Here is a 72,089-nt window from a genome sequence, read left to right on the forward strand (position 1 = left end):
TAAAATGGTAGAGTCCAATACGAATAAGTTTTTTCAGCAAGCTTATTTATAACAGATTACTAAATAGACATCCACCGTATAATATATTTATAACAAGGCGTATTTATTAGCAACACATACATAAGAATACCTAAGACAAAATAATCCATTGTTTAGAGATGAAGACTTGGCCACTAACATAAATAGCTGTCGCTCTCTTAATTCAGGCATCGATTCACTCTTCCGTGGCCATTAGCACTCAGATAAATACGTTATTCTTTCTCACATAAAAAGCCATTTTCAAACTCCACCCATAATCATAATTCCCAATCCCCCCCCCCCCCCCCCCGAAAGTCTTTGATTTTAATTCCCTCTCTCTATCTATCTTTCTTTTCTTTTCTCTAATAATAAAATGCCAATCCACTATTCCCACTATTCCACTCCACTTTATTCTCTACTTCTTCTTCCTTTTTCATCACCATAATCTTCGAATCAGTTCTACACACTTTACCAGTTTTCTTTTAACTGTCACAAGTACACGTGTCTTGTAAATGTGTTCACCAAAATTGGTGTTTCAAACCTGTCAACTTTCTTCTGCTTGATCAATCTTGACACACACAGAGAGAAAGAGAGAGAGAGAGAGAGAGAGAGAGAGAGAGAGTAGAGGAAGAGGGATATGGGTTCAGTAGATTTGGATGATATAATAAACCGTTTAATTGAAGTTCGACATAGACCAGGGAAACAAGTGCAGCTATCTGAATACGAAATCAGGCACCTTTGTCTCAAATCTAAAGAAATTTTCTTGCAACAGCCTAATCTTCTTGAGCTTGATGCACCTATCAAGATCTGTGGTACATGCACTCTTTTAAAATTTCATGTAATCTCTTTTCTTTAATTTAATTTTTAATGGAATTTGAGTTCCCTGGAGTGGGTTTGAGTTTGTTGTTGCAGTTCTTAAAGTTGGTGTCTTTTATAGTTTTATTTTATATAAAGATTTAGTCTTTGATTCTCTTTTTGTTTTCTTTCAAAAGTAATATTGGTTGTTGACTTTAATTGGGTTCTAAGAGCATGAGGTTTAATGCTTGAAGTTGATGTTGTTGTTTTAATTCATGATTAGGTTGAAGGGTGTCACTATATGCTAAGGGGTCGTTCGGTTGGGAAACAAGTTATTCCAAGATTAATTATCCCGGGATTAGTTATACCGCGATTTTATCCCAACCAAACGTCGGATAAACTCATCTCAAATTTAATCCTGGGATTAATTATCCCTTATCCCTCGTACCAAACTATTAGTTTCCTTCAAATTAACATCATGAATTGGCTAGTTTTACTCTTGCTACCATTATAAAACTGTGAAATTAGCCTTTGGCATGTTTCTCTTTTACACAATTCTTCTTCCAATTTTTCTATGATCCTTTCCCTAAGTGAGAAAATTGAATAGTCCTTGCTTCTAGTTATCTAACTGAACCAGTGTGAAAAGGCTATCCTTTCTATGTTTGGTCCAAGAGACTGCTTGATTTACTTCACTTATGTAAAGAATACATCCTCTGCCTTGCAGTCTAATACCGGAAGGTTTTCAAATGCTATTATGGCTGCCGTGTTCCCTTTGACTTTCAATTCTCCTCTTTTTTTCCCAATAGAGCAAGAATTAACACGCACCGCTCTTCTTTTTATTTCTGCTCGTTTTGCTCTCCCCCTTTTTTTGGACAAGTAATCATGGTATTGTTGAATTAGCACTAAGTGAGTGCTGATATGTACAAAATTGTTTGATTACAAATGATGAAGGCAGTTCCTAATAGAGTGTGAAGGAACTCAAAAACTCTATCTAGATTGTATACATATATTAAGTTAGTCCAAAAAGCTAAGAAATTCAAACATTTGTGAAATGTGTGTGAAAGCCTTCAAAACTATGATTGTTCCTTTCCTTCCATATTACCCATAGGACGCAGGCACGTATAAACTATATTGCACCAGACAGTCTTGAGCTCTCTCCCCTTTTCTCTCTGGTCAAACCTAGTCTTAATCTCGATTCTGGAATTCATTGTTCAAACTAAATACTCTCTGTTTTGGTCCTTAATTGGTTCATTCTCTTACGTAATTAAAGTTAGCTTTCTTTTTAATGCATGCAATCTCTCTATATGGGCATGCAATTAATATGTGGAGTCCAACTTAAATCATTGTTAGGTTAAGCTTTTATCGAGTTGTAAATGCTGTCGGTCATCTTGAGATTTACCAATTTGCCAGTCATCAGTTAATAAAATAATCAAAGTGTTTTGTTGTTTGTCATAAATTCTAACATGCAAACCGAAAAACTCTATTAGTTAACATGAAATTTCACCTATTATAGTGATGTGTTGTATGGCTTTCATACTATCTATTTAAGGTATGTCTACTCTTTGGAACTAAACTTGCATGTTTCAATTATAGGTTTGTGGAATGAACAGCATTTCTAGGTTTGCTTACTCCTTTTTTGGAAAAAAGAAAGTCTTCCATTATTAGCTTATACGTCTTTATTCCTGTTGAAAATAAGTAACAGTTGTTCGCCTTTCTCCCCCCTCTTCCCTCCTCTTCTTCTCCCCTATTCTTCCTTTCCACCTTTTCTTGAGCCGAGGGTCTATCGGAAATAGCCTCTCTACCTCTCCAGGTAGGGGTAAGGTCTGCGTACTCACTACCCTCCCCAAACCCCACCCGTGGGATTATACTGGGTATGTTATTGTTGTGCAAGAAATAAACAACTAAATTCAACAAAGAAAATGCAACTTTATTTATTTGTTGATTCTATATTCCAAGTGCATTTATTCAACTGATATTTTGCCCTTTTTCGGTTGTGAAAATGGATGTAAACTGTAAAAAAAGTAGCATTTTTAACTGGCTTGTTTGAAACTGAACAGTAAGCAAAAGATTTTAGAAAACAAAAAAGGAAGAAATAAACTTGGCAATTGGCAAGTCATTAAGAATATATTTCGATGTTAACAATTTCTTAATTACGGTCTTACCAAACCAATATCAAACTGACTTGTCGCTTTCCAATTTTGAATACCAAAATCAAGTAATATCATAAGAGCGCAGGATTTATGTGATTCCGTTTGGTTTGGTGTGTTTGGTCAGTTTTAAAATATTAAACTGAATCCTACATTAGGCCTTTGGTGAAATTTAGTGTGGCATACATTTTTTAGAGCATTTTGGTTTTGATATTATGATATTTGTTACACAAGTGCAGAGATGAGCTGATCAACGGACTAATGATGTTATTAAATTTGGCAAGTTGGTTGCTAATAATGATTTGAAATTCAACTATCAATGTGTATTTTTAGTTAACTGTTAAGGAGTAACTCTTGGGGGGTCTTAACTAGTTTGGGTAGATAATGACATGAAAATCTAAAATTAATAGCATCTTATGATCGAGTTCTCTTGAGAAGGAGTGTGTCTATTTCAGAAAATCAGTTCGGATTCATGTCGGGGCGGTCGACTACAGAAGCCATCCATCTTGTGAGGAGGTTGATGGAGCAATATAGGGAGAGGAAGAAGGACTTACATATGGTGTTCATTGACTTAGAAAAAGCTTACGACAAAGTCCCTAGGGAGGTTCTATGGAGATGTTTGGAGGTTAGCAGCGTTCCGGTAGCGTTCGTTAGGGTGATTAGGGACATGTACGATGGTGCTAAGACTCGGGTGAGGACCGTGGGAGGGGATTCATATTATTTTCCAGTGATGATGGGATTGCATCAGGGATCAACTCTTAGCCCATTTTTATTTGCCCTAGCGATACACGTGCTAACGCATAATATACAGGGGAAAGTGCCATGATGTATGTTATTTGCAGATGATATAGTTCTTAATGACGAGACGCGCGGCGGGGTTAATGCTAAGCTGGAGGTGTGGCGTCAGACCCTGGAATTTAAAGGTTTCAAGTTGAGCATGACAAAAACAGAATATGTGGAGTGTAAGTTCAGTATTGGGACGCATGAACCAGAAGTGGACGTGAAGCTTGATACCCAGGTCATCCCCAAGAGAGATAGTTTCAAATATCTTGGGTCGATTATACAGAGTAACGGGGAGATTAACGAGGATGTCATACACCGTATAGGAGCAGGGTGGTTGAAATGGAGGCTTGATTCTGGTGTTTTGTGTGACAGGAATGTGCCACCTAGACTTAAGGGCAAGTTCTACAAAGCAGTAGTTAGACCGACCATGTTGTATGGAGCCGAGTGTTGGCCAGTCAAAAAATCTCATGCCTAGAAGATGAAAGTAGAAAGAAATAAGGATGTTGCGATGGATGTGTGGGCATACTAGAAAATATAAGATTAAGAATGAATATATTAGGGACAAATTAGATGTGGCCCCGGTGGAAGAGAAGTTGAGGGAATCGAGGCTGAGATGGTTTGGTCATGTGAAGAGGAGAGACGTTGATGCCCCGGTTAGGAGGTGCGAGAGGTTTCCCGCGTCGAGTCAGAGGAGGGGTAGAGGGAGGCCTAAGAAGAACTGGGGTGAGGTGATTAGGCAGGACATGGCTCTCCTCTAGCTTACCGAGGACATGACCCTCGATAGAAAGGTGTGAAGGTCGAAAATTAGGGTGGTGGGTTGATAGACAGTCTAGAGTTTGCCTTGTTACTAGTAGTAGTTGTACTAGTCGGGTACCTTCCTATTCCTAGTCCTTTGTGTTTATATACGGTATGTCAATATTAGCAGTGAGATTGGCACTAACTATTCTTGTTGTTTCATTTCCTTGGATCTCTGTCATTATTCGTTGTATTATTTGCTTACACTGTCTTATTACATTGTTGTTGCTATTGTTTCTCTATTGCTCCATTTTTTTTACGTTCTTGAGCCGAGGGTCTTTCGGAAACAGGCTCTCTACCTTCATAGGTAGGGTTAAGGTCTGCGTACACACTACCCTTCCCAGACCCCACTTGTGGGATTCCATGTTGTTGTTGTGATCGAGTTCTCCTCCCTTTCCACAAGAGAGTTTAACTGCATCCGGCTGCTTCTGCTGCTGCTGTGATCGAGGTGATCGAGTTCTCCTCCCTTTCCACAAGAGAGTTTAACTGCATCCGGTTCCACAACTAAGTATTTCTAATACCTGCTCAGCAGGAATTCTTAAGATCAACCAAATATTATCCAAATATAATCTGTTCTGTAGAAGTACATTCAAACTTTGACCTGTTGATACAAGAACCAGCCACCTTGCTGGTTTAGGTCATACCTTTTCGGTAGCTATGACAAGGCTAGCTAAAACTGAAAAACTGGTGAATTTACTAATCCAGATGGTGGCCAAGCGGGTTTTCATGGCATAAAGAAACTATTAGAGTATTAATTATCCGCTCTACTTTTTCTCATTATCTCCCTCCTAGTGTATAATTTTGTAAATCCTTCCTACCAAGAACAATGCATTTGCAGTCTAACATCAAGAATTTTCTTGAAAGTTGAATCATCCATATCTACACCCCATATCCAATTATATTTGGCTGTAAAAGCATCGGTTCAGCACTCACAAGTCACTGACACTCTGCACTTTTGTACGTTTCGTCTGACTGAAAGTGCTCTCTCAGAAGATCTAAGCTGACTGTATTCTTTGCTTCGAGTTGTGCATGTATCCTGATTGCCAATATGTTCCCCTTTATTCAATTTTATTTTTAATTTTGGTATAGTTCTATTTTCCAACTTCCCCTTATGTTGTTGCTTCTCATTGTCATTTTTGAGGGACCAATATTTGGTTGTAACCCCATAAAAGATTAAAATATATGTTAAAACATTGCTTGCTATTTCTCTCTCTCTTTTTTCTGGGGAAGAAAACATGACTTCTTATCTAATTCTTTTCATGGTGCCATACTTGGCTAGGGGATATCCATGGTCAGTATTCTGATCTACTGAGGCTATTCGAATATGGTGGATTACCTCCAAGATCCAATTACCTATTCTTGGGTGATTATGTGGATCGTGGGAAGCAGAGTCTGGAGACAATATGCCTTATGCTCGCATATAAAATAAAGTATCGTGAAAACTTTTTCCTTTTGAGGGGAAATCATGAATGTGCTTCTGTGAATCGTATATATGGATTCTATGATGAGTGTAAACGAAGGTTCAATGTTCGACTGTGGAAGATATTCACAGATTGTTTTAACTGCATGCCTGTGGCAGCTCTCATTGACGAAAAGATTTTGTGCATGCATGGCGGACTCTCCCCCGAGCTTTATCATCTGGATCAGATAAGGAACCTGCACCGACCAACTGATGTTCCAGAAGCTGGACTGCTTTGTGATCTTTTATGGTCAGATCCTAGTAGAGATGTTAAAGGGTGGGGAATGAGCGATAGGGGCGTTTCCTATACCTTTGGCCCAGATAAGGTGACAGAATTTCTTCAGAAGCAAGATCTTGATCTCATTTGCCGTGCCCACCAGGTTCAGAAACTGAGTGCTTCCAGTTGTTGCTTTTCCCTTCCTTTTCTTTTCAGAATTTTGTTTCTTAAAATTTTACAGTTTATTTGTACTTAATGTAGGTTGTGGAAGATGGATATGAGTTTTTTGCTAACAGACAGCTAGTGACTATTTTCTCAGCCCCTAATTATTGTGGAGAGTTTGACAATGCTGGTGCTATGATGAGTGTGGATGAGACACTGATGTGCTCTTTCCAGATATTAAAGTCGGCAGAGAAGAAGCCTAAGTTTGGATTTGGAAGCACCGCTTATAAAAATGGAACTCTAACCAAAACAAAGGTAAATCTTTCTTCACTGAATACCTTTTGTTACACTGAAAAAGGTAGGGTGTCATTGGTTTATTGATCCTTGGTTCGTGGACCTGTAAAATATGGGATGGTGGATCGGGGTTTGGTTAACTCATTGGTCTTTATGTAGTTGAAGTATTAGGCCCCTTTTCTGCTACCTAGGTTACATCTTTAGATTAAGAATACCCATAAGGGAGTGTTTTCCAACAAGATGATCTATTTGGATCTTGATAGTCATTTAATTAGTTTTGATGACTGGATCTATTTGAACCAGTAAAAATTCTTTGCATAACCCCTTAAGTTCTTTAATCTTCTTTATGAAGATATATAAAAGGTGGTGGTACTTGGACGTTGAGATTTCAATGTTGAATGTTTAGCCTGCACTCACTTTTTCAGCTCGCGATTTCACTTTTTCTGAACCGTGCTCGCGAAATCATGCACGGTTCAGAAAGTTGCTCTAATGTTCTTAGCAAAGTCACATTTTATCAGCCTTGAAGAGTGTGTTCCTGGTCCATCATCCCTTAAAAGTTCATAGCTCGATTATAACTTCCTTTTTTTCAGTAGGAAATATTTTGCATTCCTCGCGGCATTGGGTCAATGACTTTGTGTAAATCGTCGCTACGCAGGCTACTTCTGGAATTCATCAGTAGTCTTAGGATCCAATAAAAGTTTCAACTTTTTCTACATAGCACATCTTGTGATCTCAGATTTCTAATCCAGTATAGGCAGTTATCTAGAGACTGCATCAATTTCGTCGTGCTGTTTTTTCTTTTTATTCATATGCTTTTCTTCCTTTTCTCGGAGTCCTGGAGTCTATTTCATACTTCTTTTGACCACAGTATTGTTCTTTAAATCCACATGCATTATTTCTCGATGCCCTCTTATTAGTGATAATTTAACACAAAGATCTACATTTGTTGCAGTCATTTCTCGGTAAAATAGGATGAGATGAACCAGACACTCAATAATGATTATTACCTCAGTCAGCTCCGTGGCATGCAGCCTCAGCCTCGTCAGGTATCAGGCTCGGGTTGTAAGCATCAAAGAAGACTCAGAAGATGAAGATACCTATGCATGATAGGAATCGAGAAATTTGTGACAATTCTGATTGATGTGTATAATATAAACCAAAATCTGGTGAACGCGGCCTCTATTATTCACCAGCAAAAGATTTACTAACCTTTTTACTCTCAGGGAACTTCCCTGTGCAGTCTGATACAGCAGAAAGGATGATACCGGTTATGTGTAGGAGTGTAAATGAGTCGCTGTTTGTGAACAAAAGTTCAGCTCAAGCTCGTTTATTGAACGAGTTGAGCTGAGCTTTGTGCTCACTATGAAACTCAGGTTGTTTGTTTGTTCATGAACACTTTACATTGCAAAATATGTATCTGTTCGCCTGATCTCAACATTGAAAGTGAACTATGAGGTCCATTAATAGCTAAATAAATGGTCTTCATTGCGATTCTTCGTAGAGTCATTGCTAGTCTATTGAAAGTCCTGAAAATGAGGGTTTTGCAATATCCTCTGATTTCAGCCGTTATCTTGGCTCAAGAATACTGCCCAAATGCAGGCGCGCGCACACACTCTCTCTCTCCCTCTCTCTCTGTGTCTCTATGTTCTTCTCTCCAAATATTGAACTAGGTTGAAGAGTAAAATTGCTCCTGCTACTGTAAAACAAGCCGGAGACGTTTAACTACAATCCCTCAGTTCAAAATAAGTTGAGATCGGTTATGAGAATTCTCACTTATTATGTTACTCCATTTAAATTCATCTCAGGATATTCACCAACCATACGAAAATAGTTTGGTAACTTTGCTGTTTATTCTAGTCCTGCCATCCTATCTCTTTTTTGCCCCAGCAGACACATTCCAAGTTTGATTCTTCACCAACTATTTCAATTCGTTTAGTAGTGGTAGGTTTTCAGTCAAGGTTACTACGAAAACTGGAAATGTTGAAAATTATGTTTGGAAAAGAAGCGGGGATTGAGACTGCGATGATTTGGGCATGTGAGGAGGAGAGACATAGATGTCCTGGCCAGAAGGTGTGAGAGGATGACCATGGCGGGCTTGAGGAAAGGCAGGGATAGGCCAAAGAAATATTGGGGAGAGGTGATTAGGCAGGACATATCGGTCGAGAATTAAGGTGGTGGGTTGACAAGTAGTTGTGACTTTCTCCTAAGTTTACCAGTAGTACTAGTAGTATTCTTGTTGTTGGTTGAGAGATACTTTCTTCTAGTTTGTTAGTATATCTGGTACTCAGCTAACACGTCCATTATTTTTTTTGAAATTGCTATTGGAAATTGTTGCTCCCTGATTGTTACTATTTGATGCTACTTTTTCTCCCCTTTTACTGAAAATTGTTGCTCCATGTTTGTTACTATTTGATGTTACTTTTTCTTCCCTTTTTTCTTATTGTCTTTTGTCTCCCTCTTCTTTCTTTCTTCCCCCTCTTTCCTCTCCCTCTACCCTTTTTCTTCCTTGCCACTTTTTCTTGAGCCGAGAGTCTATTGGAAACAGCCTCTCTACCTCTCCAGGTAGGGGTAAGGTCTGCGTACACACTATCCTTCCCACACCTCACCTGTGAAATTATACTGGGTTTTTTTTTTGTTATTGTTGTTGTTAATGTATGTTTGAAAAAGAAGGTGAAAATGATTTTTGAGGTGAATTTATTAGTAATGCATTGGGAACTCCGAGAAACTTCATTGCTTATCCTGTATTTGCTGATTAATATTATATTGAGTATTAGTTACTAAGGACACATATGAACTTATGAAGTATCTATAGTTTCATTAAAAAAATTCCTTATTGTGGATTTTGTCCTTTAGTGTACACCATGCACAGTATTTACTACATTATTACTTTGTCATTAAAAATATAGAAACAAGACTTAGACAAATGTATCAAATCGATACTATCATTATGTTGGGAAACTGCGCACTATAGCCGCTTTTAAAAATAATTGCCAAGAAAATACATATTTTTGTATGTTAAAGTATATTATGCATATAGTATATACAGTTTATACATTTTTTTTAATATTTGGCTAGCAGATGTAATTATTTTTGGCCGATCAATCAAATATCTAACTTGTCTTTACGTGTAGGGGTGTCGGTTTAGCCGATTATTTTATAAAATTTGTACCATACCATTTTTTCGGTTATTCTATTATGTATAAACAAAATGTGACTTTTCGAAATCGTCCCAATCATGTCGGTTTGTCTTCAGTATCAGTACAGATCGGTTAATTTTCAGTATTTTTTTAAATGTCATGTAAAAGTCACTAGTAGAAGTGGAATGCACTAACATACGTATTTTTATAGGACTTAACAAAACTTTCTAAATAATTTTATTGTTTAGAGGGTGATGAGTTAAGAAAACATGAAAAATGACTAGAGTATAGATCAATCAACTATTCTATAGCAACGCAAAAAAAAAAATACTAAGCAAAGACAAAGGAAATACAAATCACACTAGCAGAAAGTTATTAATCAAGTTAGGACTCAAGAATAAAGTCTATAACAGATTAAATATTCAAAAAGATAAATCTAAATCATACGAAATGAAACATATTCAATACATAATAGTTTGTTACTCATAATCACTAGAATACTTTGTGTCTTGCTAGTGCATATGTTGGAAATAATTTAGTTTCAGTAGGAGTAACATAATAGGTTTGAGAATTAGGATTTTTAGTTTAATTACTTGTTGACCTGTAACCGTTTTCATAATTTGAAGGTCAAGAAATAATTTAATGCTTTATTAATTTTAAACTTAATATATAAATATGTTTTTCACATGTAAATTTATTCTGTACGGTTCGGTATTTTTTCGGTTTATTTTCATAAAATAAAAAACCAACCCTAATTATCGGTACAATTATAGATTTATATAACCTACGATTTTATTAAAAAAGACTTAAATATCGATTCGATGCAGTACGGTTCAATCGATTTAATCGATTTTTAAATATCCATCGAACCCCTAACTTATTTGTTTTGGCAGATACCTATGTATTTTCTGTCGTAAGGGACCCTTTAGTATGAAAACATCTCCTGATCTGACGTTAATCTTACGGTTAGCTATTAATTCTTTATATAGGAAATTTGAGTGTACTATACAAGAGTTTGAAAAAGGAGAAAATTTGAACCACAAGCTAAAACCTAAACATACAAAAGACATAGAAGTTCAACATATTATCATATTGAAACATTTGACACAATCAAAGCATGACATAGATATGACTAAAGCTTAACAAAGTATGATCTCAACAACTATATTATAAAATGATAATGTGGTATCACTAAGGTTACGGTTGGATAGATAGGATTTCCCACTCTTAATCAGAAATCTCAAGTTCGAGCTTTAAGAATGAAAAATTCTCGTAGGGAGTGCTTAATTTCCCCTTTAATTAAGTGGGGATCCGGATTATGAAACATACTAGAAATTTTTCAAGGCTAAAGATACAAAATGATCCAAAAAATTTATTCGTTTGAGATTCTCTTCCTCAATCACAAGTTTTTGATAAGGCATCTAAGCTGTTGATTATTAACCGATGACTGTGAAAAGCTATAGAAATTGACTTTAAATACTAAAGTAACAGAAACAAATTAAATTATGTGAGATAACGTTGTTGGGCTATCTTTTTTCACAGTCTTGAGATATTAAATGTTGTTATAGGATCAATAAAGTGGAAGGAGATACCATGATGAAAATATATCTCATATTTGATTAATATTATTGACCCAAATTCAATGCAAAACTTGCATTCCAACTAAGTTTTACAAGGATGCGATTATACCAGTATTAACGCATCAAATCCATCAAAATTCCAATGTTAAGCGTACGTCACGATGGTTCAACTAAAAAAAGACTATGTTTTACAAACAAGATTAACTTTGTTTGCTTTACGAAATGAGATTGTCAATATGAACGTAATAACTCTCAATATAAACATCGAGTTAAGGGTTTGTGAAAATTGAAATTAATGGAAAGAACAATGAAAATTCACAACTATAATGTATACCTTATGCAGACGATTAATAAGGGGCAAGTGCACATATAATCAATTTCAGGGATGCTATTTAGAGATTAATCAGTACTTATTTTGTCATGAAATTTTAAACTAAAAATCTTAACTTCAAAATAACTAAGAACATTTTTGTCCTGAAAATTTGAACAACAAAAAAATTGAAATTGAGGAGTTGTGATTAATTTAGGCACTTACGACCACTTGATTTAGATATGGATGGACTAACTTTGCCTAAACTGACTTCTGACTCTTATAATATATGCATTTCATGTTCTCAACAAAATATCTTAGACATTTTAAAAAGTAGAAGGGGGAAGAGGGTCAACTAAGACTTAATGATACTTGCGTACTAACTTCCTTTTATATGATTTTTAACATTGTTTTTAGTTGCCATAACACTACTTATTACTAGTTAATAATCTTTTTCTTTGTTCTTGATAGTTGAAACCCGTACAATGACTGTTTAACTAACTATATATAAGAAATATTGGCTTAATTACATAAATAATAACCTCAAAATTTAAGGTGATTTATAGTTTTTTTTGGGGTAATTAAAAAGGAGTCTAATTATTACTATCTTTTTCCATTGACTTTCCGATATATATTAATTAATTTGAGAGAAATTGTAACGACTCGGACGGTCGTTTTGAGTATTATAGCCCCGTTTCTCCCATTTACTGCTCAATTTGTGACTTACAGTTGTTATATGACTTGTCGGGGTAATTGATTTGGGTCTGGTGAGGTCTTGGAATGAATTAGAACACTTAGTTCCAAAGTTTAAATCTTAAGTTGAAAAGGTTGGCTGGATGTCAATCTATGTGTACACGACCCCAGAATAAAATTTTGATGATTCCAATAGCTCCGTATGGTAATTTTGAATTTAGAAGCGTGTCCGAAAAATTATTTAGAAGCCCGTAGCTAAATTAGGCTTGTAATGACGAAATTAGAAATTTAAGTTTGAAAGTTTGACCGGGGAGTTGACTTTTTGATATCGGGGTCGTAATCCAGTTCTGAAAAATTTTCACAGGTCCATTGTGTCATTTATGATTTGTGTGCAAAATTTGAGGTCAATCGGACTTGATTTGATAGGTTTCGGCATCGAATGTAGAAATTGTAAGTTCTTAGTTTCATTAAACTTGAATTATGGTATGATTCGTGGTTTAATTATTGTTTGATGTGATTTGAGACTTCGACTAAGTTCGTATGATGTTTTAGAACTTGTTGGTATATTTGGTTGAGGTCCTGGGGGTCTCGGATGAGTTTCAGATGGTTAACGGATCAAATTTGGACTTAGAACAATTGAAACTTACTGCTGCCTACTAATGCAATCGGACAGGCGGAAATTGGCTCGTAGGTGCGAGCCCGCATAAGCGACAAAATGATCGCAGATGCGTCCTGGGCTAAGGGGGACTGGCACCGTAGAAGCGGATGCTTCTTCGCAGAAGCGAACGTAGTAGCATAAACGATTGCTTCACCGCAAAAGCGGAACCGCAAATGCGGTTAAAATTCTGCAGAAGCGGAACCTCTGGGCAGTGTACAAAAAACAGAGGGTTCCGACATTTTGGACATTTTCAATACGGTTTTGGGAGATTTTTCAGAGAGAATTCACGGAAAAACTTGAGGTAAGTCACTTGTGATCATTGTTAGTCAATAATATTGAATTATCATTGAGTATTTCGACTAGATTACGTATTTTTGAGGTGAAATTAAAGGATTTGGGCTTAGGGATTTCAAAATAAGGATTTAAGATTTGGAGGTCGAGTTGATGTCGGAATTTGGTAAAATTGGTATGGTTGGATTCACGGTTGAATGGGCGTTCATATTTTGTAACTTCTGTCGGGTTTCGAGATATGGGCCCCACATGCGATTTTTGGGTACAATTTCGGATTTTGTTGGAAAATTAATATTTTCATATGGAATCAATTACTATAATTTGTATTGACTGAATCGAATTATTTGTGACAAGATTCGAGGCGTTTGAAGACCGATTCGCGAGGCAAAGGCATAGCAGAATAAAGAATTACACGGTTTGAGGTATGTAATAGTTCTAAATTTGGTCATGAGGGTATGAAACCCTGAATTATGTGTTATGTGATCGATTTTGAGGTGATGCACATGCTAGGTGACGGGCGTGTAGGTGTGCACCGTAGAAATTGTGACTTGGTCAAATTTCATAGAAATGTGTAGTTAAATAATCTGTTGTTATCTGTACATTCTCCATGTAGTAGAGAAATTTAACCACAAATCATGTTTAGAATATATATTGGCTCTCTAGGGACCAACAAAGGTCGTGTACATGTTGAATTATCTGCTAAATTATTATTTTTTACTCAGTCACAGTTTACTTATTTATTTTATCTCAGTCTCTATTGTTCATTATTGATGCATCATATCATTGTTGTTTGGGCTGATTTTCATGATTATTGATAGCCCGAGAGACTGGAGTGATTTATGACTGAGTGAAGTCGAGGGCCTGACTGTGAGATATTATATTATAGCACGTGAGTTATCCGTGCAGCACGTGAGTTGTCCGTGCGAATTCAGATATTGATACTATAGCACGTGAGTTGTCTGTGCAATATGTGAGTTGTCCGTGTGGATCCAGATATTGATACTATAGCACGTGAGTTGTCCGTGCAACACGTGAGTTGTCCGTGCGGATTATAGCGCTTTGGCTGAAGGAGCCCCTCCAGAGTCTGTACACACCCCCAGTGAGCGCATGTACCTACTGAGTGCGAGTGCTGAGTGAATGGAATGGCTAAGTGACTGTGGTCCTGAGATGATGCATTTGATTCTCATTATTGTTGCACTTTAGCTGTCTTATACCATTGTTTTGAAAATTTCTGAGAGATATTATCTTATATTTCAGTTGAACTTGACATGAAATTACTGTTTTGGCATTAAATATTGAACTTTAAAGCATGCCTACCTTGTTATGTTGGAAATTACTGTAATTGGACTCAGTTGTGAAGCTCGTCACTACTTTCAGTTCTTTATTTAATATTATTATTTGCTGAGTTGGTTGTACTCATACAACACCCTGCACTTCGTGTGCAGATCCAGGTATTCCCGGACACTGTGAGTGTTGATTTCTTCGCATAATTGATTATCTGGTGATTTTGAGGTAGCTGTCGGTGTTTCGCATACCTTGTCTCTCCTTCCTTATCTTATTGATTATTGTATTTGGTCTCAAACTATTATAAGCCGTATTTTCCAGATTTGTGATGTATAGATGCTCATGTACTCTGTGACACCCTGATAGTTGGGAATTTCGCATTATATTTTGTGTTTTCTATCCTGGTTATGCAAACTTTTACTACTAAAACTGCTTAAAATTCATTCTTGCTAAAATTGTCTGAAATATTTGGGAAAAATCGGCTTGCCTAGTACCACGTTAGGCGCCATCACGACATATTAGGATTTTGTGTCATGACAAGTTAGTATCAGAGCTCTAGGTTACATAGGTCTCACAAGTATGAGCAGGTTTAGTAGAGTCTTGCGGATAAGTACAGAGACATGTGTACTTATCTTCGAGAGACTGCCGAACAATTAGGAAAAATTTTACTTTCTTGTTTTTTGTCGTGCAAATTTGTTGATTCCGAAAACTAAATGTCTATTATTCTATTCTCTCAAAGATGGTGAGGACACGTATTACCGGATTGTACAGTCAACCACCAGTGCCACCAGTTAGGGCCGCTAGAGGCCGGGGCCGAGTTAGAGGTCGAGGTGTAGCTCGTATAGCCGGCGGGACCAAACTCAAGCACCAGTTGTGCCTATTGTGATTCGAGGTATTCAGGAAGCTTTGGCCTAGATATTGACAGTTTGCACTGGCCTTGCTCAGGTGGTTTCGGCTCAGGCCGCACCAGCCACGTCTTAGGCCTGGGAGGTACTCATACCCCTGTTGCCCGTACTCCAGAGCAGGTAGGGCAGGGACTTCAGATACCGGGAGCACTACCAGCCTAACCGGTTGCAGCTGCTCAGGCCCCGGTGGTCCCGGTTATGGCAGATGATGAGCAGAGGAGACTTGAGAGATTTGGGAGGCTTCGAACTCCATCATTTAGCGGTGCTGAGTCAGAAGATGCTCAGGGCTTTCTGGATAAGTGCCAGCGGATGCTTCACACAACGGGTATTTTGGAGACCAGTGGGGTCTCGTTCACTACTTTTCAGTTTTCTGGGGATGTCTTCAGATGGTGGGAGGCTTATGAGAGACGCAGGACGGTCGGTGTAGTGCCACTTATATGACAGGAGTTCTCTGTTCTCTTTTTGGAGAAGTTCGTGCCGCAGTCTTGCAGGGAGGAGCTGTGCAGACAGTTTGAGCAGCTTCGATAGGATGACATGTGTGTGACCCAGTACTAGATGAGGTTTTTTGAGTTGGCTTATCACGCAGTTTGATTGGTTCCTACTGATAGGGAGAGGATTAGGAGGTTCATTGATGTCCTCACGTATCAGTTGCGGTTGCTTATGACTAGGGAGAGGTTATCTGGTGCCACTTTTGATGAGATGGTTAACATTGCTTAGCCGATAGAGGTGGTCCACAGCTAGGAGGGTGGTGATAGGGAGGCCAAGAGACCTCGAGGTTAAGGCGGTTTCGGTGGGGTACCTTCTGGGGGACAGTCCTACCACAGTAGGGGTCGTCCTTATAGGCCCGCTTAGACAACTCGTCCAGCTCATCGTGGTGCATCAGCTAGCCACGGTTCTTACAATGCTCACTCAGGCCAATCTTCATTCAGTGCACTACCAGAGCAGAGTTCTCACCATGCCTTGTCCGCTCAGGATTCTATAGGTAATTCCTCGGGTTATTAGGAGCAATAGTTCAGTCAGAGGAGGGGTTATTTCGAGTGCGGGGAATTTAGTCATTTCAAGAGAGATTGTCCTAGACTGTTGAGTGGGGCTCCATAATAGAGTTCTCGACCGACGACACCAACACCAGCAGTTACACCACCCGTCCAGCCAGCTCGGGGTGGGGCTCAGCCAATTAGGGATCGTCCAAGAGGGAGAGGCCGATCAGGTGACGGTCAAGCCCGATTCTATGCTTTTCCTGCCAGACCAGATGCCGTTGTTTCAGATGCAGTGATCACAGGTATTGTCTCAGTGTGCCACAGGGAAGCTTTTATATTTTTTGACCCTGGTTCTAGTTATTCGTATGTATCATCGTACTTTACTCATTATCTGGATATGCCCCGTGAGTCCTTAGTTTCACATGTTCGTGTATCTACGCTGGTGGGCGATACTATTATTGTGGACCGTGTGTATCAGTCATGTGTTGTAACTATTGGGGGACTGGAGACTAGAGTTGATATCTTATTGCTTTGTATGGTTGGTTTCGATGTAATCTTGGGTATTGATTGGTTGTCTCCATGTCATGCTGGTTTTGGGCTGTCACGCAAAAACTGTAATGTTGGCGATGCCGGGTTTGCTGAAGGTCGAATGGAGAGGTTCTCTAGATTATGTTCCCAGTAAGGTAATTTCTTATTTGAAGGCCCAACGTATGGTTGGGAAGGGGTATTTTTCATATTTGGCCTTTGCGAGAGATGTTGATGCCGATACTCCTAATTGATTCAGTACCGGTAGTGCGAGACTTTCCAGATGTATTTTCTGCAGACCTGCCGGGTATGCCACCCGACATGGATATTGATTTCAGTTTTGACTTGGTGTGAGGAATTTAGCCCATTTCTATTCCTCCATATCGTATGGCACCAGCTGAGTTAAAAGAATTGAAAGAGAAACTTTAAGAACTTCTTGATAAGGGGTTTATTAGGCCTAGTGTGTCGCCTTGGGGTGCACCGGTTCTGTTTGTGAAAAATAAAGATGGTACTTTGCGGATGTGTATCAACTACAGACAGTTGAACAAAGTTACAATCAAGAATAAGTATCCTTTACCGCGTATTGATGATTTATTTGACCAGCTTTAAGGAGCGAAGGTATTCTCCAAAATTGATCTGAGATCTGGGTATCACCAGATAAAAATTCGGGATTCGGATATTCTAAAGACGACATTCAGGACTCGTTATGGTCACTATGAATTTCTTGTGATGTCTTTTGGGCTGACCAACGCCCCAACAATATTTATGCACTTGATGAATAATGTATTCCAGCCGCATCTTGATTTGTTTGTCGTAGTATTTATTGATGATATCCTGGTGTACTCATGTAGCCGGGAGGAACACGCACAACATCTGAGTATTGTACTATAGAGACTGAGGGATGAGAAACTTTATGCCAAATTCTCCAAGTGTGAGTTCTGGCTTAGTTCGGTGGCATTCTTGGGACACATAGTGTCCAGTGAAGGAATTAAGGTGGATCCGAAGAAGATAGAGGTCAGTTCAGAGTTGGCCCAGGCCATCTTCAGCTACTGCGATTCGGAGTTTTCTCGGCTTGGCCGGTATTATTATCACTTCATGGAGGGTTTCTCGTCTATTGCGGCGCCTATGACCAAATTGACCCAGAAATGTGCTTCGTCAGGTGGTCGGATGAGTGTGAAGAGAGCTTTCGGAAGCTTAAGACAACTTTAACTACAACCATATTATTGGTATTGCCTACAGGTTTAGGGTCTTATAATGGGTATTGTGATGCATCGCATATTGGTCTCGGTGCAGTGCTGATGCAAGACGGTAGGGTGATTGCCTATGTGTCCAGACAATTAAAGTTACATGAGAAGAATTATCCGGTCCACGGCCTTGAGTTAGCAGCTATAGTTCATGCCTTGAAGATTTGGCGGCATTATTTGTTCGATGTCCATTGTGAGGTTTATACCGATCACCGGAGTCTACAACATCTGTTTAAACAGAGGATCTTAATTTGCGGCAGTGGAGGTGGTTGGAGTTGCTTAAGGATTATGATATGACCATTCTCTATCATCCTGGAAAGGCCAATGTGTTGCCGATAGCTTGAGTCGTAAGGCGGAGAGTTTGGGCAGCTTAGCATACTTACCGGTAGCAGAGAGGCCTTTAGCCTTGGATATTTAGGCCTTGGCAAACTAGTTTGTCAGATTGGATATTTCCGAGCCAAGCCGAGTTTTGGCTTGTATGGTTTCTCAGCCTTCTCTTTATGATCGTATCAGAGAAAGTCAGTATGATGACCCTTATCTGCTTGTCCTTAAGGACACGGTTCAACACGGTGATGCCAAGGAAGTCACTATTGGGGATGACGGTGTATTACGAATACATGGCAGGCTATGTATGCCTAATGTAGATGGTTTGTGTGAGTTGATTCTCTAGGAGGCTCACAGTTCGCGGTACTCCATTCATCCAGGTGTCGCGAAGATGTATCAGGATTTGAGGCAACACTATTGGTGGAGGCGAATGAAGAAAGATATAGTTAGGTTTGTAGCTCGGTGTTTAAATTGTCAACAGGTGAAGTACGAGCATCAGAGACCGGGCGGATTGCTTCAGAGACTTGAAATTTCGGAGTGGAAGTGAGAGCGTATTACCATGGGCTTCGTAGTTGGGCTCCCATAGACTTTGAGAAAACTTGATGCTGTTTGGGTGATTGTAGATCGGTTGACCAAGTCCGCGCATTTTATTCCAGTTGGTACTACCTATTCTTCGGAGCTGTTGGCTGAGATTTATATCCGCGAGGTTGTTCGACTACACGGTGTGCCAGTGTCTATCATTTCAGATCGGGGCACGCAGTTTACATCACAGTTTTGGAGAGCAGTACAACGAGAATTAGGTACACAGGTTCAGCTGAGTACAACATTTCACCCTCAGACAGACGAACAGTCCGAGCGTATTATTCAGATATTGGAAGATATGCTACACGCTTGTGTTATAGATTGAGGGTTCTTGGGATCAGTTTCTGCCACTGATAGAGTTTGCCTATAATAATATCTACCAATCGAGCATTCAGATGGCTCCGTATGAGGCTTTATATAGGAGACAGTGTCGGTGTCGGTCTCCGGTGGGTTGGTTTGAGCTGGGTGAGGCTAGACTATTAGGTACTGATTTAGTTCAGGATGCTTTGGAAAAGGTTAAATTGATTTAGGAGAGACTTCATACGGCACAGTCTAGACAGAAGAGTTATGCCGCCAGGAAGGTCCGTGATGCTGCTTACATGGTTGGGGAGAAGGTTCTGCTCAAGGTTTCACCCACGAAGGGTGTGTTGAGGTTCGGGAAGAAGGGCAAGTTGAGTCCTCGGTATATTGGGCCTTTTGAAATACTTAAGAAGATTGTAGATGTGGCTTATGAACTTGCATTGCCGCCTAGTCTATCGAGTGTTCATCAAGTGTTTTATGTATCTATGCTCCGGAAGTATGTCGGGGATCCGTCTCATGTTTTGGATTTCAGCACAGTGCAGTTGGATGGTAATTTGACTTATGATGTGGATCCGGTGGCCATTTTAGACCGGCAGGTTCGAAAGTTGAGATCGAAGAACATAACTTCGGTGAAAGTGCAGTGGAGAGGCCAGCCAGTCGGAGAAGCTACTTGGGAGACTGAGCGGGAGATGCGGAGCAAATATCCACACCTATTTGAGACTGCATGTATAATTCTAACCCTCTCGAGGACGAACGTTTGTTTAAGTGGGGGAGAATATAACGACCCGGCCGGTCGTTTTGAATATTACAACCCCGTTCCCCCATTTACTGCTCAATATATGCCTTACAGTTATTATATGACTTGCCGGGGTAACTGGTTTGGGTCCGGTAAGGTCTTGGAATGAATTGGAACACTTAGTTCCAAAGTTTAAAACTTAAGTTGAAAAGGTTGGCAGGATTTCGACCTATGTGTAAACGACCTCCGAATAAAGTTTTGATGATTCAAATAGTTCCGTATGGTGATTTTGAACTTAGGAGCGTGTCCGAAAAATTATTTGGAAGCCCATAGCTAAATTAGACTTGTAATGGCGAAATTAGAAAATTAAGTTTGAAAGTTTGACCAAGGAGTTGACTTTTTGATATCGGGGTCAGAATCCAATTCTGAAAATTTTCACAGGTCCGTTATGTCATTTATGGCTTATGTGAAAAATTTGAGGTCAATCGGCTTTGATTTGATAGTTTTCGGCATCGAATGTAGAAGTTGGAAGTTCTTAGTTTCATTAAGCTTGAATTGGGGTATGATTCGTGGTTTTAGCATTGTTTGATGTGATTTGAGACTTTGACTAAGTTCGTATAATGCTTTAGGACTTGTTGGTATATTTAGTTGAGGTCCCGGGGGCTTCGGATGAGTTTCAGAAGGTTAACTGATCAAATTTGGACTTAGAACAATTGAAACTTGCTGTTGCCTACTGATGCAATCGCACCAGCAGAAATTGGCTCGCAGGTGTGAGCCCGCAGAAGCGACAAAATGGTCGCAGATGCGGCCTGGGCTAAGGGGGGCTGGTACCACAGAAGCGGACGCTTCTTCGCAGAAGCGAGTCCGCAGAAGCGAAGGCAGTCGCAGAAGCGGTTGCTTCACTGCAAAAGCTGAACCGCAGATGCGATTAAAATTCCGCAGAAGCGGAACCTCTAGGTAGTGTACAAAAACCGAGGGTTCCGACATTTTGGACATTTTCAACACGGTTTTGGGCAATTTTTCAGAGAGAATTCACGGAAAAACTTGAGGTAAGTCACTTGCGATCATTGTTAGTCAATAATATTGGATAATCATTGAGTATTTCGACTAGATTACATGTTTTGGAGGTAAAATTAGAGGATTTGGGCTTATGGACTTCAAAATAAGGATTTAAGATTTGGAGGTCGAGTTAATGTCAGAATGTGGTAAAATTGGTATGGTTGGACTCGTGTTGAATAGGCATTCATATTTTGTAACTTCTGTCGGGTTCCGAGACATGGGCCCCACGAGTGATTTTTGGGTGCAATTTCAGATTTTGTTGAAAAATTAATATTTTCGTATGGAATCAATTCCTATAATTTGTATTTACTGAATCGAATTATTTGTGACTAGATTCGATGCGTTTGGAGACCGATTCGCGAGGCAAAGGCATAGCAGAATAAAGAATTACGCGGTTTAAGGTAAGTAACAATTCTAAATTTGGTCATGAGTGTATGAAACCCCGAATTATATGTTTTGTGATCGATTTTGAGGTGACACACATCCTAGGTGACGGGCGTATGGGCGTGCACCGTAAAAATTGTGACTTGGTCAAATTTTATGGAACTGTACAGTTGAATAATCTGTTGTTATCTGTACATTCTCCATGTAGTAGAGAAATTGAACCACAAATCATGTTTAGATTATATGTTGGCACTGTAGGGACCAACAAAGGTCGGGTACATGTTGAATTATCTGCTAAATTATTATTTGTACTCAGTCACAGTTTACTTGTTTATTTTATCTCAGTCTCTATTGTTCATTATTGATGCATCATATCATTGTTGTTTGGGCTAATTTTTATGATTATTGAGAGCCCGAGATACTGGAGAGATTTATGATTGAGTGAGGCCGAGAGCCTGATTGTGAGATATTATACTATAGCACGTGAGTTGTCCGTGCGGATCCATATATTATACTATAGCACGTGAGTTGTCCGTGCGGATCCAGATATTGATATTATAGCACGTGAGTTGTCCGCGTGGATCCAGATATTGATACTATTGTACGTGAGTTGTCTGTGCAAATTATAGCACTTTGGCTGAAGGAGCCCCTCCGGAGTCTGTACACACCCCCAGTGAGCGCAGATACCTACTGAGTGCGAGTGCTGAGTGCTGAGTGCTGAGTGAATGGAATGGCTTAGTGACTGTGGTCCTGAGAGGATGCATTTTATTCTCATTATTGTTGCACTTCAGCTGTCTTATACCACTGTTTTGAAAATTTCTGAGAGATATTATCTTATAATTCAGTTGAACTTGACATGAAATATGCCTACCTTGTTGTGTTGGAAATTTCTGTAATTGGACTCAGCTGTGAAGCTCGTCACTACTTTCAGTTCTTTATTTAATATTGTTACTTGCTGAGTTGGTTGTACTCATACTACACTCTGCACTTCGTGTACAGATCCAGGTATTTCCGGACACCGTAGGTGTTGATTTCTTCGTACATTTGATTATCCGGAGATTTTGAGGTAGCTGTCAGTGTTTCGCAGACCTTGTCTCTCCTTCCTTATCTTATTGATTATTGTGTTTGGTCTCAAACTATTATAGGCCGTATTTTCTAGACTTGTAATGTGTAGATGTTCATGTACTCTGTGATACCCCGATAGTTGGGAATTTCACATTATATTTTGGGTTTTCTATCTCGGTTATGCGAATTTTTACTACTAAAACTGCTTAAAATTCATTCTTGCTAAAAGTATTGGAAATATTTGGGAGAAATCGGCTTGCCTAGTACTACGTTAGGCGCCATCACGATAGGTTAGGATTTTGAATCTCAGTTTTGGAATGATTTGGTGGAGTTTTGAGCTGGTTTGAATTGAAAATTCGAAATAAAAAATGAACATGAAAAAAATAAAATGTGTATCATTTGTGTATCACATATGTATCGTATTTGTATCAATTGTGTATCACATATATATCCATGTATACCTGTGCGTGAGCTACATGCGTGATACATGTGTCACAGAAGGATTTTTTGAATTCGATTTAATTACGAATTTGATACTAAATGAGACCAAATCACCTCCGATCTTCCTCAAATTTTGTATATTGACTTATCTATATGTTTTCAATGAATTTCAACTATACCCATTGAAAAAGTTCCTTTTTGCTTATATTTTTGGAATATTGTATATATTTTTTTGTATTTTATCATTTGGAATATTATATTTTTATTTATTTTTTTGTATTTCATCACCTTATTTGCTACCTCATCCATAAAATTTTCTTTCCGTCTTGCATCAAATATTTCTAATCACATTAAAAAATATAAAATGTGATTTTTGCATGTGATTCTTTGAGAGAAAGAACCTTATTTATTTGGTTTTTCAATTTTTATATGTGCTTGATTAGTTTTGGTAAGTTTATGCTTAATGGCTAGAGGTTGGTAAGTTGAGACTTATTTGGAACATTTCTTAAAGTTTTCCAAAACAATATGATGTTTGTTTGTTGGTATTTAAAAAGAATCTTTCGCTCGTTATTTTGTTGTCTGCATATCATATTCTAATGGCCTATTACTCTTTTAATTGGGTAAAAATTGCGTGGGGTAACCAATTTTTAAAGTGGTATTTACTTTTTATCTAACATTTTTAATACTGCGCAAAAGTAGCCACTAGTCTATTAAAATTAATATGAAAAGACGGTGTTACCCTTTCTTCTATCTCTTTTCCTTCCCAAACGGAAATGCAGTGTTTATACCGGTGACTGCGTTTCTTCTCATTCTCAAGTGGATTCAGTTGGAAGTTCTAATGTTAAAATGATTCATGTTCGAGACTAGGCTATACTCAATATGATTCTTTTATCTTTTTCTTGAGCTTGGCACAAATGTTTATTAACAATCGCTTTCATTTGGGGCAAGTACTTCTATAAGATTCATTTTTCAGGATGAGAAAATAAATAAATGAAAGAAACTGTGTCCTTGGTTATCAGAATAGTTAAGGACATGTAGTCCTTAACTTAGACTTACAAACTTATAAATTAAGGACAACTAGTCCTGAACTTACAATAACAAGCTCATAAGTTAAGGACACTTGGTCCTGAACTTAGAGTTAGAAGTTCAAAAATTAAGGACACTTGGTCCTTAACTTAGAGTTACAAGCACAGAAATTAAGGACATGTAGTCCTTAACTTAGAGTTACAAGCACATAAATTAAGGACAAGTAGTCCTGAACTTCGAGTTCCAAGTTCAAAAGTTAAGGACATGTAGTTCTGAACTTAGAGTTACAAGTTCAAAAGTTAAGGACAGGTAGTCCTAAACTTAGACTTATAAATTAAGGATAGCTAGTCCTAAACTTACAGTAACAAGCTCATAAGTTAAGGACACTTGGTCCGGGCGAGTAAAAGTTTATTAAAGCAGTGACTAAAAACTAAAGACATTTTAAACAATGGCTTAAAAGTAAATACATATCTTATTACTGGCTAACCTCTACTTTTTTTGGGTCTATATCTTCTTTATCTTATGATTGGAGACTTCTTTCAAGCCCTGCTTGAATGCAAACTATTTTATAAATGAGTTCGCAATGTGGTTGAAAATGTGCTTTCTTTTTCCAACCTTTTATAATTTTTAATAATTGATTTATATTAATTCTTGATATTTTTTTTTTGATTTTCTTAATATCTTGCCGTTGTTACTATTTTTTTATATGACTACTTTGCTACTTTATTTCCTTTTTAAATTGCCGAGGGTCTATCAGAAACGACATCTCAATCTACACAAGATAGGGTTAAGGTCTGCGTGCACTCTATCCTCCGCAGATCTAACTTTTGGGATTACACTTAATATGTTATTGTTGTTACACTTTTTGATAATCACATATACTCGTTATAAGTATTCCCTCCGTTCACTTTTACTTGTCCACTATTGACTTTGCACATCCCTTAATAAATAATAAATAAAATGCATAATTTACCATGATACCTATATTATTTGGTGTATAGTCTTAATGGATTTTGAAAATAATTTGCAATAAGTAATTAAAGCTAAAGGCAGAACATGAAAAATAAATTATTTTTCTCTTGATATGCGAAAGTGGACAAGTAAAAGTGAAAATCTATTTTTAAACTTGTCAGTACAAGTAAAAGTGAACGGAGGGAGTAATAGATAGATCACTGCATCTGATTCTGCGTTTTCTAAGCATTTTGAATTATGAAAACTTAAATAGCAGTTGAATCCATTAATTTGTGTGAAACAAGGTAAGAGAGCTCCAATTAATGATCACTTTTTATGAAAGCTACGAAGATGAAAAGCTTAACAAACTTTGAAGTTGTCATATATATATTTCGACTTCTTTTAAGAATTTGGAAAGAAAAGGAAAGGAACAAGGGAGAAAAAGGGAGCAGTAAAAGGTAAAGTTTTTAAATTGGCCAGGACACTTTTCACTTGCCTTTACCTTATGGTTAATTTACTTGATGATGCCAAAGTGGGGATATAACCTTGGCCAATTATGGAACGCTTTTGTCTATAAACTTGCTACTAAGTCGTGAATTAAATTTTTAAGACACTTCAAAACTATATTATTTTTAAAACAAAAGTGTTATGAATGGAGTAGAAGGGACACTTTTGTAATTAGGATTAATGACATAATTTTTAAAACTCCAAAAATTTTCTTATTTACAAAAAAAGTCCCCCTCTTCCTCCTCCACCCATATTCCTCCTCCCACTCCTCCCACTCCTCCTCCTCCTCCCCTTGTTCCTCCATCTCGCAACGCTCCTTTCTATCCCCCGCCACTCCTAATTCTCAAACATTTAGGAAAGATGTTTCAAATATCTAGAGAAATGTTTCAAACATCTATTGAGATGTTTCAAACATCCTATGAGATATTTCAAATATCTGTGAAAAAAAGATCAATGAGAACAACACTAAAAAAAAGAAAGAAGCAGAAGAAATATTCCGATGGATGTTTCAGATAACCCGGGGATGTTTCAAACATCCCGTGGATGTTTCAGCAGAATACTCATTTATGAGGGATGTCTCAAAATATCTCGAGGGTATTTTGCAAAATACTTACTTTATAAAATTTCATATTTTTCTCTTTTTCTCGTATATTTTAAACCACTAGAAGAAAAGAAAAAATAAAAAAAAGAAGAAGATGAAAATGAGATGAAGAGAGAAAGAACAAAATGAAGAAGATGACATGGACGAACCAGCAACAACAACAACGAAAGTTGAAGAGAAAGAAGAAAGTAACGAAGAAGAATGAGAGAATGAGGAAGAGAAAGAAGAAAGAAGAAAGAAGGAGAAGAAGAAATAAAGAGGAGAAAGAAGAGAGAAATGAAAATTTGAATGCGTATGGTTTTTTAAATTTTTAAAATTTTTAATATTTACCCACAATTTTTTATATTTTTAATCTGACCCCGAACCCCTTTAATTACACATTTTTTGTTAATAAAAAAATATGTCCTATATTCCTACACAAGACTTCAAAAGTCTTTTTAATCTCATTCTTCCCGCTAAGTCTTTGACCCTCCAAATTAGATTTGGATATACCCACTCTAACGAGAGATATAGTCCATTGTATCCTAGGTTAGGTTATTTAGATTTCCTTGTTGACACATTACTCTACTGACATCTAAAGAATATTTTAAATTAGTGGCGAAGACATGCATGAGTTTTATTAAGGAGATTAAGATAGTGCTTCCTTGTGTTTTAGAGATTCAATATTTTTTATATACACGTAAAAAGATCCTTCACGTATATACATATTACAATTTTCAACGAAGAAGAACCCTTTCAATAAATGTGGCTTCGTCACTATGTTAAATTCGACAAAATTTTGGACTATCTCATTCCATAACTAATAGCAGAGTGGGTTAATGGCGATTTAACCATTATTTCCACTCCTATGCTATTACTGCCTTTTATTGACTGAACTGTGTTTGATTAGACTTTAAAGTCTACTACCCGCCACATTCACTGACTTAAGTTTTACAAATTTCAAATATACTAGGTGTCAAATTGTCAACAATATGGTAGAGGACTGGTGTTGAAGACTTGACTAAGTCAATAACTCTACATAATAGAGAGTGGGGTTTTCCCTTTAAATCATTTATTCTCTATTTGTAGCTTTCTTCTTTTATTGGAAGGGGAAAATTGCCGTGGGATTTAGGTTGCGTTTTGGCTCCATTCTTAGATTTGTGTCCACCCTTAAACCTATTTGGAAAATATGGGAATTTATGTAGATTTTGAACAACAAAAGATTATAATCTTTAAAAAAAAAGTTGAAAGTTGAAAAGGCGTGACCACTTTAAATATTGTCTAGCCACGTACGTGTTTATCCTCTCAAATTCCTTGAAATTATTAGCTGACCTTGAATCAGAAATAAAAAAGAAAGGGAAATGATTCTGTATATGTTTTTCTAACAAAAGTAGTAATCTATTAATTCTTTATTTAAAAATATAATATGTCCAAAGGAACGTATCATTTATAATCCAACCGGGAACATCATAAAAATTATGTACCGAAAAATCGAAAACTTAGCTAAGTCAGAACAATTTTCAGGACCCTCTCAAGCTGCTCCTATTTGCATTTTTAAAAAAAAACGAAAAGAAAAGAAAATAAGATAAAAAGACAGAAAAGGGGAATATCCAAAAAAAGTACAGAGACCTCAGCGGAGAGGAAACAGCTGAATTATAGTATGTCCTCCTACTTTTATTTGTCTCCTATATACTACGTAGTCTTGTGTCCACATAGCAATAAGGTTTTGATCTTGACTTTTTGGGACATTAATTGGTTCCATATCAAATGTCCCATCCCTTTCTCCATTTATTTCAACGACAACATCACACCCACTATAATATCACTAGTGAGGTCTGGAGAGGATAGAGTGTACGTAAACTTTACCTCTACCCCGGAAGGATAGAAAAACTGTTTCCGGAAGACCCTCGGCTCAACACAAGGAATCTTTCTCCATGTATTTCATTTTTTAAAAATATTTTCAGCTAAAGCTCAATTCATTCCCTAGCCTATTCTTTCGATATTTCCCCCATTGCCCTAGCATGACACTGAACTCTTGCTAAACTTTATAGCTAACTAGCTAAAGTTCAATCACCAACACTTCTTACGTTGTTACACCATTTTCTTCACGACTCCAATAATCTTTTTTTTTTAAATGTATGCATAGAGAAAGGTCCATCCAAAAGGTCCATCCAATAACCCTTGCAATATCTGTAGCAGTTTCCTAGAAAGCAAAAAAAAAATGTGCATTAAATAATTTTTTTTAATATAAATACAAAATCTTAATTAAAGTTACTACGTTTTGCCGTACCGGTAACTTCAACTATACAATCATCCATTACTACATATAGTTTTTGCTTTGTGTCACCTTTTGAATTTTTCAACATCCTATGAGCATTTGAATTCACTACTTATGTATTGAAACAACCAACAACAAGAAAGGAGCTTTAATGATACATACACTTCTTATGATAACTAATAAAGATGGGGTTTTGGTAATTTGTAAGATTAAAGTTCACGATGTGCATGGCTGAAGATATATATGCTAACTATAGTTTCTTTCTCGTAACTTTTTAAACTTTTCGACAATTCTTACGTACGTGTGATACCTAATATAATAACTACCAAATCGATTACACTTATAGTTTTTTGCTTTGTCACCTTTTGAATATTCAACATCTTTTAGAGCAGTTGAATCCATTACTTATGTAACTAAACAACCCTACAAGAAGAGGAATTGTGATACATACATTTATTATGACAATTACCCAAAAGATAAGTTTAACAAAACCTCGAAGTAGTTATATCTAATTTGGACTTTGTTTATTTAGTTCAGTTCAATATATTCCTTTATTTAGTCATATTCCCGTTCCTTTCCATTCTAAACAAACAAAGAAATATATTGAACTGAACTAAATAAGAAAAGTCCAAATTAAATATTGGTTAAGTGCTAACCTAGCTATCTTAACAACTCCTCTAAGCAATACATTAAACAAGAAACAAAACCAATCTTTTTGTCGCAATTAATAACTTATACAATTGCACGAATTGTGCCTTATTTCTCTCTTGGCAGAGAGGAAGATTGAATACAAATAAAATTAGTTTAATGCATTTTTCCCTTTTTCCAAAATTGAAAGGGGGGGTGGGGGGTGGGGCAACTTGAATCCATCATATAGGCAAAGAATATAGGCAAAGAGAATAATTAGGGCTTAGGTAGTTGGGAAGTTGATGTGCATGAAATTAGTAACATTTCGAATTAAGAACATCATCCTTCTTCTAACCTATGCTTAGCATGTTTTAGAAGTGACTTTCTTCTTTCTACTTTTCTTCTTCAACAACAATAACAATATATCCAGTATAATTCCACATAGTAGGTTTGGGAAGGATACAATGTGTACGTAGACCTTATCCCTACTGTTGTGGAGATAGAGAGGCTGTCCCAATAAATTACTTTTCTTATTCAAGATTGTAAAACTATATTTAAGTTTATGAGATATTTTCTTAAATTTAAATCGTACTATTATTTTGATTTCTTTCACTAATCGCTTACAAATTAAAATAACAATAGAACTTCCATTATTACAGTCTACAATAAAACTTCTTTAATATCTATGTTAGTATTTCTGATATACAAAAAGTTGCCTGCATCATTTTGTATTTTTAAAAAGATTTTCAAATTTTGGTGAATGTTCTTTAGAAACATAATTGATCATCTACTATAATCAAACTCTAAAAGTTAATCAAATTTTGTATTGATTATCACAACTGGAAATTCAATTTATGACAGTAAATATTGATCACGCCCAACTCTAATCCTAAAAAGGATAAGTGGTCGCTGCAAATATAATCCGGTCTAAAAGTTCGGAGTCGAATCCCACAGGGAACTAAGGTTTAACTACAATTATTTACTATCACTAAGAAGGCAAGCTCGAACAATTCCTTATAAATATTAAGATTCTTATGTCTAACTAATTAACTTACAAATTAAAGTAGTGAATTAATAAATAGGATACTAAGGGTTGGAGACAAGATTGGAAAAGCCTAAAGTTATGATTTTCCTAATTGTCGGAATCCTTCCCGCTACGTCTCCTACATGTTCGCCTAAGTATTATCTACTGATCATGAGCACTCATCTTATCGTAATTCTCTCTCGAGCAATTACAATAATGTACTAGTCATATTCTCGTAAATTACGCTAGCTCACACTTTTTCACCGCTCACTATGATCACGTTAAAGTTTCGTTATCTCTAACCCCGCTTTTAAACCCGTCATATTGATCTCTCATATACCTTGGGAGTGACTTTGTTCAACAACCACCTAAATATGTATCCTTTCTCAAGCAACACATAATAAGCATGTAGTTGAACAAGTAGATAAATTCAAAGGTTAAATTATATTAAATGTAACAGGAAATTATCCTTCAAAAGGTTCCATCAAACCCTATATGAGAAAATTTAGCTACTCATAACCATACTAACAATCATGATAATAATTGAAAGCATTCAAATATAGATTAAGGAAGAACGGAAGAGAAAACTCGTGTGATTCGTTGCTTCCAAGTATTCCGTACACTACTAAAAAAAGCAAATTTGCGACTGAATAATTCCGACCGATTTAATTCAGTCGTAATTTTCGACTGATTCGGTTGGAAACTTTATTAAAAATACATGTTTATTTTTTTTTTAATTTTTTGGCTCAAAATTGCGACTGATTCAACCGGTCATTTTATATAAGTTCTTGTTTAATACTTGTTTATATAAATTCTTGTTTAAACTTTTTGCAATATAATAATTCTTGTTTATATAAAAAATAACTAAAGAAATAACTTAAGTGCTAATACTTCGTATAATTTAGGTTATAATAGTTAGAGTTGAAAAATATTTTAAAGAGTTAGAATTTTTATACATTCAAGTTATGTTAGTTAAGAAACAACTTATAAATGTAATGACCTAACCGGTCATTTTAATTTTTAGAACCCCGTTCCTTAAAACAAAACTTCTCGTATGTGCTTTTAATGATTTATGACTTGCGGGGATGGTTGGTTCGGGATTTGGAAGTATTTGCGTTGAAATCGGAACACTTGGTTCCTTAAGTTGGCTTTAAGAGGCCAAGTTTGACTTCGGTCAATATTTTTGAAAAAACAACCCCTGAATAGAATTTTAACGATTCCAACAGCTCCATATGATAATTTTGGACTTAGGAGCGTGTTCAGAATTTTATTTAGAAGTCCGTAGTTAAATTAGGCTTGAAATGGCTAAAATAGAAATTTAAGTTTGGAAGTTTGACCGGAGAGTTGACTTTTTGATATCGGGATCAAAATCCAGTTCGGAAAATTTACATAGCTCTGTTATATCATTTATGACTTGTGTGCAAAATTTGAGGTCAATCGGTCTTGAATTGATAGGTTTCGGTACATAATGTAGAAGTTGAAAATCTTAAGTTTTATTAAGCTTGAATTGGAGAATGATTCGTGATTTTAGCGTTATTTGGTATGATTTAAGGTTCTGACTAAGTTCGTATAATGTTTTAGGACTTGTTGGTATAATTAGGTGAGGTCCCGAGGTGCTCGGGTGAGTTTCGGACGGCTAACGGATCATTTTTGGCTTTTGGAACATTGGTGATAGCTGTTGGAAATTTTCTTCTGATTTCCTTATACGCGATCGCGTGGATTGGGTTGCGATCACGTAGGCTTAATTGAGCAGCTGAGAATTTGTTCTATGCGATTGCGTGGGCAAGTCCGCGATCGCGTAGGTTGGATTCAATTGTGCTATGCGAACGCGTGGCTAAGGCCGCGTTCACGAAGAGGAAACGAAGCAGCAGCTGACTACGCGCTTAATGCTTCGCGATCGCGTGAGGAGGCTCGCGACCGCGTAGGCTTGCAAAGACTGTGCTTTGCGATCACGTAGAGTTATTTTCTGGGCAGAAAAATTTATGCTACGCGATCGCGTGAGGAAGTTCGCGATCGCGTAGAAGAAATTACTGGGCATAGAGTTTAAGTTCTTCCATTTTTAATTATTTGGAGCTCGAATTTAGGCGATTTTGGGGAGATTTTTAGAGAAAATAACGGGGTAAGTGTTCTTATCTCAATATTGGTTAAATTACCCGAATCCATCACTATTTTTATCATTTAATTAGTGAATTGAGTTGGAAAAGTTTGAATACCCTTTTGGATAGATTTAAGGATTTGAGGGCCGAATTATTATCTAAATTTAGTAATTTTGGTATGGGTAGACTCGTAGTTGAGCGGGCATTCATATTTCATAACTTTCGCCAGATTCCGAGATGTGGAGCCCCACAGACGAATTTTTAATTAATATCGGAATTTTTATTGAAAATGTAGTATTTTCTTATAGAATTGATTCCAATAATTTTTAGTGATTGTATCGAATTATTTTGGTTAGATTCGAGCCAGACATAGTTGGATAATCGTAGAAAAGGCCTTCTAGTGGATTAAATTGGAGTAAGACGAGGTAAGTCTCTTGTTTAATCTTGTGAGGGAAAAATTTACTCATAGGTGATTAAAAATTAAATAATTGTTGCTAATTGTGGGGGCTACGTACGCACGAGGTGACGAGAGTCCGTGCGTAGCTACTATTAATGCTAAAATTCGGATAGTTTAGGACTCGAAGCATGAATTACTTGTGTAAATTGTATTCTTTTTTAATTAATATTATTTGGTATATATATATATTGTGAATTGTTAGATAAAAATATTAAATGACGGAAATCTCATATACTTGATTTTCTGTTTAAGTTAATTAATTGTTAAGAGAAATTGTTCTTCCTCATGAATTTATCTTATAATAAATATACTCTCATTCCGGAGGTACATAAGATAATGTCCTCCTTTCTTATGGAGCGGGCCGAACGCCTCGGCAGGATAGATGCATCTATGGATCGTGTCGCACGTCCTTTGACAGTATACACGATACTCTGGATTGGGCCGTACGTCCTCGATATAAATCGTGCTTAATAATAATAATCACACGATACCTTAATAGCTTATTTCAGCTTGTGAAGCTAATTGATAAATTGGAGAATCCTTGAAATTTAATGAATTATTATGCCTTCTTATTAAGGAATTAATTGTTATTCTTGTAAATGAGATTAATTGATAAATTAGAAATTATTTGAATTGAAGAAATTTAATTAATATATTGAGAATTGTTGCATTTGAAAGAATTTGATTATTTCTGCTGGTTAAATAAATTATTGTAAATTTTGTGAATCATACTGATTTAGATATTCTAGTTGTATTTCAATTATTATTATTGACCCATAGTGAGTGTCAAAGTCGGCCATCTCGTCTCTACCACTTCGAGATTAGGATTGATACTTACTGGGTACACGTTGCTTACGTACTCATACTACACTTGCTGCACTTTTTGTAGAGGACATGAGGCAAGTACTAGTGGGGGACCTATCGTCTTACACTCACGTTATCCAGGGGCATAGTGGCGAGCTATCTTTCTAAGCCGTTCTGCAGCTACTAGTGTCTCTCCTTGTACTTTTCATTCTGTCTATTTTTGTTTCAGACAGTATTAGAAGTTTTGTATAATCTACTAGATGCTCATACACTTGTGATACCAGGTCTTGGCATACAAATTGGTAGAATTTGATATTTATAATTTTTTTGGATTTAAATTTTATCGATATATGTTTAATTTATTAGTTGGCTTGCCTAGCTATAGTGTTGAGCGCCATCACGACCTATAGGTGGAACTGGGTCGTGACATTAAACTTATATGTTCAAGTTATATATTGGTAATTTAGAGTTATATGTTGCTAAATTAAATTTATAATGTTAAAGTTATATATTGGTAAATTACATACTAATTTGGGGATAACATTACCAAGTTGGGGATAATTTTACTAAATAATTTTGCTAACTAATTTGTAGAGTTGTTACATATATAGCAATTCATCGCATTTGATTATACAAGAAAGGGTTTGTAGAAAATTATTACAAATGCGATCATCTTCACCGGGCTTTCATGGTAGTTAGTATGGTGGCTCGCCAGCAACTGCTTCACCCCCGAGCTTTAATGGTAGTCAGCATGTTGGCTCACCAGCTGCTGCATCCCCTAGCTTTCGTGGTTGTCAGCATGATGGCTCACCAGCTGCTGCATCACCCGGCTTTCATGGTAGTCAGCATGATGGTTCGTCTTTTGTTGCTCCATCATCTTCCAGTTCATCATCATCATCTATTCTCAGCATATCTAGGTTGGATATTGAAGGCAAAGAGTGAACAAGCAAAGGCAAACCCTGCCTCCAGTAAAGGTGGCTCGTTGCACACAGGAGGTTCGATTAGTTTTGTGGCCCATAAACTAAGATTGGTAATTACTTATAAAAGTTTTCTTAGTTTTACATATAAAATTTTACGTTTGCAATGTCTAACTCATACTTTTTGTTATGAAGGAAAAGGAAAGAGGGAGAGATATGAGTCACGCTAAGGTCTTCGAGGATATGCATAAGAAAAAAGAAGAAGGATGGTACAAGAGAACACTGGGAGGAGACGCGTGCGTCAGACACATATTGTAACGACCCAACCAGTCGTTTTGAGCATTTACGCTCCTTTCAACTATTTGAAGTCTTCAATAACATCTTACAAGGTATTATGACTTGTGTGAATTGTTGGTTTTGGTTTTAAGGTATTTCGGAGTTAGCTTGGAAGAATGAATTTCATGTTAGAAGCTTAAGTTGAAATAGTTGACTAGATATTGACTTATGTATAAATGGTCTCGGGTTTGAATTCTGATGGTTCCATTAGCTTCGTTAGGTAATTTTGGACTTAGGAGAGTGTCCGAAATGTGATTTGGAGGTCCGTAGTGGAATTAGGCTTCATTTGGCAAAAATTAGAAATCTGGCAATTTCGGTCGGCAGTGAAAAATTTGATATCGGAGTCGGAATGAATTTCCGGAAGTTGGAGTAGGTTCTTGGTGTCATTTGTGACGTATGTGTAAAATGTGAGGTCATTTGGACGTGGTTTGGATGGTTTCATCATCAGTTGTCGATTTGGAAGTTTAGAAGTTCTTAGGCTTGAATCCGAAGGTAATTTGATATTTTGATGTTATTTTGAGTGATTCGAAGGCTCGACTAAGTTGTATGTTGATATATGACTTGTTGGTATGTTTGGTTGAGGTCCCGAGGGGCTCGGGGTGATTCCAGATGGCTAACGGGAGGTTTGGAATTTGGGAATGCAACTGAACTGCTGCAGTTGGTGTTTTCCGCACCTGCGGAGGGGGAGCCGCAGGTGCGAGGTCGCAGGTGCGCTTGGGGAGCCGCATATGCGGACATAGAGGACCTGGGCTGGAACCGCAGGTGCGTAAGAGTGGTCGCACCTGCAAGCCCGCAGATGCGAGGCTGAGTCGTAGATGTGGAAGTAAGGAGTTGGTCGATTTCCGCATAAGCGGAGAGGGATGCACAGGTGAGCAATCGCAGGTGCGAGATTTCGCCTCAGATGGGGAACCTGGAATTTTAAGTGAGTTCCGCACCTGCGATGGAAATTTCGCAGGTATAGTATTGCAGAAGCATAAAAGGGACCGTAGGTGCGGTTTCGCTGGGCAGAAGGTATAAAAAGGGGACTTCGTGATTTTTGCCCATTTCCACCATTTTCAATTCGGACCTTGGAGCTTTTGGAGTGAACTTTTGAAGGGGATTCAAGGGTTTTCACAGAGGTAAGTTGCTTGATCTCTAATACTCCTAGCTATGGTGTTTTCCTGTTGTTTTTCCACCTAATTAGTAGGATTTTTGAAGTGAAATAAAGGGTTAGGGCTTGGGATTTTGGAGAGTGTAATTGGAGGATTTAAGGGATCAAAAGATGTCGGATTTTGATAAATTTAGTATGGGTAGACTCGTGAGTGAATGGGCTTTCGGGTTTTGTAACTTTTGTCGGATTTCGAGACGTGGGCCTGGGAGCCGGGTTTGAGTGAATTTCGGGATTTGGTCTATAATTTGGTATTTTCCTTGTGGGATTCATTCATTTAGCTCATATTGATCGTATTTTATTGCTTGTGACTAGATTCGGGTCATTTGGAGGCCGGTTCGAGAGGAAAAAGCATTTCGGAGTAGGAGTTCTACACTGTTGAGGTAAGTAACAGTTTTAAATCTGGTCTTGAGGGTATAAAATCCGGAGTTTGGTATAATGTGACTGTTTGAAGGTGGCACCCATGCGAGGTGACGAGTGTGTGGGTGTACCCGCAAGAGATTGAGACTTGGTCTGTCCCGGGAGACTGTGGAGTCTAATAGCCTTTATTTGTGTTTATATGCATTCCAGTCTACTAGAACTTGACTGTCTTTCATGTTAGAAATCATGCTTAGGATTTATTTTTAATTAATAGTTTCCGACCGATTTGGTCGGAAATTATATATTTATATTATTTAATTTTACATAAATAATTATTTTTATTAATATTATTATGACGGATTCGGTCGGTAAATTCCGACCACTTTGGTCGGAAATTTGAAAATATTTGGTCGTCTGCCCTTTTGAATGCTCCGACTAATTTGGTCGAAAATCGCCGTCGGATTCAGTCGGAAATAGTTTTCCGACCAACTGTTTTTCGACCGACCAATTTTGGTCAGAAAGTAGTCTGAAATTCGTGATTTCCTACCGATTTCCGACCGTTTTGGCGGTCAGAATTCTGCCATTCTCCAGTAGTGAAATTAGATTAATTTTTATGTTTTAGGACTTTTTTGTCTTACAATTTTTTAATGTACATATTAATATTGAAACCACACAAGTATTATAGTAAAATATATAATTAAACTATTTAGATAACATTTGGGAGAATATAACTTAGTAAGTAGTATAAATAAAATAAATATGTCAACTTCTAGTTTTTTTTGTTTGTGTAGATGGCATTTGCGCATCGTTGGTGGATGTATAATAGGAAACATCCTAATCGTATGGGGTTTAAGGGATGAATTTAAAGAAGGGGTTGCTGGATTTATTGCTAAGGCAAGGACACTTGATGATTTTCGTATTGAAGGAACGATTAGATGCCCTTGTGTGAAATGCAACTGTGTTAATTATTGGGAGAAGATGTTGTTACATGCCATCTTTTTAAAAAGGGATTTATGAAAAATTATTATTTCTAGACTGCTCATGGGGAAAATCTTGATAGCTTAAATGATGGTAATTTTTATAATTCTTTTGGTGGTGAGGAGGGTAGTCCCGTAGTGAATAATAATGTTGAAAATTCTAGATTCAATGACATGATGAGGGATGCCTTTGAGATGTTTCCGGGAGCTCAATCTGAACCAAATGATGAGGCTAAGAAGTTTTTCAAAGAGTTAGAGGAAGCTAGTTGTCCGTTGTATGAAGGCTCAATGCATTCCAAGTTTTCTGTTGTTGTTCGATTACTTCAGATTAAGTTGGATAGTTCTATTTCTCAATCGGGCATGAATTTTATCATTGGGCTTATGAATGAACTTAATCAGTAAAATATTGACCTACCCAAAGATTTCTACACGACAAAAAAAATTGTTTCCAAGTTGGAACTTTCATTAGAGAGGATTCATTGCTGTGAGAATAGTTGCATGTTATTCTATAAGGATGATGCATCTCTAGAGAACTACAAATTTTGTAACAAGCATCGTTACAAGGATGCCACAAATGATAAAAAGAAGAAGACCCCGATGAAGGCGATGTACTACTTACCCTTTATACTAAGGTTAAAGTGGTCGTATGCATCAATGAGCTCTACTCCTCATATGAGATGACATTATGAGCATAGAAGAGATTTGGGACAGAGTTAGGGATCTGCCTAAGGTAACAGAGTATCCCCTGTCTAATAAGATACCTGGTTATGATGGTACACATAACTGGACTAAACAGAGCATATTCTGGGAGTTACCTTATTGGAAGCACACATAATCTTGATGTCATGCATATCGAGAAGAAATTTTTTGACAACTTGTTTAATACTGTGATGGATGTCAACATGTCACGACCCAAAATTCTCACCTTCCGGACCGTGATGACGCCTAACATTTTACTTGCTAGGCAAGCCAACGTTAGAATATAATTAGCCATTTTAACACAATTTTAAATTAATTAATAACAAAAAAAAAATGTGAAAATAAAGTCTGAAACAAAGTGAATAATCCATAATAGACGCGATATCTAAATACCATCCCAAAATTTGGAGTCACAAGTGCACGAGCTTTTAGAATGATACAAATAAGGGTCTGAATAAAATAAAGCTGTGTGAAAGAAAACACACAGCTAAAATAAATTAGACGGGGACTTTAGAACAGCGGACGCTGTGCAGTTATACCTCAAGTCACCTCTGGGCAGCTGAAATCCGAGCAAGTCTATAGTACGCCGCTGGGACCAACTCCGAAATCTGCACAAGAAGTTCAGAGTATAGTATCAGTACAACCGACCCCATGTACTGGTAAATGCCGAGCCTAACTTCGACGAAGTAGTGACGAGGCTAAGGCATGTCACTTACATTAACTTGTACGCAATAATAGTAATAACAACAATAATAGAAATAAATCAGGTAGCTCATTTTAACAGTTGAAGCCAACTCAGCAGTCATAACCAATTATTATTTCAATCAATTTTCGTTGTGGCGTGCAACCCGATCACACAATATACTCTTATTCAATTCTGTTGCGGCATGCAACCCGATCCCAATATATCATTTCAATCAATTCTGTTGCGGCGTGCAACTCGCTCTTCCAATATATTCATTTCAATAAATTCTGTTACAGCGTGCAACTCGTTCCTCCAATATATTCACTTCAATCAATTCTGTTGCGGCGTGCAACCCGTTCCTCCAATATATTCACTTTAATCATTTCTGTTGCGGCATGTAACTCGTTCCTCCAATATATTCACTTTAATCAATTCCGTTGCGGCGTGCAATCATTCCTCCAATATATTCACATTCATTTACCAATTCTTATAAAGAAATTACTCCAATAAATGCAACAATTAATATGAAATTATAAGACAACAAGCATACAATAATTATGATTTATTACAAATAAGTGATGACAAGTAGTAGTTATATTGGAAATTAAGGATATAATAGGCATTTTAATAATTAGTATGTTGAATGTCAAGTGGAAATCAAGTCACATAAATCAAATAAGCATGTACAAACTTTTTGGATTTATATATATATATTCACATAAATCAAATAAGTATGTAGTAATTATAGCATGGATTCAAGGCATGATATTGAGCAAAGAACACGAGAGAAATAATTAATATAATAATTAATTCATGATTTAAAACGATTTATGATTTTTCAAGTAATTATGCAAACAATTAATTTGACGACATATAGACACTCGTCACCTCGCCTATATGTCATTCACATGTATTTCACATAACAATTAATTTAAGGGTTCTATTCCCTCAAGTCAAGGTTAACCACAACACTTACCTCGCTTTGCAACCAAATTCAAGAATCCAATAAACCTTTGCCTCGTGAATTTGTGTACGAAATCCTCAAATCTAGTCATAAACAATTCAATATACTCAATACAAATCGTAGGAATTAATTTCTTATGAATTTACTAATATTTCGGATTAAAATCCGAAATTCATTTTAGAAATCGATAGTGGAACCCACGTCTCGAATCCCGGAAAAACTCACGAAATCCGAACACCCGTTCCGATACGAGTTCAATCATACAAAATTATCGAATTCCAACATCGGTTTGGCTTTCAAATCTTCATTTTATATTTTTGGAAGATTTTATAAAAATCTGATTTTTCTTCCATAAATTCACGGATTCATGATGTAAATGAGTATGAAATTATGAAATATATTCAATATAGGATAAGGAACACTTACCCTAATGTTTTCCTGTAAAAATCGCCCAAAACACTTCTTACCCGAGCTCAAAATCGAAAATGGTGGAAAATGAGACGAAATTCAATTTCCAGAACTTAAGTTCTGTTGCCTAGATTTTTACTCATCGCGATCGCGGGAATTCGTTCGCGATCACGTAGAACAATTTCTGCCTAGGTCCATTTTACTCTTCGTGGTCGCGGATAACTCTTTGCGATCGCGAAGCATAATTTGGCTGCCCAAATTATTAACTCTACGCGATCGCGTAAATGGTCATGCGATCGCGGAGAACATTTTCTCAGCCTTACGCGATCACGTACTGACTTGTGCGATCGCGTAGCACAAATGGCGTGCCCAGCTTCTTCCTTCATTCCTTCTATGCGAACGCAGCTTGGCCCTCGCGTTCGCAGTGCACTAGGAGCTAACCTTCAGAGATCCCGTGCTTATTTTCGCGAACGCGAAGGGTAAAACTCACGGCTCACAATTTCCTCTTCGTAATCGCGGGAATGGCTTCGCGATCGCGAAGCACAATGCACCAGATGACAGCTGTAGCTAAAAACCAGTTTTTTTTTCAAAGTTCAAATGGTCCCTAGGCCATCCGAAACTCACCCGAGCCCTCGGGGCTCCAAACCAAATATGCACACAAGTCCAAAAACCTCATACGAACTCACTCGCGCGATCAAAACACCAATTTAACACCTAGAATTATGAATCGGACACCAAATCAAATGAAATTTTTAAAAAAACTTTAAAACTTCTATTTTCACAACCGATCGTCCGAATCACGTCAAATCAACTCCGTTTCTAACCAAATCCGACAGACAGGTCATAAATGACATAACAAACCTATAAAAATTTTCAGAACACGAATCCGACCCAAATATCAATAAAAGTCAATTTGTGGTCAAACTTTGAAATCTTTAAGCTTTTAGGCTTCTAGTTTTCGCCAACTGGCGATAATTCAAACTAGGGACCTTCAAATTAAATTCCGGGCATACGCCCAAGTCTGAAATCACGATACGGACCTAGCGGAACTGTCAAAATACTGATCTGAGTCCATTTGCTTAAAATGTTGGCCAAAGTCAACTCAGTTGAGTTTTAAGGTTCTATTTCACATTTTAATCAATTTTTCATATAAGAACTTTTCAGAAAATTATACGGATTGCGCACGCAAGTTCAGAAATGATGAATAGCACTTTTCGAGATCTTAGAACACATAAATAATTATTAAATTTAAAGATGACCTTTTGGATCATCACATTCTCCACCTCTAAAACAAACATTCGTGCTCGAACGGAATTAGGAAAAACAAAAGTACCTGAGCTGGTGAAAAGGTGTGGATATTTACTGCTCATGTCCGACTCAGACTCCCAGGCAGATGCTTCTACCGGCTGACCTCTCTATTGTACAAGAATTGAAGGATAACTCTTAGACCTCAACTGTCGGACCTGCCGGGCTAGAATAGCTACCGGTTCCTCTTTATAAGTCAAATCTTTGTCCAACTAGACTGAGCTGAAATCTAGTAAATGGGACGGATCACCATGATATTTCTGGAGTATAGACACATGAAACACCAGATGAACTGCTGATAAACTAGGTGGTAGTGCAAGCCTGCAGGCTACTTCACCTACCCTTTTAAGAATTTCGAAGGGTCCTATATACTTAGGGATCAACTTGCCCTTCTTTCCGAACCTCATTACACTTTTCATAGGTGAAACCGGGAGCGATACTCTTTCTCCAACCATGAATGCAATATCACGAACCTTACGGTCGGCATAATTCTTTTGCCTAGACTGAGTTGTGAAAAGTTGATCCTGAATAATTTTGACCTTATCCAAGGCATCCTGCACCAAATCGGCACCCAACAACCGAGCCTCTCCCGGTACAAACCAGCCAACTAGTGAATGACATCGCCTCCCGTACAATGCTTCATACTGATCCATCTGAATGCTCAACTGGTAGCTATTATTATAGGCAAACTCCGCAAGTGGTAAGAATTGATCCCAAGAACCTCCAAAATCTATAACACAAGCACGGAGCATATTTTCCAATATCTGAATAGTGCATTCTGACAGTCCATCTGTCTGCGGATGAAATGATGTACTCAACTCAACCCGCATGCCTAACTCACATTGTACAACCTTCAAGAAGTGAGAAGTGAACTGCGTACCTTGATCAGAAATGATAGGCACAAGCACACCGTGAAGGTGGACAATCTCACGAATATAAATTTCAGCTAACCGCTTTGAAGAATAGGTAACTACCACTGGAATGAAATGTGTTGACTTGGTCAACCTGTCCACCATGACCGAAACTGCGTCGAATTTTCTCTGAGTCCGTGGAAGCCCAACAACAAAGTCCATAGTGATACGCTCCCACTTCCACTCATGGATTTCTAACTTCTGAAGCAAACGACTAGGTCTCTGATGCTCGTACTTAACTTGCTGACAATTCAGACACCGAGCTACATATACAACTATATCCTTCTTCATTCTCCTCCACCAATAATGTTACCGCAAATCTTGATACATTTTGGTACTACCTGGATGAACAGAATACCTGGAACTATGTGCCTCTTCAAGAATTAATTCACGAAGCCCATCAACATTAGGCACACAAATACGACCCTGCATTCGCAGAACTCCATCTCCCCCCACAACACCCTGTTTGGCATCACCGTGCCGCACCATGCCTTTAAGGACAAGTAGATGAGGATCATCATATTGTCGTTCTTTGATGCGCTCATATAAAGAAGATCGAGCGACTGTGCAATCTAGAACCTGACTGGGTTCTGAAACATCTAACCTCACGAACTGATTAGACAAAGTCTGAACATCTGCAGCTAATGGCCTCTCACCAACCGGAATATATGCAAGACTGTCCATACTCATAGCCTTTCTACTCAAAGCATCGGCCACCACATTGGCCTTTTCGAGGTGATACAAAATGGTGATATCATAGTCTTTCAACAACTCCAACCATCTTCTCTGCCTCAAATTAAGATCTTTTTGTTTGAACAGATATTGAAGGCTACGATGATCAGTAAATACCTCACATGAGACACCGTAGAGGTAATGCCTCCAAATCTTCAGCGCATAATCAATGGCTGCCAATTCTAAGTCATGAACATGATAATTATTCTCGTGAACTTTCAATTGTCGCTACGCGTATGCAATCACCCTGCCATCTTGCATTAATATTGCACCAAGCCCAATGTGAGATGCATCACAATATACCATATAAGATCCTGAACCTGTGGGTAATACCAATACTGGCGCCGTAGTTAGAGCAGTCTTGAGCTTCTGAAAGCTCAACTCATACTCGTCTGACTATCTGAATGGGGCACCTTTCTGGGTCAGTCTGGTCAATGAGCTTGCTATAGATGAAAACCCTTCCACGAACCGACGATAATAACCTGCCAAACCCAGGAAACTCCAGATATCTGTAACTGAAGTAGGTCTAGGCCAATTCTGAACAGCCTCAATCTTCTTAGGATCCACCTTTATGCCTTCTGCCGATACAACATGCCCCAAAAAGGCAACTGAGTCTAACCAAAATTTACATGTTGAAAATTTGGCGTATAACTGATTATCTTTCAAAGTCTAGAGCACACTCCGAAGATGCTGCCCATGCTCCTCTCGACTGCTGGAGTAAATCAAGATATCTTCAATGAACACAACCACAATGAAATCCAAATAAGGCTTGAACACCCGATTCATCAAATCCATAAATGTTGCTGGAGCATTTGTCAGACCAAATGACATCATTAGGAATTCATAATGCCCGTACAGAGTCCAAAAAGCTGTCTTAGGGACATCGGATGCCCTAATCTTCAACTGATGGTAACCAGACCTCAAGTCGATCTTTGAAAACACCTTGGCACCCTGAAGCTGATTGAATAAGTCATCCATTCTTGGCAGTGGATACTTGTTCTTGATAGTAGCCTTGTTCAACTGCCGATAATCTATACACATTCGCATTGAATCGTCTTTCTTCTTTACAAATAATACTGGTACACCCCATGGCGAGACATTGGGTCTAATGAATCCATGATCAAGCAAGTCTTGTAACTTTTCCTTAAATTCTTTCAACTCCGGCGGGGCCATACGGTATGGTGGGACAGAAATGGGCTAAGTGCCCGGAGCTAAATCAATACAGAAGTTAATATCTCTATCGGGTGGCATCCCCAAAAAATCTGTAGGAAATACTTCAGGAAATTCACAAACAACTGGTACTGAGTCCATAGAAGGAACATCCGCACTAGGATCGTGAATATAATCCAAATAGGCTAGACACCCTTTCTCGACCATACGCCGAGCCTTCATATAAGAAATGACCCTGCTGGTAGAATGACCAGGAGTTCCTTTCCACTCTAACCGAGGTAACCCCGGTATGGCTAGGGTCACTGTCTTGGCATGACAATCCAATATAGCATGATAAGGTGATAGCCAATCCATACCCAAGATGACATCAAAATCTACCATATTAAGAAGTAGAAGATCCACACTAGTCTCAAGACTACCAATAGTAACCACACACGAACGATAGACATGATGTACTACAACAGAATCTCCCACCTGTATAGATACACACACAGAAGCACTCAGAGAATCACAAGGCACAACCAAATATGAAGCAAAATAGGAGGACACATAGGAATAAGTGGATCCTGGATCAAATAGAACTGAAGCATCTCTATGGCAAACTGAAATAATACCTGTGATCACATCATCGGATGACTCGACCTCAGTCCTAGTTGGAAAACCATAAAATCGAGGCTGGGCCCCACCACTCTAAACTGCGTCTCTAGGACGACCTCTAACGGCCTGACCTCCACCTCTAATGGCCTGAACTCCACTTCTAATAGCCTGACCTCCACCTCTAGCTTCTTGACCCCTACCTCTAGCTGGCTGAGCAGGCGGTGAAGCAACCGGTGCTAGTATGATGGCACGAGAATCTTGCCGAGATCTGTTACTCGCCAATCAAGGGCAATACCTCCTGATGTGACCAGTGTTCCCACACTCATAACACCTGTCATGTTGTCGTAGCTGCTGAAGCTGAAGCTGACCCGAACGGGCCGGATAACCATTGTAGTGACTCTGGAGTGGTGGTGCACTGATAGGAGCTGAATGTGCACTAAATGTTGGCTGTCCAGAGTAAGGCATAATAGGACCATGACTCCCTAAATCACCGGAAGATGCCTGAAGTGCTCAATGAAACGGTCTAGGAGGATGACCTCTACCAAAATTACCCCTGCCTCCAGATGAGGCATCACTAAAACCACCAAACTGACGAGGCCTCTTTTCAGACCTCTACCCTATCTCTTGTGCAAGAACCATCTCGATCCTCCTCGCAACATTAGCAGCCACCTGAAAGAAAATCTCACTTCCGGTCTCCTTGGCCATCTAAAGCTTGATAGGGTGAGTGAGTCCCTCAATTAGGAGAGGCAAACGGGCGGGTCGGGTTGGATATGGTTCGGATCGAAAACGGGTAATAAAAAAATGGATAAATTATCCGACCCGACCCGACCCATATTTAATACGGATAAAAAATGGGTTAACCAACAGATAATATGGGTAACCATATTATCCATGGATTTATGAATATGATCACTTTTAAGAGAATTCCTAGTCTCCCAAACTTGAGGGAACCCCCAATTTGAGGCTTTACAAATGTAAAAGTTAAACCCACTAGTTATCCATTGGTTACCCATTGGTTATCCATTTTCTAAATGGATAATATGGTTCTTATCCATAATTGACCCATTTTTAAAAAGTTCATTATCCAACCCATTTTTAGTGGATAATATGTATGGTTAACTGTTTTCCTTTAACTATTTTGCCACCCCTACCCTCAATAAACCTCCTCACTCTCTCTCCGTCAGTGGGTAGTAAAAGGAGAGCATGACGGGCTAAATCCACAAAATAGGACTCATACTGAGTAACAGTCATACTGCCCTGCTGTAGACGCTCAAATTGCCTGCGGTAATCTTCTCTCAATGTGATAGGGAGGAACTTCTCTAGAAATAGCCGTGAAAATTGCTCCCAGGTCAATGCAAGCGATCCAACTGGTCTGGTCAATGTATAATCTCTCCACCACCTCTTGGCGGAACCCGTCATCTGAAATACAGCAAAATCGACCCCATTGGTCTCAACTATACCCATATTTCGCAGCACCTCATGGCAGCAGTCAAGATAATCCTGTGGGTCCTCAGAAGGTGTACCACTGAAGTGAATTGGAAAGAGCTTAGTAAGCTTATCCAATCTTAATAAGGCCTCAGAAGACATGGCAGGCCTATCACTGGCCTGTCCCGCAACAACTGGCTGAACTACCCCAACTGGCGGGGGCTGTTGGAGCCTGATTCTGGGGAGCCATCTGCTTAGGAGCAGGAGTAGTGGGAGTTTGTGCTCCTCCCCCAGCATGTGAGATGGCTAAAGTACTGGAGTAGCTATGAATCCTTCCGGGACCTGAACTGGTCCAACTGGTATAGCCTGAACTGGAACCTCCTCCTGAAGATCCACTTGAGGTTCTACAACAGGTGTGGTTGCTCGAGCTCTAGACTGAGCTCTGCCTCTGCCTCGGCCTCTGGCACGACCTCGGCCTCTACCCCTGCCCATAGTTACCACCGGGGGCTCTGGTCCCCGTCCGTCGATAGATGTATTACGTGTTCTCGCCATCTGCGAGAGAATAAGAATAGAATGGTTCAATTATCGATGATAGAATAAAATCGCACGACAAGATAAGAAAGAAGTGATATTGTTCCTAAACTTCATAGCCTCTGAAAGATAAGTACAGACGTCTCTGTACCGATCCTTCAGACTCTACTAAGTTTTCTCGTGACTCGTGAGACCTATGTAACCTAGTGCTCTGATACCAACTTGCCACGACCCGAAATTTCCACCTTCGGGACCGTGATGGCACCTAACATTTCACTTGCTAGGCAAGCCAACGTTAGAATATAATTAGCCATTTTAACACAATTTTAAATTAATTAATAACAAAGAAAATAAATGCAGAAATAAAGTCTGAAACAAAGTGAATAATCCATAATAGACGCGATATCTAAATACCATCACAGAATTTGGAGTTACAAGTGAACGAGCTTTTAGAATGATACAAATAAGGGTCTGAATAAAATAAAGCTGTGTGAAAGAAAACACACAGCTAAAATAAATTAGACGGGGACTTTAGAACAGCGGACGCTGTGCAGTTATACCTCAAGTCACCTCTGGGCAGCTGAAATCCGAGCAAGTCTATAGTACGTCGCTCGGACCAACTCCGAAATCTGCACAAGAAGTGCAGAGTGTAGTATCAGTACAACCGACCCCATGTACTGGTAAGTGTCGAGCCTAACTTCGACGAAGTAGTGACGAGGTTAAGGCATGTCACTTATATTAACCTGTACGCAATAATAGTAATAACAACAATAATAGAAATAAATCAGGTAGCTCATTTTAACAGTTGAAGCCAACTCAGCAGTCATAATCAATTATTATTTCAATCAATTTCCATTGCGGCGTGCAACCCGATCCCAAAATATATTCCTATATTCTGTTGCGGCGTGCAACCTGATCCCAATATATCTTTTCAATCAATTCTGTTGTGGCATGCAACCCGCTCCTCCAATATATTCACTTCAATCAATTATGTTGTGACGTGCAACCCGTTCCTCCAATATATTCACTTCAATCAATTCTATTGTGGCGTGCAACCCATTCCTTCAATATATTCACTTTAATCAATTCTGTTGCGGTGTGCAACCCGTTCCTCCAATATATTCACTTTAATCAATTCTATTGCGGCGTGCAACCTGTTCCTCCAATATATTCACTTTCATTTACCAATTCTTATAAAGAAATTATTCCAACAAATGCAACAATTAATATGAAGTTATAAGACAACAAGCATATAATAATAATAATTTATTAGAAATAAATGATGACAAGTAACAATTAATTATGGAAATTAAGGATGTAATAGGCATTTTAATAATTGGTATGCTAAACATCAAGTGGCAATCAAGTCACATAAATCAAATAAGCATGTAGCAATTATAGCATGAATTCAAAGCATGATATTGAGCAAAGAACTCGAGAGAAATAATTAATATAATAATTAATTCATGATGTAAAATGATTTATGATTTTTCAAGTAATTATGCAAACAATTAATTTGACGATGTATAGACACTCGTCACCTCACCTATACGTCATTCACATGCATTTCACATAACAATTAATTTAAGGGTTCTATTCCCTCAAGTCAAGGTTAACCACGACACTTACCTCACTTTGCAACAAAATTCAAGAATCCAATAAACTTTTACCTCGCAAATTCGTGTCTGAAATCCTCAAATCTAGTCATAAACAATTCAATATACTCAATACAAATCGTAGGAATTAGTTCCATATGAATTTATTAATTTTTCGGATTAAAACCTGAAATTCATTTTAAAAATTGACAGTGGAACCCACATCTCAAATCTTGGAAAAACTCACGAAATCTGAACACCCGTTCCGATACGAGTTCAACCATACAAAAATTATCGAATTCCGACATCAGATTGGCTTTCAATTCTTCATTTTACATTTGTGGAAGATTTTATAAAAATCTGATTTTTCTTCCATAAATTCACGGATTCATGATGTAAATGAGTATGAAATTATGAAATATAATCAATATAGGATAAGGAATACAGACCCCAATATTTTCCTGTCACTACCCGAAATTTCCACCTTCGGACCGTGATAGCGCCTAACATTTCACTTACTAGGCAAACCAACGTTAGAATAATATTAGCCATTTTAAAATAATTTTTAAATTTATTAATAACAGAGAAACAAATGCGGAAGTAAAGTTTGAAATGTAGTGAATAATCCATATAAAAAAAATATAACGGAGTCTAAATACCATCCCAGAATTGGTGTCACAAGTGCACGAGCTTCTAGAATAATACAAATAAAGGTTTGAATAAAATAAAGCTGTCTGAAAGCAAACGCACAACTAAAATAAGGTAGACGGGGACTTCAGAATTACGGACGCCGTGCAATTATACCTCAAGTCTCCTCTAGTAGCTGAAATCCGAGCAAGTCTATGGTACGCCGCTGGGACCAACTCCAAAATCTGCACAAGAAGTGCAGAGTGTAGTATCAGTACAACCGACCCCATATACTGGTAAGTGCTGAGCCTAACCTCGACGAAGTAGTGACGAGGCTAAGGCAGGTCACTTATATTAACCTGTACGCAATATTAGTAAAATCAACAATAATAGAATTAAATCAGATAACTCATTTTGTTATAGTTGAAGCCAACTTAGCAGTCATAACCAATTATTATTTTTATTAATTTTTGTTGCAGCGTGCAACCCCCTCCCACAATATATTCATATTCAATTCTGTTGCAGCGTGCAACCCGCTCCTCCAATATATTCATTTTCAATCCTCCCATATATTTATATTAATCAAGTATATATAGACTTTTAAATAAGTCTGTTGCGGCGAACAACCCGATCCCCCAATATGGACTTTTAATAAGTCTATTACAGCGTGCAACCCGATCCCCCAATATGGACTTTTAATAAATCTGTTGTGACGTGCAACCCGATCCCCCAATATGGACTTTTAACAAGTCTGTTGCGGCATGCAACCCAATCCCCCAATATGAACTTTTAATAAGTCTGTTGCGGTGTGCAACCGGATCCCCCAATATATTCATTTCAATCAATTCTGTTACGGCGTGCAACCCGCTCCTTCAATATATCCATTTACCAAATCTTATAGAAGAAATTGCCCCAATAAATACAATAATTAATATAATTTTTTTTTAAGACAACAAGCATACAATAATTATGATTTAATTATGAAACAAACAATGACAAATAATAATTTATTATGAAAATCAGGGAGAAAAATAGGCAGTTTACTATTTAATATGCTAAATGTCAAGTAGCAATTAATGCACATAAATCGAATCAGCATGTAGTAATTATTGCAGGAATTCAAGAATTAATATTTGACAAAGAATAGGAGAAAAATAATTATCATAACAATTAATTAGTATATTAAAACAAATTTAGGATTTTCAAATAATTATGCAAACAATTAATTTGACGACGTATAGACACTCCTCACCTCGCCTATACGTCGTCCACATACATTTCACATAACAAATAATTTAAGACTTCTATTCCCTCAAATAATTGGAGGGCCAGTTCAATGCAGATGTATGTATCCATTTGAGAGGTAATGAATGACTATTAGTCATTAATCCTTATGTGTTTCATTTTAACATTAATCCATCTAAAAATAATGCTAATATGCAGGTAAGAATAAATTAATTTTTATTAATACTTATCCTCATTCGTCTAATATTATTTATTTAATTTTGCAGGTTAAGTGCGTATGGCAGCCAACACTTGAAAATATGGTGAATGAGAACTTCGAGAAGAGAGCACGGAAGCGGATATCATATTCACATCATGTTGCTAGCAAAGGTGGCAACATGCCTGATTGGATACGTGAAGATGTCTGGAATCAACTTTTGGCGAAGTGGAACACTTCTAAGTGAAAGAAGAAGAATGAACATGCAAAGTTAAACAGAGCTTCTACTAAGGGTGGATCATTGTATACTCGAGGTTCTATTAGTTTTGCAGCACATCGTTTGAGAATGGTAATTTCATTATAAAATATTCTTAGTTTTACAAGTTTGCAAATTGAACACACACACACACACACACACACACACACACACACACACACACACACATATCTCTAATTACTTCTTAATTTTTAGGAAAAGGAACGTGGGGGAGATGTGAATTATGCTGAGGTCTTTGCGGAGACCCACAAGAAGAAGAAAAAGGACGGGACAAGAGAAGGATGAATCGAACCGCATGCTTCAGAGACATTTGTATGATCCCAACACCAAAACTATATTATTTTTCCTTCTTGGTTTATTTAATTTATATAACGTGTATTATTTTTATTTTAGGACAAGTATCATATTGATCTTGATGCATGGCGACAAACTTAGCCTGAAGGAACTTAGCCGCCCCCGAGGATATGAATACAATTTGGACACAGGCGGCTGGTGGCGTGAATAAAGGTATAAATATTATATAATTATCTATTTTGGAATTAATTTGAAAGTTGCTTGTTTGTTTTCTTACTTCTTTTACTATCTTTTCTTATATTTCTCTTGAAAATAATAAATAAAGGTCGAGTCTACGGTATTGGAGTACAGCCATCCTCCAGTCGTCCACCAGCAGCATTATTCAGTGGGGCATCGATTTTCCAAGAAGACATGGAAGCTATGCGTCAAAAAGTGGATCAAATGTCTTAAGAATTTCAAGCAACTCAGGCTTTGATCCAAAAATTGTTAAAAAATAAAAGCAAGAAAGGAGCTGCAATGGAGTACTCTAAGTCTGAGGAGGAGACTGATTCTGAATAGGCTATTTGAATGCTTTACAGTTGAAGTTAGAGACAAGTTTGATAGTTGGATTGTTATATTAGGTTTTTGGATTATTATATTAGGTTTTTGGATTGTTATATTAGGTTTTTGGTTAATTATTAAGTGTTTGGTTGGCTGTTTTCTTTGGCAGGTGGTGTAATTAGAAATACAACATGATTCTGCTTAAACATGCACAGATTTGCGACTGAATCAGTTGCAAATTTCACCAGGAATTACCCAGATTTACGACTGATTCAGTCGCAAATTGAAAATTTCTAACAATATTTAACTAAGATTTGCGACTGAATCAGTCGCACATGTAGAATTTTTGAAATTTTTAATTAATTAATAATTCAAGATTTGCGACTGTTTCAGTCGGAATAATTAATTAAAAATTAATTTTATTTTAAAATTTTCCGACGAAATTGGTCGAAACATTAAATTTGTATTTGTTTTTAATTTCTGGTCAACGACTGAATCCGTTGCAAAATTAGCGACTGATTCGGCCGCAAATTACTTTAATTCAAATGTCCCGTATTATTCAATTTGCGACTGAATCCATCGCTAATTTTGCGACTGACACTGTTCAGTCGCGAGGCACTGTCAAAGGTACCAATATTTTTACGCGAGGCACTGTCTGGGGCACCAATGTTTCTGAGCGAGGCACTATCTAGGGCACTAATGACAGTGCCCTGAACAATGCCTTGCACTGTCTATGGCCATGACTTTTCATTTCCTTGCACGTCTTCTTTTATTGCTCCATTTTGAGGCTTTGAGGTACCATTTCGTGCAACGTTTCTCAAATTCATGTCCAAGCATTCCTACACGTGAAATAAGCTCTATTAAGCTCAATTGTCGCACAAATTAGCATCCAAACAACACGCAAGTAGGATTGTGCATAATTTGGTAAATACCGAATTACCGTACCGAAACCGAAAGTTTTGGTATTCGGTATGGTATTTGGTTGAAGTTTTAAAAAAATAGTATTAGGTATGATATTTGGTATTTTAAAATAAAATACTGAAATACAAATACCATATATATATATATATATATATATATATATATATATATATATATATATATATATATATATATTAATTTTATTTTAAAATTTTCCGACGAAATCGGTCGAAACATTAAATTTGTATTTGTTTTTAATTTCTGGTCAGCGACTGGATCAGTTGCAAAATTAGCGACTGATTCGGCCGCAAATTACTTTAATTCAAATGTCCCGTATTATTCAATTTGCGACTGAATCCGTCGCTAATTTTGTGACTGACACTGTTCAGTCGGAAATCCGTCGAAAAAACACGATTTACAACCGATTTTCGATTGATTTGACGGTCGCAAATTTGTTGTTCTTTAGTAGTGGTAGCCTTTTGCCTCTCCAATAATGTCTTCCCCTAGAAAAACTAACTTCAAGAGGTATTTATAGGGTTGGGGCCGAAGCTTACATGTCCAAAAATAGTGAGGAAATAAAATTAGCTCGGATAGCAGCGTCGGCGCGAGGCACTGTCAAAGGCACCAATATTTTTACGCGAGGCACTGTCTGGGGCACCAATGTTTCTGAGCGAGGCACTATCTAGGGCACTAATGACAGTGCCCTGAACAATGCCTTGCACTGTCTATGGCCATGACTTTTCATTTCCTTGCACGTCTTCTTTTATTGCTCCATTTTGAGGCTTTGAGGTACCATTTCGTGCAACGTTTCTCAAATTCATGTCCAAGCATTCCTACACGTGAAATAAGCTCTATTAAGCTCAATTGTCGCACAAATTAGCATCCAAACAACACGCAAGTAGGATTGTGTATAATTTACAAAATATTTTGGTATTTGGCATTCGATATTTTGATATTCGGTATGGTATTTGGTTTAAGTTTTAAAAAAAAATGGTATTAGGTATGATATTTGGTATTTTAAAATGAAATACCGAAATACCGATATCATACCGAAATATATATTATATTACACAACGTACCGAAATATATATTATATTACACAATACACATTTTATTAATAATAACATAAATATAAGAAATCTAAAATTTTACTTTCCTTTATTCTCTAAGTTCATCAATTAACTTTAAGCAAGTAACAAGATATTTCTCTAAGTAAACTCTCTCTTGGTTAGTATTTGCTGGTTTTGGACAAAACTTTTGTCAACAAACGGTTTTAGTTTGTACTTTTGAGTACTTTAATTAAGAATGTTTACCATCTATGATTCTATACACTAGTTAGTATTGTCACGACCCCAATTTTAACCTGTCGTGATGGCGCCTATCTCGAAATTAGGCAAGCCAAAAATATTAATAAACCACAATATCTTTTAAGTTTAAAAATATAATATTTAAATAAAATCCACAAATCTTACAAATACCGATACAACCACTCCCAAAATCTGGTGTCACTAAGTACATGAGCATCTAATTATGAATACAAGCCTGAGACCAAATACATTAAATAAGGAGATAGGGAAGGAAAGGCAAGGTCTGCGAAACACGGCAGCTATCTCAGGATCTCCGGAAAATCAACTGTGCGGAAGAATCAACACCCGCTATGTCCAGGAACACCTGGGTCTGCACAGGAAGTGCAAGGTGTAGTATCAGTACAATCAACTCAGCAAGTAACAATAAAATAAGGAACTGGAGATAATGATGAGCTACATAGTTATAGTTCATTTCCAGTAATTCCAGCAAAGAATAGACATGCTTTCAAATCCAGCAGTTTAAGTCAGATCAATTTTATATTGTTCAAGTTCATGTAATCCGAATATAAAATCTTTCAGATAATTTCACAATAATGACAGACAGCAACTAAGTACAACAACAAATGAAAAGCAAGTACATCCTCTTAGGCAACAGATACTCAACTTGTCACAACAACTCAACCACTCGGCTCTCAGCCCTCAGCACTCACACTCAATGGGTACCCGTGCTCACTGGGGGTGTACAGACTCCGGATGAGCTCCTACAGCCCAAGTGCCATAATCTGCACGGACAACTCACGTGCTATAGTATAAATATCCGGATCCGCATGGACAACTCGTACTGCACGGACAACTCACGTGCTATTGTATAATATCTCACAATCAGGCCCTCGACCTCACTCAGTCATAAATTTCTCCAGCCTCTCAGACTCTCAATAGTCAAGATACTCAGCCCAAATAACAATAATATGATGCATCAATAATAAACAATAGAGACTGAGATAAAATAAACAAGTAAACTATGACTGAGTACAAAACAATAATTTAGCAGATAATTCAACATGTACAAGACCTCGGTGGTCTTTACAACACCAACACATAGCCTAAGCATGCTTCACTGTCAAATTTTTATAGTACAGAAAGGGCACATAGCTAACGACAAGCTTATTCAACTTTTCAGTTTCACGGAATGGACCAAGTCCCAATTCCCACGGTGCACGCCCACACACCCATCACCTAGCATGTGCGTCACCTCCAAAATACTCACATAATAAAATAATCTGGGATTTCATACCCCCAGGACCAGATTTAAAACTGTTACTTACCTCAAACCGCGTAATTCTTTATTCCGCTATGCCATTGCCACGAGAATTGGTCTCCGAAAGCCTCGAATCTAGTTACAAATAATTTGTTTCAGTTAATAAAATTTATTAGAATTAATTCCATAAGAAAATACTAATTTTTCATAAAAACCCGAAATTTAGCTCAAAAATCGCCCTTGGGGCCCACGTCTCGGAACCCGACAAAAGTTACAAAATCCGAAAGCCTATTCAACCATGAGTCTACCCATACCAATTTTTCCAAAATTCGACCTCAACTCGACCCTCAAATCTACAAATCTTATTTCCAAATTTCTAAGTTCAAATCTCCGATTTATACCTCAAAAACAAGTAATCTAGTCGGATTATTCGATGATAATTCAATATTATGGAGTAGAAATGATCACAAGGGACTTACCTCAAGTTTTTCTTGAAAATCTATCAAAAATCACCTCTCCTCAAGCTCCAATTTGCCAAAAATGGCGAATGAGACGAAGTCCCCTGCTTTATAATTCTGCCCAGACAGCCTCGGTCCTCCCTTGATCTTGGCCTTCGATCGTGGTCCTCAATCCTGGGTCTCGATCTTGGGTCTCGATCCTGGCCCTCGATCATGGCCCTCGACCCTGGCCTTCGATCTTGGCTTCGATCCTGGTCCTCGACCCTGCCTTCGATCATGGCCCTCGACCTTGGGCTCGATCGTGGCTTGATTCTGGGCTCGATTTCTGGCAGAAGGAATTTCCAGCAAGAGGAAATTGCAGCAGCTGTTGTAGTTTGATATTTGATCCGTTAACCATCCGAAACTCACCCAAGGCCCTCGGGACCTCAACCAAATACACCAACAAGTCCTAAAACATCATACAAATTTAGTAGAGTCTTCAAATCACATTCAACAACACTAAATACACGAATCACACATAGATTCAAGCCTAATGAACTTTGAAACTTTCCATTTATACAAACAACACCGAAACCTATCAAATCATGTCCGATTGAGTTCAAATTTTGCACACAAGTCATAATGACATAACCGACCTATTATGATTTTCAGAATCGGATTTCGACCCCAATATCAAAAAGTCAACCCCCGGTTAAACTTTCCAAAAATTCAACTTTCGGCATTTCAAGCCTAATTCCTTTATGGACCTCCAAAAAGTTTTCCGGACACGCTCTTAAGCCCAAAATCATCATATAGAGCTATTGGAATCATAAAATTTCAGATCCGAGGTCGTTTACACTTAAGTCCACATCCGGACAACTTTTATATCTTAAAATTTTTAATTATGAGACTAAGTATCTCATTTCACTCCGAATTTCTTCCGGACCCGAACCAACTAACCCGGTAAGTCATAAAACAACTGTAAAGTATAAATTGAGCAGTAAATGGGGGAACGAGGTTATAATACTCAAAACGACCGGCCGGGTCGTTACATTCTCCCCCTCTTAAACAAACGCTCGTCCTCGAACGGGTTTAGAATAATACCTGGATTCTCAAATAAGTGTGGGTATTTACTCTGCATATCCTGCTCAATCTCCCAAGTAGCTTCTCCGACTGGGTGGCCTCTCTATTGTACTTTCACTGATGCTATGTTCTTTGACCTTAGCTTTCGAACCTATCGGTCTAAAATAACCATCGGCTCTACATCATAAGTCAAATTACCGTCCAACTGTACTGTACTGAAATCCAGAATATGAGACGGATCCCTAACATACTTTCGGAGCATGAATACATGGAACACTGGATGGACACCTGATAAACTAGGTGGCAAAGCAAGTCATGAGCCACCTCTCCAATCTTCTTAAGTATTTCAAAAGTCCCAATATACCGAGGGCTCAACTTGCCCTTCCTCCCGAACCTTAACACACCCTTCATGGGTGAAATCTTGAGCAGAACCTTCTCCCAACCATGTGTACAACATCACGAACCATCCTGTTGGCATAACTCTTTTGTCTAGACTATGTCGTACGAAGCCGTTCCTGAATAACTTTGATATTCTCTAAAGCATCCTGAACCAAGTCAGTACCCAATAGCCTAGCCTCACTCGGCTCAGACCAACCCACCGGGGACCGACACCGTCTCCCATATAAAGCTTCATACAGAGCCATCTGAATGCTTGACTGGTAGCTATATTGTAAGCAAACTCCACGAGTGGCAGAAATTGATCCCAAGAGCCCCCAAAATCAATGACACAAGCGTGTAGCATATCCTCCAATATCTGAATAGTGTGCTCGGACTGTCCGTCCATCTGAGGGTGAAATGTTGTACTCAAGTGAACCTGTGTGCCTAATTCTCATTGCACTGCTCTCCAAAACTATAATGTAAACTGCGTGCTCCGATCTGAAATGATGGACATTGGCACAACGTGTAGGCGAATAATCTCTCGAATATAGATCCCAACCAACTGCTCCGAAAAATAATTAGTACCAACTGGAATAAAATGCCCAGATTTAGTCAACCGATCTACTATCACCCAAACAACATCAAACTTTCTCAAAGTACGTGGGAGCCCAACTACGAAGTCCATGGTAATACGCTCCCACTTCCACTCCAGAATTTTAAGTCTCTGTAGTAATCCGCCAGGTCTATGATGCTCGTACTTTACCTGTTGATAATTTAGACACCGAGCTACAAACCCAATTATATCTCTCTTCATACTCCACCAATAGTGCTGCCTCAAATCCCGATACATCTTCGCGGTACCTGGATGAATGGAGTACCGTGAACTGTGAGCTTCCTGGAGAATCAACTCACGCAAACCATCTACATTAGGCACATATAGCCTGCCCTGCATCCATAACACATCGTCATCTCCAATAGTGACTTCTTTGGCATCACCGTGCTGAACCGTGTCCTTAAGGAAAAGCAGATGTGGATCATCATACTTGCGCTCTCTGATGCGATCATATAAAGAAGACCGAGGCACCACACAAGCCAAAACTCGATTCGGCTCGAAAATATCCAATCTAACAAACTAGTTGGCCGAGGGCTAAACATCCAATGCTAAAGGCCTCTCTACTACCGGTAAGTATGCTAAGTTTTCCAAACTCTCCGCCTTATGACTCAAGGCATCAGCCACTACATTGGCCTTTCCGGGATGATAGAGAATGGTAATGTCATAATCTTTAAGCAACTCTAACCACCTCCACTGCCGCAAATTAAGATCCTTCTATTTAAACAAATGTTGTAGACTCTGATGATCGGTATATACCTCACACTGGACACCGTACAAGTAGTGCCGCCAAATCTTTAAGGCATGAACAACAGCTGTTAACTCAAGATCATGGACTGGATAATTTTTCTCATGTACCTTTAACTGTCTGGACGCATAGGCAATCACCCTACCGTCTTGCATCAGTTTTGCACCGAGACCAATACGCGACGCGTCACAATACACAGTATAAGACTCTGAACCTGTAGGCAACACTAATACTGGAGTTGTAGTCAAAGCTATTTTGAGCTTCTGAAAGCTCTCTTCACACTCATCCGACCACCTGAACGGAGCACCTTTCTCGGTCAATTTGCTCATAGGCAATGCAATAGACGAGAAACCCTCCACGAAGCGATGATAATAACCGGCCAAGCCGAGAAAACTCTGAATCTCATTAACTGAAGATGGCCTAGGCCAACTCTGAACTGCCTCTATTTTCTTCGAATCCACCTTAATTCCTTCACTGGACACTATATGTCCCAAGAATGCCACTGAATTAAGCCAGAACTCACACTTAAAAAATTTGGCATAAAGTCTCTCCTCTCTCAGCCTCTGTAATACAATACCCAAGTGTTGTGCATGCTCCTTTTACCTACGTGAGTACACCAGAATATCATCAATAAATACTACGATAAATAAATCAAGATATGGCCGGAATACACTATTCATCAAATGCATAAATATTGTTGGGGCATTGGTTAGCCCAAATGACATCACAAGAAATTCATAGTGATCATAGCGAGTTCTGAATACCGTATTTAGAATATCCGAATCTCTACTTTTCAACTGATGATACCACGATCTCAAATCAATTTTGGAAAACACCCTCGCTCCCTGAAGCTGGTCAAATAAGTCATCAATACACAGCAAAGGATATTTATTCTTGAATGTAACCTTGTTCAACTGCCTATAATCAATGCATATCCGCATAGTACCATCATTCTTCTTCACAAACAGAACCGGTGCACCCCAAGGTGACACACTAGGCCTAATAAACCCCTTTTCAAGGAGTTCCTGTAGTTGCTCTTTCAATTCTTTTAACTCAGCTGGTTCCATACGATACAGAGGAATAGAAATGGGCTAAGTGTCCTGCACCAAGTCAATACCGAAATCAATATCCCTGTTGGGTGGCATACCCGGCAGGTCTGCAGGAAATATATCTGAAAAGTCTCACACGACCGGTACTGAATCAATAATAGGAGTATCTGCATCAACATCTCTCACAAAGGCCAAATATGACAAACATCCCTTTCCAACCATACATTGGGCCTTCAAATAAGAAATTACCCTGCTAGGAACAAACTCTAGAGAACCCCTCCATTCAACCTTCGGCAACCCTGGCATCGTCAATGTGACAGTTTTTGCATGACAGTCCAGAATAGCATGACATGGAGACAACCAATCCATACCCAGGATTACATCGAAATCAACCATACCGAGTAATAAGAGATCAACACTAGTCTCCAGTTCCCCAATAGATACCACACACAACCGATACACACGGTCCACAGTAATAATATCGCCCACTGGTGTAGATACACAAACATGTGAAACTAAGGACTCACAGGGCATATCCAGATAATGAGCAAAATACGATGACACATATGAATAACTGGAACCAGGGTCAAATAATATAGAAGCCTCCCTGTGGCACACTGAAACAATACTTGTGATCACTGCATCTGAAGTAACATCATCCGGCCTGGCAGAAAAAGCATAGAATCGGGTCTAGCCACCACCTGATCGGCCTCCCCCTTTTGAGCGACCCTTAGCTACCTGACCCCCACCCCGATCTGGCTGGGCGGGTGGTGGAACTGCTGGTGCTGGTGCCGTCAGCCGAGGACTTTGCTGTGGAGCCCCATTCAAAAGCCTAGGACACTCTCTCTTGAAATGACCAAATTCTCCGCACTCAAAATAACCCCTCATCTGACGGAACTGCCGCTCCTGATATCCCAAGGAATTACCTATAGAAGCCTGAGCGGACGAGGCATGATGATAATTCTATGCTGGTAGTGCACTGAATGAAGACTGGCCTGAGTGAACACTGTAAGAACTGTGGCTAGCTGATGCGCCACGATAAGTTGGATGACCCGCCTGAGCGTGTCTGTAAGAACGACCCCTACCACGGTAAAACTGACCCCTGAATGAGCACCGTTGTAATCACCTGGACCACGAGGCCTCTTAGCCTCCCTCTCTCTACGTTCCTGGCTACGAACTATCTATATCTGCCGAGCAATGTCAACTACCTCATCAAAAGTAGCACCAAATACCCTATCCCTAGTCATAAGTAACCGTAGCTGATATAAGAGGCCATCAATGAACCTCCTAATCCTCTCCCTATCAGTGGGAACCAACTAGACTGCGTGACGAGCCAACTCAAAAAATCTCATCTCGTATTGCGTCACAGACATACCATCTTGACGTAACTGCTCAAACTGTCTGCGCAGTTCATCTCTACGAGACTGCGACACAAACTTCTCCAAAAAGAGAACGGAGAACTACTGCCATGTAAGTGGTACTGCACCAATTGGTCTGCGCCTCTCATAAGCCTCCCACCATCTGAAGGCAGTCCCAAAAAACTGAAAAGTAGTGAATGAGACCCCACTGGTCTCTAGAATACCCATTGTCCGAAGCATCCGTTGACACTTATCCAGAAAACCCTGAGCATCCTCTGACTCAGTACCGCTAAATGGTGGAGGTCGAAGCCTCTCAAATCTCTCAAGTCTCCTTTGTTCATCCTCTGCCATAACAAGAACTACCAGGACCTGAGCAGCTGCAGCCGGCTGGGCTGGTAGTCCCCCCGGTATCTGAAGTCCCTGTACTATCTGGTCTGGAGTACGGGCAACTAGGGTATGAGTACCTCCCCTGGATTGAGAAGTGGCAGGTGTGGCCTGAGCTGAAACCACCTGAGCAAGACCAGTACAAACTGTCAATATATGGGCCAGAGCCTCCTGAAGGTTTGGAATCACAATAAGTGCAGCTGGTGCCTGAGCTAGTCCCATCGGCTCAACCATGTCCGAAATCTGCTCCTGGGCTGGAGCAACTGGTGGTACTACAGGTGCTGCTCCAACTGCTACACGAGCTATACCTCGACCTTTCCCTTGGCCCCGGCCTCTACCACGGCCCCGGCCTCTCGCGTCCCTAACTTGTGGCACTGGTGGCTGACCATCCGATCTGGTAGTACGTGTACTCACAATCTGTGAGAGAATAAAACAACAGAAATTTAGTTTCCAGCATCAACAAATTCGCACGACAGAGTACAAGAAAGTAAAAGTTTCCTAAGGGTTATGCAGCCTCTCGAAGATAAGTACAGATGTCTCCGTACCGATCCACAAGACTCTACTAAACCTGCTCATGACTAGTAAGACCTATGTAACCTAGGCTATGATACCAACTTGTCACGGCCTAAATTTTAACCTATCGTGATGGCGCCTATCTCGAAACTAGGCAAGCCAAAATTTTTAGTAAATAACAATTCTTTTAAGTTTGAAAATATAATATTTAAATAAAATTCACAAATCTTACAAATACCGATACAACCACTCCCAAAATCTGGTGTCACTGAGTACATGAGCATCTAATTATAAATACAAGCCTGAGACCAAATACATTAAATAAGGAGATAGGGAAGGAAAGGCAAGGTCTGCGAAACACGGCAGCTACCTCAGGATCTCCGAAAAATCAGCTGTGCGGAAGAATCAATACCCGCTATGTCCAGGAATACCTGGGTCTGTACGGGAAGTGTAGGGCGTAGTATGAGTACAACCAACTCAGCAAGTAATAATAATAAATAAGGAACTGAAGATAATGACGAGCTACATAATTACAACTCATTTCTAGTAATTCCAGCAAAGAATAGATATGCTTTCAAGTCCGGAAGTTTAAGTCAAATCAATTTTATACTGTTCAAGTTCATGTAATCCGGATATAAAATCTTTCAGATAATTTCGCAACAATGACAGATAGCAACTAAGTTCAACAACAAATGAAAAGCAAGTACAGCCTCTTAGGCAACCGATACTCAACTTACACAACAACTCAACCACTCGATTCTCAGCCCTCAACACTCATACTCAATGGGTACCCGCGCTCACTGGGGGGTGTACAAACTCCGTAGGGGCTCCAACAGTCCAAGTGCTATAATCTGCACGGACAACTCACGTGCTGCACGGACAACTCACGTGCCATAGTATAAATATCTGGATCCGCACGGACAACTCACGTGTTGCACGGATAACTCACGTGCTATAGTATAATAAAAGGATCCGCACGGACAACTCATGTGTTGCACGGACAACTCACGTGTTATAGTATAATATCTCACAATCAGGCCCTCGGCCTCGCTCAGTCATAAATCTCTCCAGTCTCTCGGGCTCTCAATAGTCAAGATACTCAGTCCAAATAATAATAATATGACGCATCAATAATGAACAATAAAGACTGAGATAAAATAAACAAGTAAACTGTGACTGAGTACAAAATAATAATTTAGCCGATAATTCAATATGTACAAGACCTATGTGGTCTTTACAGTACCAACACATAGCCTAAGTATGCTTCACTGTCAAATTTTTATAGTATAGAAAGGGCACATAGCTAACGACAAGCTTATTCAACTTTTCAGTTTCACGGAATGGACCAAATCCCAATTCTCACGGTACACGACCACACGCCCGTCACCTTCAAAATACTCACATAATACAATAATTTTGGGTTTCATACTCTCGGGATCAGATTTAAAATAGTTACTTATCTCAAACCGCGTAATTCTTTATTCTGCTATGGCATTGCCACGAGAATTGGTCTCCGAAAGCCTCGAATCTAGTTACAAATAATTCGTTTCAGTGAATAATATTTATTGGAATTAATTCCATAAGAAAATACTAATTTTCCATAAAAATATGAAATTTAGCTCAAAAATCGCCCTTGGGGCTCACGTCTCGGAACCCGACAAAAGTTATAAAACCCGAAAGCCCATTGAACCACGAGTCTACCCATACCAATTTTACCAAAATCTGACCTCAACTCGACCCTCAAATCTACAAATCATATTTCCAAATTTCTAATTCAAATCTCCGATTTATACCTCAAAAATATGTAATCTAGTCGGATTATTCGATGATAATTCAATATTATGGAGTATAAATGATCATAAGGGACTTACTTCAAGTTTTTCTTGAAAATCTATCAAAAATCACTTCTCCTCAAGCTCCAATTTGCCAAAAATGGCGAATGGGACGAAGTCCCCTACTTTATAATTCTGCCCAGAAAGCGTCGGTCCTCCCTCGATCTTGGCCTTCGATCGTGGTCCTCGATCCTGGGTCTCGATCCTGGGCCTCGATTCTGACCCTCGATCCTGGCCCTCAATCATGGCCCTCGACCCTGGCCTTCGATCATGGCTTCGATCCTGGTCCTCTGCCCTGCCTTCGATCATGATCCTCGACCCTGGGCTCGATCGTGGCTTGATTCTGGGCTCGATTTTTTAGCTCGATTTTGAGCTCGATTTCTGACAGAAGGAAATTCCAGCAAAAGAAAATTGCAGTAGCTATTGTAGTTCAATTTTTGATCCGTTAACCCTCTGAAACTCACCCAAGGCCCTCGGGACTTCAACCAAATACACCAACAAGTCCTAAAACATCATATAAACTTAGTCGAGTATTCAAATCACATCCAACAACACTAAAAATACGAATCACACATAGATTCAAGCCTAATAAACTTTGAAGCTTTTCATTTCTACAAACAACGCTGAAACCTATCAAATCACGTCCGATTGACTTCAAATTTTGCACACAAGTCATAAATGACATAACAGACCTATTAAGGTTTTCAGAATCGGATTTCGACCCCGATATAAAAAAGTCAATCCCCCGGTCAAACTTCCCAAAAATTTAACTTTCGGCATTTCAAGCCTAACTCCTCTACGGACCTCCAAAAATTTTTTCGGACACGCTCCTAAGCCCAAATTACCATACAGAGCAATTGGAATCATAAAATTTCAGATCCGAGGTCGTTTACATCTAAGTCCATATCCGGGCAACTTTTCTATCTTAAAATTTTCACTTATAAGACTAAGTATCTCATTTCACTTCGAATTTCTTCTGGACCCGAACCAACTAACCCGGTAAGTCATAAAATAGTTGTAAAGCATAAATTGAGTAGTAAATGGGGGAACGGGATTATAATACTCAAAATGACCGGCTGAGTCGTTACAAGTATTCAAACCGAATAAACTGAAGTTACCGAACCGAATAACCCGAAACCGAAAGGAAAAAAATCGAACCATACCGAATTTAATTATGTACGGTATTGGTATATTATTTTATGAAATCGAATACCGAAAATACCAAACCGAAATGTCTAAATACTGTACCGTACCGACCGACGAATACCCCTACAAACAAGTAGGTTAAATAACATCAAAATATATGAAATTATAGCACGGCATCAAATATATACAATTAATTAAAGTCTAATACCCACCAAAAAAGGAAGAAGAAGAGGATAGTGGAATCTGTTTTGCTGCGATCATCAATTTATAAACATATAATAAATATTTAAAACATTCGAAAAATAATTGAAGTTAACTCAAACCTTATTAAATGGATAATAAAGTCCATGGAGAAAAACATTGGAATATTGTTTTTTTTTTTTCCCTTCAAATTTTTGTTCGCGAAGTCCAAAAAAGGAATGACATAAAACTAATTGCTTCCGGTTGTATAAATGGCATGACAACCTTTGTAAATCCTATATATATATATATATATATATATATATATATATATATATATATAAAGGCGGAGCCAAAATTTAAAATTTTTAATTTCGGAATTCTAGTTCGTTTAATTCACTGAATTCTAAATTAATAATTAGAACATATTCAATAAATTTTTTAAAACTAATATATGATTTAGATTAAAGTGAACAAGTTTAATTGATAAATGTGAACAAGCTTTTAAGAAAATATCGGACGCAATTCAAATGAGAGCCGTATAAAGTTTTTGTAAAATTTATATTCTATTAGAGTTGACTTAAAAGGCAAATATACAACTGTCACATGACAAATGTAAAATATAAAAAAGAAAAACTACTTTTAATAATTGAAAGTAACATGAAAACTCCTACTTTGGAAAAGGACAGACTATAGAATTCTTGCAGTCTACCTACTTGTAATAACTTGCACCCGTTGACTTGAGAGTTGAGACTTAATTAATATTTTCACAATAATAGAGTCCCCACCCACCAGTTGGCCCACTTAATATACTCCTTACGTCGTAATTTGCAGTATTTGAATTTTCGAGAATCAAACAAATTTTTATTAAACGTAAGTTTTCATGTGTCTTTTAATGTTTTGAATAATAATTATTATGATTAATTATACTTTTTATATTTTTTCAAATATATAAAAACTTTATTTTGAATAATTTAAAAAATTTACGTCTTAATTTATGATCAAAACTTAAAAAGATTGATTTTCTAAATTCGAACGATAACACGTAATGGAATGTTACTAAACTTATAAACTTACATAATTAATTAATATCTTAGGTGTGCAAGATCCATTGTTCAAGCCCTTTCTGATATAAAAAGAATATCTTGTTTTTCTAAATAACTAATAATTTACAAGGAATTTGGATATAAAAAGTCAGCTTGCTATTTGGCGACATGAAAATGTTAATTTTTAAAATAAATTTAGAAAAATGTATAAAGTCGACGATTATTTGTCAACTACTTATTAGTTGTAAAAATTGAATATATTGATCTTATCTCCTTTTATTTCCTTCACCCTTAATCTTTGCTCACTTCCAAAAGATCAAACAACAAATATATATTTGTCAATTATTGCTTCAGATTCCGTATGCAAATGGAAGAATGGATTAACGGCGAATGATGGGCTTAATTTAAGGGGAAAACAGTAATTTTACCAAGATTGAGTGTGAATGTGCGATTAAGGATTAACTTATTTAATTAAGCTGATAAATAAATATTGAGATTTGGGTCGAGTTTACGCTAAGTCTTGTGTTCACATTAAAACCTTATCCTTATTTTGGAAGTATATGTTCATCTATAACAGGTAGTTTCTGATACTATGATCCAAAACAAGGGAAATATCATGTTATATCTAGATTACATTTAAAAAGTTGTTATCTTGTGCCAAACATATTGCATGCACTTGACTATTGTATTTAGTAACACATTATTTACATGGACCTATATGAAAATTAATTAATTCACATCAATAATTCTTCTTAGATAGTAAACAATCAGAGGCGGACCCATATGGTAAAGAGAGCGGTCACCGGTACCCGAAGAATTCGGCAATATATATATATAGCGGACCTATGTTTAAATTATAGAGGTCACACGAATCCTGTTAACCTCGGGCAAAAATTTCGAATATATATGTTTATATATTGAAAACGATCATATATTGCTGGGAACCGTAATAAAAAATCTGATGGAGGAACTGGTTGAGCAGTCCGCTCATGTAGCCCGCCTCCTTCAAATCCTGAATTCGCCTATGTATAATAGTGGCACCTTATATACAAAGTAGATTTTAGTTGAGTACAAAAGTACTCCCACGACCATCAAATCCAGAATCCGCCTCTGTAAACAACACAATAGAGAAGTCTCAAATGAGTTCGACAAGGATTGTATAGGAGGTCATCGTATTCAAATTTGTGCTATTATAGTGGAAATTATAAGTGAAAATGTAGCCACTTTTAAGTATGTTGTTTAAAATATATTCACGGTTTACAATGTATATAAAGATCAACAAATTTTGCTCAAACTTCAGGACACGACGTCCTAGAAGTTAAACGTCAAAGTTCAAACTTCAGGACATCGTGTCCTAAATTCGAAAATTATGTCCAAAAGTTCGAAGCTTATGTTTTGAATTTTAAATTAGTGGTTTAGAAATTCAGGACACTTAGTCCTGAATTTCAAATTAGCAGCTCAAAAATTCAGGACACTAAAAGTGTCTAAGCCCTGAATTTTCAAATTCAGAATACTTGGCCCTGAAGTTTGGGAGAATTAACTAATCTTTAAATATATTGTAAGTTGTGAATATATTTTAAATAGCGGGCTTAAAAGTGACTATTGGTGCACTTCACCAAAATTATACTCCTATATATTTGTTTTCCTATTTCCTTGTGGTAATCAGTACACGAATTAGTACTACTAATTTTCCTCAGCTTCGTGACGTCTCAAATTAATTGCCCACATTTTATTCTTCAAAGTCCAAAATCATACGTATATTTGTTGCTCTTATTATCTTCCCCCAATTTAAGCACCTTTTCACACCATATAATATAATCTGCAATTATTCCCAAACAAAGTAAGTGAAACGCCTACATATTTTCATTTTCAATTCTTGTCCAATAACCTTTCACACAATATATGATTATGTTTTTATTAAAAGGCCGTACATTGAATTTTATTTTATCCTATAGTTCATTCTATTATAACTTTTTTACGTTAATGATTTGATTACGCCTGCAAAGTATCTCGACATAACTCCCACTAACTATATAATTGCATCAATTATATTTTGACTTAAGACAATAGCAGAAGAGTTGCATGGTACTTATGTGGTTTTGAAATTAAAGCCTTTGGAAGTTGTTGAGGGGTCATGCATTTGAATATAGTTGCGGTTAGGGGTGTACAAACCGAACCGAAAAATCGCACAAAACCAAAAAGTCAAACCAAATCGATTAAAAAATTCGATTAGGTTTGTTTTGATTTGGTTTAGTATTGAGTAAAAAAACCCGAACCAAATCGACATATAAATATATAATTTTTATATATACTTTTAAGAATTTATATAAAATTTTCTTTATAAAATGTCTAAAATATTTGGGATTCTCTTACGAGATATAGTATTTAAGAGAATATGAAGTGATCCATATTTATTAACCTTAAATAATGGGTTGTATGATCACTTTCTTATCAAGTATTACTGAAATGCGTCAATCTCTTTGTTCTTCCATATTCATATGTCAATATCTATTAAATTCTTATATCTTTTTCGAATTTGAAGTGGTTATTATATATTATTTAGGTATCATCTTGATTTTTATGTTTAATTACTAAATTCGGTTAACCTTAAAAGTGTACATCAACGGAAAATTATTGTCAGGCGATTAAAAAAGAACTATCATGTGTTACAAAGAAAATTATCCCATAAGAATATTTTAATAGATAATATATCTACCGAGTTTTTAAATTTTTACTAAACATATATTTACTTATCAAAAATTTAACAAAGTAAGATTGAAATAATATTTAAGTAACAAAAAACCCGAAAACCCCGAAAAATCCGACAAAACCGAACCAATCCAAACCGATATAGTTGATTTTGCTAAAAATCGAACCAATCCGATCCACGCACACCCTTACTCAATGTCGATTATCTCCCTTTTATGATGGTAGGATTCCAAAATAACTCGCATGCACCTTGATTAATATGTCGGATAACCTGTTATAATCGACAAGCCCAATTATTAAAAAACTTATCCATCAAAAATAAAATAGATGGAAACACTTAACAAGGGTGTGTTAGCCATGAACTAGATTAAAAAATAAAATAAAATAAAATAGATGAACTTACATTGAATATTTTCACATAATTATAAAATGAAATCTTTAAGTTGTTAGTCATATGCATCAACCTGTCAGTTATAACTTTTGAAACAAGTATCTCTTTTAATACTACCTTAGCTCCAATATAATCTTGTAATCTTTCAAGTTTCTCTTACATCAAAAAGATATTCAATAACTTAAAATAATTATTATATCATTCTCTTAAATATCTCATTTAATTAATACTCAAAGTAATACCAATAAATTTTTATAAAACGTCAAATCTTAGAACAAATTCAATTTGCAAAAGCGACTAATATTTGTGACCGCAAAAAATATTATAGGACCAGTAGTTTAGAATTTAGTACCGTCTTTTGTTTTTCTTGCAAATATTGAAAATCCAGATTAATATTAAAAATTTATTAATCATTTTTTAAGGGAATAGATAGAACTAACTAGGGTGGTCAACACTCTGTTAAGTGGGGGTGATGTACGTTTCTCTGTTGACTTACATGTAAGAACAGAACTCAAAATGCCTCTGATGATGCCACGTAAGGAAATAAGACCATTCTGTGGGACCCAGTTCTTACGTGGCAAGATCATAATGGTGTACAACCCTAATGCGAATAGAAGGAATATACCTTAAGAAGATGCCAGCATCAAAAAGCCCTTTAAATACGGCACTAATTCTCCATCTTCTCTTCATTACTCAGAGAGTTCAGATTCAGAGAAGCTAATAAATGCAAAAATCAGAGTTTTATTTTTTGGCTTTTTGTTAAGCCTTTGAACGTAAAGTTTTATAGGAAATTTTCTTCATTGAAATTTCCAAGATTTTAGCTTTCTGCTTCTCTACTGTTTCTTGATTCTGTTTCACTAGCTGGAAAGTGAAAATTTCGTGGAGAAAAACCATATAAGGTCAGTGTAGAAATCTTCCCTTTAACACCTTTTTTGTGTGTGTGTGTGTGTGTGTGTGTGTGTGTGTGTGTGTGTGTGTGTGTGTGTGTGTGTTCATACTCCCATGCATGTGTGTTTTAATGGAGGGAGTGAAAATTCTGAGTTCTTGGTTGTTGTTTTATGGGAAAGAATAAGAGGAATTGATCAATGGGTGTCTGCTATAGTTTAAATATTCATGTCCATATACTGATATAGCTTTCTTTTGTTTTCATTTTGTAAGAAGGAATTTAGCAGATTAACGATGTAGGAAATCAAGCTAAATGAAATCTTGAAGGATTTTAGAATTCTAATGCCTTTTCTCCTTCATTTTTTCAATTTTATATTGACGATTTGTTTCCTTTTTTTGGTAAATGTGAATCAGTTTTTTGGTTAAATTAATGATGGATTTTATGGATCATAGAGATTGTAGTGTCTCTCTCCCTCTTCATTTTTCCCTTTCATGAATCCAAAAGAAAAAATAAAATTCTCCCTCCCCCCCCCCCCCCCAAAAAAAAAAATTGTTCAGAGATGGATATTTAGTAGACGTTTTGACATAATTAAAGTTATTTTTGGACATGTATTTTAGTTTGGATATAATTGAAGTTATTTTTGGACAATGTATTTTACTTTAAAAAAATTATAATTTTGCTGAGTAGAAGAAAATATTTCGGCCAGTTTTTTGGAACTTGATAATTTTACTTCATACTGTTTTCAAAAACTGATCAAATTCCATGAAAAACAATATTTTCAATACTTTTTGTTTTGGAAAGTAAAAAAAATTTATGTCATAATGTTTTTGTTTGTTTACGGAGCTATTCAAAAACCATTGTACAAAAAATCTTGATGTAACATGGCTTTTTAATTTGATGTACCAAAAAAGACAATTTTTCTGGTCCATTATTTATGTCTGTTTAGTATCTCTCTTCATGAAAAGTACTAACTTGTCTTCTAGATTTGTGGTTCATATGCATCTTAGTCCTATGTTTTTGAAAAGTCTTTTCCCTTTTTAAAACAGAAAAAAAATATCCCTTTGATTTGTTTTTGTTTTTTGCATGAGGTGCTTGACTTCATACTATGGACTACTTATTTTCTCAATTATTGCTCTTTGACAGGAACTTTAAGCTTAATTTGACTACATATCAACCACTCCATATGTAAAAATATTTTAACTTGTTATACTCTAGGTACTTTAATAAATAAATTGCGTAAATTTTGATTGAAGTTTATTTTTTCACCAATTATTTGTGATGATAACATCAGCCAGAATCTAAAGGAATCTATGGGTCCCTTCATGGAAATAGCTGTTACAGTAGTACTATAGCTGATGTAATTTCTAACCTATTTTTTCAATTTTGACTATTAAACGCTTCTTTATTGCGTTCACATAGTAGTACTAATTGCTTTCACATAAATAGCCATAAAAGGGTACAGCTTAAGTCATAAACTTTGAAAAGTAGGCAGGAAAATGACTTTGGGGTCCCCTACTTTTGTATTTTACCAAGAAGTCAAATCTACCCCTACTGTACAAATTACAAACTTAATTATTCAGACTAGCTTTGATTAATTCCATCATAAATATCTTGTTTAGTTCTCCCCCTACTTAACTAACTACTTAACTTAATTATTCAGATAATAGCTTTGATTAATTCCATCCAAAATTATCTTCTTGTTTGGTTCTACCACTACTAAAAAAAATTGTAATTAGCTACGAACTTCGTCACTAATATGTTGCTAAATCGCTCATAGCTAACATAATCTTTCATAATCAGTCGCTAAGTAGGATTAACAACGAATTTTGTTGTTTAGCTACAAAATTTGTACATCGCCAATTCCTATTTTTTTAGTAGTGTATAGTTTGCGTTTAACTTCAGTACACTGGCAATGTAATCCATTCATAAATAGGGATCATTAGTCACCTCAATATAAAACTGTGTTATATACATATAACATGTCAAAATACACTATAGTGTAAAGAAAAAGAAACTCATATGTGTAAGTGAAATCCTTATAATTTACCCCCTCTTGTTTTATTGTTGCAGGAATTTAAGGGTTGAGAAAGTATAGTCATGGCTAAAGATTTGCAAGTGCTAAATGCACTAGATGTAGCAAAAACACAATTGTATCACTTTACAGCAATTGTGATTGCTGGTATGGGCTTCTTTACTGATGCTTATGATCTTTTCTGCATTTCTTTAGTCACAAAATTGCTTGGCCGCATTTACTACCACCGCGACGGGGCATTGAAACCTGGATCTCTGCCTCCTAACGTCTCGGCTGCTGTTAATGGAGTCGCCTTCTGTGGGACCCTTGCTGGACAACTGTTTTTCGGGTGGCTCGGAGATAAAATGGGAAGAAAAAAGGTTTATGGA

General features: G+C 37.5%; 2 protein-coding genes across 3 annotated transcripts in view; both read left to right on the plus strand.

The window, feature by feature from the left end:
* Window positions 1-413: 413 nt before the first annotated feature.
* Window positions 414-8,114, plus strand: LOC107828780 (serine/threonine-protein phosphatase PP1). Of its 2 annotated transcripts, none has more exons than XM_016656150.2 (4): window positions 414-856; window positions 5,818-6,377; window positions 6,476-6,691; window positions 7,623-8,114. In XM_016656150.2, exons 1-4 carry the CDS (start codon window positions 835-837, stop codon window positions 7,644-7,646), a joined length of 822 nt encoding a protein of 273 aa, XP_016511636.1. In that variant the 5' UTR covers window positions 414-834; the 3' UTR covers window positions 7,647-8,114. The 2 variants fall into 2 exon arrangements, with proteins under 2 accessions (XP_016511636.1, XP_016511635.1); XM_016656149.2 differs by having other exon boundaries at window positions 414-830.
* A 61,552-nt stretch (window positions 8,115-69,666) lies between these two features.
* LOC107828779 (inorganic phosphate transporter 1-4-like) overlaps window positions 69,667-72,089 on the plus strand; it is a 3,781-nt gene continuing 1,358 nt past the window's right edge. Inside the window, 2 exon segments of the mRNA NM_001326210.1 lie at window positions 69,667-69,702; window positions 71,760-72,089. The exon segment at window positions 71,760-72,089 is cut by the window's right edge and continues 1,358 nt beyond it. Of these exon segments, the coding sequence (NP_001313139.1) occupies window positions 71,787-72,089 (303 nt within the window). The 5' untranslated portion in view covers window positions 69,667-69,702; window positions 71,760-71,786.

Source organism: Nicotiana tabacum, chromosome 14 (genome assembly GCF_000715075.1).
Source record: "Nicotiana tabacum cultivar K326 chromosome 14, ASM71507v2, whole genome shotgun sequence".
NCBI lineage: Eukaryota > Viridiplantae > Streptophyta > Magnoliopsida > Solanales > Solanaceae > Nicotiana > Nicotiana tabacum.

Coding starts and splice junctions, on each gene's coding strand:
- LOC107828780 (XM_016656149.2), top strand. CDS start 656: ATGGGTTCAGTAGATTTGGATGATATAATAAACCGTTTAATTGAAGTT. Junction 6,378..6,475: donor TCATTTGCCGTGCCCACCAG/GTTCAGAAACTG, acceptor TACTTAATGTAG/GTTGTGGAAGATGGATATGA. Junction 6,692..7,622: donor GAACTCTAACCAAAACAAAG/GTAAATCTTTCT, acceptor CATTTGTTGCAG/TCATTTCTCGGTAAAATAGG.